The sequence below is a fragment of the Schistocerca piceifrons genome, chromosome 8 (genome assembly GCF_021461385.2).
Source record: "Schistocerca piceifrons isolate TAMUIC-IGC-003096 chromosome 8, iqSchPice1.1, whole genome shotgun sequence".
NCBI lineage: Eukaryota > Metazoa > Arthropoda > Insecta > Orthoptera > Acrididae > Schistocerca > Schistocerca piceifrons.
In genome coordinates this window covers 411,187,699-411,259,787 of record NC_060145.1, presented here as the reverse complement: position 1 = coordinate 411,259,787, position 72,089 = coordinate 411,187,699, and positions in this window count along the sequence as shown.

Sequence of the window (72,089 nt, the reverse complement as noted above, 5' to 3'; positions counted from 1 at the left end):
CACTACTGGCCTTTAAAATTGCTGCACCACGAAGATGACATGCTACAGATGCGAAATTTAACCGAGGGCTAGAAGATGCTGTGATATGCAAATAATTAGCTTTTCATAGCATTCACATAAGGTTGGCGTCGGCGGCGACACCTACAACGTGCCGACATGAGGAAAGTTTCCAACCGATTTCTCATAATCAAACAACAGTTGACCTGCGTTGCCTGGTGAAACGTTGTTGCGATTCCTCGTTTAAGGAGGAGAAATGCTTACCATCACGTTTCCGACTTTGATAAAGGTCGAATTGTAGCCTATCGCGATTACGGTTCATCGTATCGCGACATTGCTACTCGCGTTGGTCGAGATCCAATGACTGTTAGCAGAATATGGAATCGATGGGTTCAAGAGGGTAATACGGAACGCCGTGCTGGATCCCAACGGCCTCGTATCGCTAGCAGTCGAGATGACAGGCATCTTATCCGCATGGCTGTAACGGATCGTGCAGCCACGTCTCGATCTCTGAGTAAACATATCTGGACGTTTGCAAGACAACAACCATCTGCACGGACAGTTCGACACGTTTGCAGCAGCATGGACGATCAGCTCGAAGACCATGGCTGCGGCTACCCTTGACTCTGCATCACAGACAGGAGCGCCTGCGATGGTGCACTCAACGACAAACCTGCATGCACGAATGGCAAAACGTCATTTTTTCGGATGAATCCAGGTTCTGTTTACAGCATCGTGATGGTCGCATCCGTGTTTGGCGACATCGCGGTGAACGCACATTGGAAGCGTGTATTCGTCATCGCCATACCGGCGTATCACTCCGCGTGATGGTATGGGGTGCCGTTGGTTACACGTCTCGGTTTACCTCTTTCTCGCACTGGCGACACTTTGAACAGTGGACGTTGCATTTGAGATGTGTTACGACCCGTGGCTCTACCCTTCATTCGATCCCTGCGAAACCCTACATTTCAGCAGGATAATGCATGTTGCAGGTCCTGTACGGGCCTTTCTGGATACAGAAAATGTTCGACTGCTGCCCTGGCCAGCACATTCTCCGGATCTCTCACCACTTGAAAACATCTGGTCAATGGTGGCCGAGCAACTAGCTCGTCACAACACGTCAGTTACTACTCTTGATGAACTGTGGTATCGTGTTGAAGCTGCATGGGCAGCTGTACCTGTATACGCCATCCAAGCTCTGTTTGGCTCAATGCCCAGGTGTATCAAGGCCGTTCTGTGTACTGATTTCTCAGGATCTATGCACCCAAATTGCGTGAAAATGTACTCACATGTCAGTTCTAGTATAATACATTTGTCCAATGAATACCCGTTTATCATCTGTATTTCTTCTTGGTGTAGCAATTTTAATGACGGGTAGTGTATACTCGAGCAGACGTAGCAAAAGAGATGTATATAATGACAAGTGGCACCAGAAACGTCTTAAGTCAAAAATGGTATACAGCTGTTGCTAACAAGACAATGTGTGACTTTTGTTAATTCCGACTAAAACGGAAAACGTGTCACCATTTAAACAGAAAGAAGAACATTTTGAAATTTTACATACTGAAATGAAATCAAGCAAAATGACTGGAACTGGAATTTCGTAATTATGTAGCACGTGAATATTGGTACGAACTACGAGAACCTGAAAATTCGGTGCAACAACCACGTTTATTGCAAATTGTTGATTCTCTGTAGCCTTTCAAAATAAGGACTTCAGATAATAAGTTACACGCTATGTACCAAGCTAAGATAACTGCGAAAGAAGAATGGCTCGTTGTCACAAGAGAGCAATAAGTACCAGGCTTCCTCTAGAAAGAGTTCTACTGCTGTACGGGTAACTGGTGCATTAGACTACGGGAGTGAAATGGCGCGGCGACTATAATCGTGCTCAAAGTTAAAGCAGCGGTATAGTACAGTTCTTGCCGGCAAAACTTATAATCTGCACACAGATTCCCCTTAAAGTCTGCCGTTATATGGACCAAATACGATAATGCGTTGAGTCGTAAAGAAAAGATGCCAAGAATTTTAGGAACGACACACAGACATGCGCATTGCTGATAGGGAAGTCCACATCTTGCCCCACGCGATTTACTTCTTTGCGGCACGCTCTAAGAACATTTCGAGAAATACAGATTTCCCAACGAGGAGGACACTCACACGGCGTTTTATCACCAAGGAGTGGAATTCTGTCGTCAGGGAACTTTACAACTACTAGAACGTTCCGAACTTTCTTTACACAGATTTGCTAAATATGTTCTAAGACGTTGCCATGTATTTGTTTTGCACTATAGTGCAGCACTCAATGAAAGTTAATTAGCATGCCGTAATAATGTGTAACTTACTTTTTTAAGTTCGCTCGTACATTAGGAAAAGAAAATAAAACTGATCGTAAATTTTACATAAGGAGTTCAAAGCTAAAATATATTTTAAATGTGGGTGGGGAATGCTGTTTTCCAACGTTCTCTGCTGCTAAATAATGGTGGCGACGCTGTGGCACGTCCTTAAACACTCACGTACAGTCGCCAAATTCCTCATGATGCGTGTATAATCGTTTTGGTGACAGAAATCTATATCTGCTTCTGTTGGGCACATGCTGTCTGGGATGTAACTACTGTCGTCATCAAGTATCCCCAAACATGTAAAATTCATTTCCACAAAATTGGACTGTCACTTTGGTCGCTGTCCAACTTATAGTGTGTGTGGAATAACATTAATCTGCAGAATAGTATATGGAAGTCAACAGTTTTTCTTTTTTCCCCTTCAGTGTTCCACCAACGAGCTGACTCAAGAAACCAGAATTACGTCTTAACTCACACTGTCTGTCACAGTACCTACTGCGCAGTCGCCGATATTCTACCACTGTGAGGGTCTACGGGCTGCGCGCAGCCGCACAGTAGGTAACACGCGCTCGCCAGCCGGCCTATCTGGAATGCTGACAATTTGCTTGGTCAGTACACGTGTGTCCAGGTGGAGTGCGACGAGAGAGTACGCCGCTGGCCGACGTCCGGAGCACGTCGTATTAACTAGTTCGGCCTCTGGAGCGAATACGTTCCTTTTCTTAGCTCACCATGGAGCCTTTCGTTACGACCGTAATTAGTCGGTCTTAGGATGTCAGACACAATGATGATGGGTGCGCATAGCGTGCTTGTTTTATAATCCACCTTTGTTAATAAAACTGTTTAAACTTACTGCTCGTGTCGGTGCATTGCTGTACCTCAAGGACCCACCGCTTACAAATCCTGACAAAATATTCGTGTAATCCTCATCCGGGGCAACAACACAAACTACCCTGTTATACCACATTATATGTACACACATCAAAAACGTTTTGCATCACCTCGGTCCCGAGAGTTACAGAATCTGTACAGAAAACTGGAATAGAGAGCATTATAAACATCGTTTCCATCCTTTTTATTGCTCAGGAAATCCACACATTGCACGTTGTACCACCACACAGCGAGACTTTCAGTGGTGGTGGCCCAGATTGCTGTACACACAGGTACATCTAATACCCAGCAGCACATCCTCTTGCATTGATGCATGCCTGTATTCGTCGTGGCACACTATCCACAAGTTCATCAAGGCGCTATTGGTCCAGATTGTCCCACTTCTCAAGGGATTCGGCCGAGATCCCCCAGAGTAGTTGGTGGGTCACAAGTCGATCATAAACAGCCCCTTTCCATCTATCCAAGGCATGTTCGATAGGGTTCATGTCTGGAGAACATTCTGGCCACTCTAATCGATGTCGTTACCCTGAAGGAAGTGATTCACAAAATGTGCTCGATGGGGGCGCGAATTGTCGTCCATGAAGTCGAATGCCTCCCCAATATGCTGCCGATATGGTTGCACTATCGGTCAGAGGATGGCATTCACGTATCGTACAGCCATCACGGTGCTTTCCATGATCACCAGAAGCATACATCAGCCCCAAATAATGCCACCTCAAAACGGCAAGGAACCTCCGCCTTGCTGTGTTATGAAACACGTATGTATTCATTACCAGCGATGGCGCGGCATGACAGAATCTCTGACCAGAGAGTTATTTATCGTTGCGTGTAGCGAGTCGGCAGGAACAGTACCATGTAGCGAGTCGGCAGGAGCAGTTGTGTTCAGTCTGCAGTAGTAGTACTGAGCAGGCGTCGGCATGCGTCGACGGCGTGTTCTTCTTCGGACTCTGGCCAGGATTGTGGTGGACGATGAGTATTGTTGTAGAAGGTAATGAAGCAGCATTGCGCACATCTAGTAATGTATGTTAATTGTAATTAATTTGCTCAAAAAATGGCCCAAAAATAATTTTTTTATAAAGTAACTCTTTTAAAGAAAACCATTCATTTCAATTTAAAGAATGTTTCCTATGCATTTCCTCCAAGAATCAAAATTAAATATACGCCAGCATTGCACGAAGCTGTGTCGATAGATAAGAGCAGATATAGATGCAGTTTTTATTGAGGTAAGAATTTTTGCTTTTTTATTCAGAATACAGGGCCGAAGGTCAGCGCTGCTGTCCTTATAAAATTTATCAGGTTTAATTATTTCTGTTAGGAGGTTACATTTCGTTAATGGTTCAATATTTAATTAATATTATTGTTGTTGGTTTATGGTCAATTACCATTTATCAATTTTGCGGGGAGGTTACATGCTTCACATCGAGACGCCTGGACACTTCCCTTGCTGAGAGCCCTTCCTGGCACAAAGTAACAATGCGGACGCGATCGAACAGCGGTGTTCACCGTCTAGGCATGGTTGAACCACAGACAACACGAGCCGTGTACCTGCTTCCTGGCGGAATGAGTGGAACTGATGGGCTGTATGACCCCATCCGTCTAATAGGCGCTTTTCATGCACGGTTGTTTAATCTTTGGATAGGAGGGGGGGGTGGATTAATTAGATCTCTGAACAGGCAAAGGGACTGTGTCTGTGGTACAATAGCCACAGTCAACGTCTATCTTCAGGAGCTCTGGGAACCAGGGTGATGCAGAACATTTTTTTATGAGTGTATATAGGCCTATAGGGTGATACTAGAGGCTAGAGGACAAACAGGGTGGACCAACATTCCACAAACTTCCAGAGGTGGTACTATGAAACAAAACAAGAAAAAAAATGTTGAAGGCATAACTTCTTGAGGCGCTGAGTCTTGGTTCTCTCCTCTAATTAGGTGATGTTTGGCAAACCCGATTATTCTCAAGATTCCTTCAGAACCTTGTGAGGTCCCCTGAGGCCTCTAAATTGGAAATACGAGCTATTTGGACAGAAACTAAATATATAACAGCAATATCTAGAACGTGTTATCTTCAATGTATCAAATCATATCCAACATGGAAAAAACAAAAACTGTCGAAAGATACATTCATGGTACTTTCATGTGCGTTAAAGTAATGAGCGCTCAGGTCGTGAGGAGTGAGTTCTCTAATCCAGTTTTTGTATGCTGGGGTTGGACAATAATGTGGAGACACAGCGACAAATGTTTGCTTGAACATAAACACACATGATGGTCAAGCCTATGGGGTGCACTGTTGTACCTGACCAGGAACAGCACCTTTCCAATGTCCTCGATAAGTTGCAAGTGTCATCCGTGGTCAGAACAGCGTTCTGGGTAGTTGTGAGTGGATTGTGTCGGGGATAAGTGAAATCGAACTCGGAAAAGTTGTTCGTCTTCGTATGGTGGATAATTCCGTAATCAAGGTAGCCGAAGTGTTTGGTGTGTCAAGAGGTGTATACAGGGAGATCGGAAACACATCATCCACTAACTCACAACACGGACAAATGCGTGCGTTGAGTGATCATGACAGAGGGTCTTTGAAGAGGATGATGACGAAAACAAGCGGACGACAGTTGCTAAAGCCATTGCACAATTGAATGTAGGACTCGTGAACCCTGTCGGCACCAAAACGACACGAAGAGTGCTCCATAATCTGGGAATTGCATTGCGTGCTGGAATTTCTAATCCATTCCTCAGTGATGCAAATGCCCTAACAGGTGAACGTGGCGGCGAAGCCATAAAACTTGGACTGTGATGCAATGATAGAATTCGTTTGACTGTATGACTCTTTTTTGCAGATTATTTCTAATTTCTGGCTAAGAATATGTCCCAAGAGTGAACTGTGGCGGGGGTTCAGTGATGATTTGGGCAGCTATCCCACGAACTCTATGGTTACTCTACAAGGCCGCATTACTGCCAAGGATTACGTGACCACTCTGGTTGATCACATCCATACCATGGTATAATATCTGTTCCCCAATGAAGATGCAGTGTTCCAAGTTGACAGGGCCCCTGATGTCATATCTTTCCTGGCCATCACAATCAATACGTTTCAACATTACTGGTCCTTTGTGAGTCTACTTTGGACAGAAGGGTCAGTAATCGCTACCCATTTCCATTATCGTTACCTGAACTTGGCGCTGTTCTGCAGAAAGAATTATGTGGTTGGTTGGCATTGTTGCAATAGTCGCTATTGTAGCGTTGGGCAGTTGGCTGTTAACAGCGCGTAGCGTTGCGCTGTTGGAGTTGAGCCGCCAGCAGTGGTGGATGTGGGGAGAGAGATGGCGGAATTTTGAGAGCGGATGATCTGGATGTGTGTCCATCAGAGAGAGTACATTTGTAAGACTGGATGTCATGAACTGCTATATATATTATGACTTTTGAACACTATTTAGGTAAATACATTGTTTGTCCTCTATCTAAATCTTTCATTTGCTAACTATGCCTATCAGTAGTTAGTGCCTTCAGCAGTTTGAATCTTTTATTTAGCTGGCAGTAGTGGCGCTCGCTGTATTGCAGTAGTTCGAGTAACGAAGATTTTTGTGAGGTAAGTGATTTGTGAAAGGTATAGGTTATTGTTAGTCAGGGCCATTCTTTTGTAGGGATTATTAATAGTCAGATTGCGTTGCGCTAAAAATTTTGTGTGTCAGTTTAGTGTTGACCAGAATAAGTAAAGAGAGTAATGTCTGAGAACGTTCAGTTTTGCTCAGTTGTTTGAAAAGCAAATAACGTAAGAGGTTTATCAGCACAGTAATTCATTAATTTTTCTAAGGGGACGTTTCATGTTTTACTTACAAAACTAATCGTGATTACTTCAAACTTATTTACACGTTCGGTTCACGAGAAGTATCGTTAATTGTGAAGCGTCATCGTGGTGAAGAGTTATATTAGGTAAAGGACAGTCTAGTTCATCAAAAATTTCACGTAACAGATTATTATTTGAAATATCTGCATCACGTGAATTTTCAGCTTCCGTGTTAGCGAATTCGTATTGTTCATTGGCAGGTTTTATGTTCTTTCCTATTTTTACCGTAACACTTAATTTAAGGAAAAAACGTTTACAACAATTTTGAATGAATTATGATTTGACAAAGTGTCTACCTGGAAACAGTGCTTAACATTGCCTTTTATCTTGATCAATAATGAAGTATAGTGCGCATAACAATATCGGGTGACTTTGCCATTACTTGAAGTATGTTCCAAGAACGGCCGTCTTGTGACCAGAAAAAATTATTGTCTGATAAAATTAACCTTACGTAAAGTTAAGGTTTATTTGTGGTAGACAAAAATCTCAGTATCAAAAGCCGTACACCCATTAGGATAAGGAAAATAATTCTGTTGTTCTTACGTTAAATAGTGGTGGTTGTAAATCTCAGTCACTGTTCAAGTTAATTTTTCTTCTATGTTCAGTTCCATCGAGCAATTCCTCTCATCTCCATCCTAATAATTTTCATGACTATAAATGGGATATGAATCATAAAAGAAATCATGTAAGACATTTACAACTCGTGTTGCACTCTCACAGTTATAATTCCTTTCCTCTTTCATGAATGATTACTTGTTATTAGTTTTATATGATTAGGAAGAAAATGAGACCGAATTATCTTAATGATGGGACTGGATTTAAAAATCGGTGCAATCACTGATTGTCTAGCAGTTACTAACAGAGTAATGCAAGACCATAGAAAGACATATAAATGTTTCAGCTCTACTATTCTCGCTGAACAGTAATGTTTACTTAAATGGATCGACCTTCAAAAACCAAATTTTGGAAAATACGCAGGTCCTTTTTATTGACCATTCTGTACACATTTAAGGCTATAGCAATGGCGCTTGATCAACAGCATCATCTTATTAGTACTGTAAGGTTCTCATATGTTTTCTGCTATTGTAAATAATTCACTTTTACTGTACTGGGACAAAGATACAAGAGCGTACTGCATAGGCAGTAAATAAGAGTCTTGACTCTCTGTTTAGTTTTATCTGCGATTAATTTGCTAGTCAGTCTTTTGAGTAGCGCTGGGGCATTCTTTTGTGAGACATAGTAGCGAGCAGTTGAGTTTTTTCATAGACAGAGATCTTTTATTGTGAATCCGACAGAAACTATCTGGAATACTTTATTGTAGAGTTGAAATCTCATTTTTAATACTTTCTTGTTCTTTATGTTGACGGAGAAGAGTTTGCAGTAATTTGAAAGATATGTTGTAGTTTCTTCGTAATAAGAAAATTTTGTAATTGTAAGAGTTTTCTTATACTGTGAAGTCTTTCTGTCAATAATCAGAGTCGATTTCTCAAAAACGATTTTCTTTAAAGTAAAATTCACCCCCATGATTCATAAGCCCTCTATTGTTCCTGATCTATATTAACAACATAGGTAACAATCTGAGTAGCCGTCATAGATTGTTTGCAGATGATTCTGTCATTTACCGTCTTGTAAAGTCATCAGATGATCAAAACGACTTGCAAAATGATTTAGATAAGATATCTGTATGGGGCGAAAAGTGGCAGTTGACCCTGAATAAAGAAAAGTGTGAAGTTATTCACACGAGTACTAAAAGAAATCAGCTAAATTTCGATTTCGCGATAAGCCTCACAAATCTGATGGCTGTAAATTCAACTAAATACTTAGAGACTTCAATTACAAATAAGCTACATTGGAACGATCATATAGATAATGTTGTGGGTAGAGCAAACCAAAAACTGCGATTCATTGGCAGAACACTTAGAAGGTGCAATAGGTCTACTAGATAGACTGCTTACACCACGCTTGTCCACATTATTCTGGAGTATTGCTGTGCGGTGTGGAATCCGCATGAGATGGGACTGACGGATGACAACGGAAAAGTACAAAGAAGGGCAGCTCGTTTTGTATTATCGCGAAATAGGGGAGATAGTGTCACAGACATGATACGTGAATTGGAGTGGCAATCATTAAAACAAAGGCGTTTTTCATTGCGACGCGATCTTCCCATGTAATTTCAATCACCAATTTTCTCCTCCGATTGCGAAAACATTCTGTTGCCACCCACCTACTTAGGGAAAAATGATCATCACGATAAAATAAGATGAATCAGGGCTCGCACAGAAAATTTAAGTGCTCGTTTTTCCCGCGTGCCGTTCGAGCGTGGAACGGTAGAGAGACAGTTTGAAGGTGCTTCATTGAATCCTCTGCCAGGCACTTTATTGCAAATAGCAGAGTAATCACGTAGATGTAGACGCAGATAGTAAAGTTGTGAAGATTCTGTCGTGTGTGCATTGCACCTTACACCACACGCAGCAACAAACTATTTCTGTGAAACAAATTTAGACTAGATTATTTATCTTTAGCTACTACATCTGCTGCTTTGTATTTGCTTTCGAGAACATCACTACTCCATCTGTTACACCTGCTGACTTGTATTTGCTTCCATTAACATAACTACTACTGACACAAAAACAACATGCTGGATAAGAGATAAGTCACTTTTATTCCAGGGCAGAGCTCACCTTGAATTCTTGAGCATATAGTCTGTAGTCGGGAATTGTCAGGTTCCGTGCTAGTAAACACACTGATTTTTAATGAGCAGTGGTATTCGTAATTTCAAACAGCTACCTTCTTGCGAACAGGGCAGTAATTTATTTTTGGGGGCTATTTAAGGTCTAACATTATACTTCGTATCACGTAATGTTCATAATGTAGTTCGGTGCTGAATTTTAGTTACATAGTTTTCATTGAGCACACAGCCTTAGGGGCATAGCAATGAAGTTTTGCAGGGGCAGAAAGATTGCAATTACGATTACCAATACTTTCATATAGTCAACTTATGCCATTATTTTCTTATACAAAAATGCACTTACACATAAGACAGAGAACAGCCGCGCGCTTCTGTACTGAGCTTTGGGCAAAAGAAATACTGAAATAAGTGACAAATTGAATTCCATGCATTTTTCTACCTTCAAACTTGGATTCCATGATTCATTACACCTTTTTGGAAACATCGACTGGTGAACGATGCCTACTCGAACTGGATTTTAATTATTATTCATGTCCTTAATACACTTGTCTCCTCCTATCCTCTTTAGGGTTAAGTACAAGGAATTTTCCTCTATTATCCTAATGTAAATACGTTGAAAATAATTTTGGTTACTTGTGAGCTATGATTAAGAATGTGTCATATTGGCTACTTAGTACATTCCGATACTGTCAAATTGAAAACATGCATTTCGTGACATTAACAAAATTTGAGTTGGTTAAAAAAATGTTAAAATAAAAATTACTCACATTTTATTAACAATTAATTCCGTTATGAATAGAGGTAAAGAATAAAAGCTGCGTATACGTAACAGTACGTGAAAGGAACGCATTACAGAATAGCCACTTACAATTCCGACTGTAAATAATGAGTCATCTCACACAAAATATACAGCTTGTGCTGTATTTTAAACCGTGTTGTGAATGCGTAAATTTAGCAGAATCCAACCAAAATATGTAAATATGTCTGAAGTTCTAAATTGTCATTCAATTACTGCATGACCCGGCTTCTCTGGGACATGAGCATGAATGTGAACCAAACTGAAACACACGATCGTTTTCGCATGTTGTCGGTAAAGAAGTACGTCAAGTCCGTTGACTACTTTCATACAAAGTTAATTCACTCTTGAATATCACTTCACTTTTATAACACGGAGACACACAACACTAGAATCGGCGAATTTTACTGAAAATATATCTGGGCTATAGCCGAGAAAGTCTTACGCTCCAACACCAGCAAATAATGGTAGAAAAAATAGTTTCTCGTGGCATGGATTTTGATATACAATCAAGTTACCTTTACGTGGATTCTTTTTACAATGACAAATATATATGTCTGAATTATTCGGCAATTTAAACACGCCGCGTAAAGCTTTCATGAAATGGCGGCAAATAAATGAATATCGGTGTATTACAGAATCGATCTGTTCCGATTACATGAAAATAGCTGACTGAACTCGATTTGAAAAAAAAAGGTTAATCAGCATTAAATAATTGTTCTCAGTATTTTCAGTTTGAAATAAAACTATAACTCTTGCCAATAAAATCATATAAATATATCACCGCTAATGGTGGATTGGCAGCAAAGATGGAGTATAGATACTCAAGACTAGTAATATCCTTACAGAAAATATGAGATAAACTTGAATAACATTATTGTCTATTTTTCTCCAATAATTTACAATAGGTAGTTTACATAATAGTAATAATACCTGACCTTATCATAGGAGTCAGGTTAAAGAAGAAAGAATGCAACAAAAAATCAGTGATCATAATAATTGTTCTTATAATTAAAAGATATCATTGTTTTCAATTTATTTTCTGTGGTTTGTGAAGATACCGTCTCTGCGGTAGCAAAACCAAAGTGTTTCTCTGGCAACACACTTGTCTCTCACGATATCACATATTTAAAAAAATAATAATTTTTTTATCGACTATAAAATAGAGGCGTGGATGCTACACGCTCTTACACCTCTAAACTGTATTCACTTATCTGGAACATGCTTATCTGGAACATGTTACTGGTCCTCCTAGGCACTACGTTAAACTGCACATCATAAGAAATAGAAATAGAAATTATGCTCTCAGTAAGCATTTCCAATACGAGAATTTAGGAAATGAAACACGTATTAACTTAGTACCAGTTCTGATGATCTATACAGATTATTGAGACAGTAATTGCGTTGTGCAAATGGAAAGTCAGTTTTGCAAATACTAGTGGTAGTGATGAATTGCAAGTACATGAAGGATTTTCTACGAGTTCAAGGAATAATTACAGGTTGTTAAAGCTAAGATTGTGTTGTCTGAAGAACTTTATCAGCGTCCCCTGTAATATGTATTTTTGTGGATCATTTCTTTCCTTGATCAGTCGTGCAGCAATGAAGGTTTGTTTGCTCATTATTGTTATTTGTGAAGTGTGACTGTAGAGCACTTCTCGTCAAGGATTGATTAACGAAACAGAGAAGGAAGTATTTACTAGTGGTTATGTACGAGATATGAAGACGTTATGAGATATGAGGTTATTATAATGATGATACAACATAGATAAATAGGCTAAAGGGATGAGTGATTACTGATGATTACGATTATGAGGATAATGACAATATTATGATAGTAAGATGCAATGGTTAGGAATTGCGATGTATTATGGGGAATGAGTATGTAAAGTTAGGGCATATGTTAGAGGCCCCGTTTTGTCACAGCTGATTTTTCTTTGCATGAATATATTTCATTTGCTTGCATCCAGAAAAAGGAAGGTGATGAACAGTAACATGGTTAGTACTTCAACAAAGATCTGAAATCGTATGTAACATCAATATCGTGAGAAGCAACACAATTACTTTTCTGTGGGAAGTTTTTTTGAGCAACAGATACAACTGGCATGGCATATGTTTTGAACATATATATATTATATGATTTATGATCACATTTTCATTTGCTGCATTATTTTGTTGAACTATGTACCTTTTTCTTTTGTAACTATCTGTCTACATTTCATCTTCAGGTCAGATTATAACAGACATGATGATATACATATATATGACAATGAATATTCCAGAGATATGAGACATAGTTGCACATAGGATGCACTGTTAAATGACTAAGTTTTTAGGATGAAACTAGGCATAGATGGACAAGGTGAAGGAGAAGACCATTAATCAAAGTACAGATGTATTTTCTGCTAAAACTATTACTTTAATGAACTAATCCATACTGTTTTAATTCTTTTTGGATTTGTCATTGGTTAATTAATTTACTTGGTGTGACTTAGGTTAATGTTTTGAAAAGCACGTAATTGTGTTGGATACTACGATATTGCAGCTTGTGAACTCATCCATCACACAATTACTGTTGCAGCGACATACCTTTCGACACTGACTTCTTATTGGCTTTTGTGATGACACTGGTAACTTCCATTTTTGTGGTCACGTACATGGTTTAGCTACCACATTACTTTTATGATTAAACTTTTGTACATGACTTGTCTTAGCATACCGAGCGAGATGCGCAGTGGTTAGACAATGGACTCGCATTCGGGAGAACGACGGTTCAATCCCGCGTCCGGCCATCCTGATTTAGGTTTTCCGTGATTTCCCAAAATCACTCCAGGCAAATGCCGGGATGGTTCCTCTGAAAGGGCAAGGCCGACTTCCTTCCCCACCCTTGCTAATCCGATGAGACCGATGACCACGCTGTCTGGTCTCCTTCCCCAAACAACCAACCAACCAACTTGTCTTAGCCTTCGATTGTGTTCTTCATTTTGTTTACTGATTTACCAAAATGATCTTTTGCTGCATATGTCCAGGATGAGATATTTTGTTGAATTGGCTTTCTGGTGAAATATTTGTCATGTTTACAAGTGTATGAAAATGAATTTGGCAGTACTGCTTCTCTGACGAACTATTTTTGTGTGTACATGTATATCGTAGTGCTGATAGTTTTATGAGGGTTCAGTTAGGATAAATATTTACTGTAACAGGCCACAAATTAGGCAAATGCCATGATGTATCAGAATTATGAAAATGGGTATAGGAAGACATTAATTCGAGAATGTAGCAGGTGCAGTTAGAAATGAGAGAGACATGATATAAAACACGAATAGTAAAATGTGTGAACAGGAAGGTGAAATAAAACTGCATATATGTTATGGTTGAAGAAATATGATTTTGATTGTTATGTGGAAATATATGTGCATGTTCAATAATGATTATACCATGTGGTTGTGATGAGGCAATAATGAAAAGTCGCCAAACTGGCACGATGTTTTTGGCAGGTTATTGACATTAAATGTATTGTTGTGTAAATATTATATTTTTGGCAATGTACATTGAGATAAAAGGTCTCGTGAGAAAAATTCAGGGTTTCGGTGAAAGTATAGTGTTCATACAGCACAAAAGTTATAAAGCTGATCAGGACATTGTAGTAGTACGAGACACCAGTACAAAATATCACACAGACTGTTTGAGGCTTTGAATTTGAAGTACACTTAATTCCCTTTCCTTTTGCTTTGCATAAACCATGATACGTTTGATATTTTTGGTCTATTTACCTTCTTCCTCTTGCATTCTGTGTATATTTATCTAGTATATATTCTTATTACCACTGTCCCTATATTTTGCATGTTAGTTGTCAGTTCTGAGTAAGTGAATATTTTCTGTTACATATCTGTTATTGTGTACACACTAGATTTTCTTATACATTTTAATGGCCATTTGTCAGCATTAGAGGGTAATGATGCTTTGTCAGTTACCTCTTTTGTTAACTTTACTTTGTATCTGCCACGTAATATTGCTGCATAATTCTTTCTGTTGTTGTTGTTGTGGTCTTCAGTCCAGAGACTGGTTTGATGCAGCTCTCCTGTGCTAGGTCTTTCTGTATGTAGATGTTTTCTGATCACAATGACTACTGTAATCAACAAATATTAATGTTTTGCACGTAATCTTTATCTTACATTTTCATGCAATGCTTTCTTTCTATTTCATTTCTAGGTATAAGATCATTTCTTAGAGAGACAATATGACATGTGTAGCTCAGATTTTTGCGAGATATTGTAAAAAACACAGATTCGATGAAGTTGCCAGGGACTTAACTAATTTTTGCACACACTTAAAGGAGATAGTAGTACTGAGTTTATGTATGAGAATTTAACTGGACATATGATTTGCCCATGGAAAACTAATTCCCTGAGTCTGATCGTATTTGATTCTACATTTAATGTCAATCTTCAGAGTGTTGTCAGTAGTGGTCATTCAGTTGCCATATTGGGTGCCCTAAGCCTGAATGTTACGTTCTTCATACTAATCGGAGTTGGTCACCTTTAGTTTCTGTACTACACGGTCAGCTACTTCATCTGTGGGCGTATTTCAAAAAATGTATCAATACTGTGCTAACTGCATTCCTTTTATATACCACAAGATCAATGTCAATAGGCATTAACGGAATCTTCTTTGGTGCTTAGTAATTCAACGTTTTAGCTCCAATTGTACACCCATATTGGCCCCGAGATTAACGGCACTAGCCATTAGAACAAATCTTCGGTATTTATAAGTGATGCGACAATTACACACAATCGACAGAACTCAGCAAATAATGTGTGTGCTCTGTATCTGTGCATAGACAACCTTCATATGTGAAACTCAAGTCAGAGCATTGTTTTGTTCATTTTGTAACGTAAATCCTAATATTTGTAAAATTACGTATAATTGCAACTTATTGTACTTGAATTTTTCTAACTTTTTTGCAAAATTTTAGCTGTCCTTGCTTGCCACAGCCAAGGCAATACGTAAGAATTTTTTCTGGAGGCTGGGGCAGAGGTTAATGTAAGGTCCTCACATGTTTTCTGCTGTCGTAAAATAATTCAGCTTTACAGTATCGAGACAAAGAGCGCACTGCGTAAGTGAATAATAAGACCTTTGACACTGTGTTTAGTTTTATGTGTGGTAAACTTGCTAGTCAGTCTGTTGTGCAGCTCTGTGACATTCGTCATTTGAGGCACAGTAGGGATTAGTAGAGTTGAGTTTTTTCACAGAAAGAGATCTGTTATTTGAGAATCTGGAAGAAACTATCTCGAATACTTTATTATGGAGATGAAAACTCATTTATAATACTTTCTTGTTCTTTACAATGATGGAGAAGATTTGGGAGGAATTTTAAAGGTATGTTCGTAGATTCTTTGTAAAGATAAAATGTTGTAATAGTTAGAGTCTTCTTATATTGTATAGTCTCTTTGTCAATAATCAGAGTCTGATTTCTCAAAAAATGATTTTCTTTAAAGTAAAACCCACCTCCATCACTCATAGTAAAGTTGTGAAGATTCTGTCATGTGTGCTACGGCACACACAGCAACAGATTGCTTCTGACAAAGAAATTTAGAGTAGATTATTTACCTTTAGCTACAGCATCTGCTGATTTGTATTTGGTTTCGAGAACATCACTACTCCAAACAGAAAAACTACACGCTGAGCACGATGTAAGTAACTGTTATTTCAAGGAAAATATCGTCTTTCGTTTATAATGATTAGATTAGATTAGATTCGTACTTGTTCCGTAGATCATGAATATGATACTTCGTAATGATGTGAAACGTGTCAGGTTAACAAAAGGTGTCAGTACAAGATATTACATTACACAAAATATTACATGACACTTAATATTTTTTTTGGGTGGGGGGGGGGGGGGGGGAAATTACCCACTTACTACACTCCTGGAAATTGAAATACGAACACCGTGAATTCATTGTCCCAGGAAGGGGAAACTTTATTGACACATTCCTGGGGTCAGATACATCACATGATCACACTGACAGAACCACAGGCACATAGACACAGGCAACAGAGCATGCACAATGTCGGCACTAGTACAGTGTATATCCACCTTTCGCAGCAATGCAGGCTGCTATTCTCCCATGGAGACGATCGTAGAGATGCTGGATGTAGTCCTGTGGAACGGCTTGCCATGCCATTTCCACCTGGCGCCTCAGTTGGACCAGCGTTCGTGCTGGACGTGCAGACCGCGTGAGACAACGCTTCATCCAGTCCCAAACATGCTCAATGGGGGACAGATCCGGAGATCTTGCTGGCCAGGATAGTTGACTTACACCTTCTAGAGCACGTTGGGTGGCACGGGATACATGCGGACGTGCATTGTCCTGTTGGAACAGCAAGTTCCCTTGCCGGTCTAGGAATGGTAGAACGATGGGTTCGATGACGGTTTGGATGCACCGTGCACTATTCAGTGTCCCCTCGACGATCACCAGTGGTGTACGGCCAGTGTAGGAGATCGCTCCCCACACCATGATGCCGGGTGTGGGCCCTGTGTGCCTCGGTCGTATGCAGTCCTGATTGTGGCGCTCACCTGCTCGGCGCCAAACACGCATACGACCATCATTGGCACCAAGGCAGAAGCGACTCTCATCGCTGAAGACGACACGTCTCCATTCGTCCCTCCATTCACGCCTGTCGCGTCACCACTGGAGGCGGGCTGCACGATGTTGGGGCGTGAGCGGAAGACGGCCTAACGGTGTGCGGGACCGTAGCCCAGCTTCATGGAGACGGTTGCGAATGGTCCTCGCCGATACCCCAGGAGCAACAGTGTCCCTAATTTGCTGGGAAGTGGCGGTGCGGTCCCCTACGGCACTGCGTAGGATCCTACGGTCTTGGCGTGCATCCGTGCGTCGCTGCGGTCCGGTCCCAGATCGACGGGCACGTGCACCTTCCGCCGACCACTGGCGACAACATCGATGTACTGTGGAGACCTCACGTCCCACGTGTTGAGCAATTCGGCGGTACGTCCACCCGGCCTCCCGCATGCCCACTATACGCCCTCGCTCAAAGTCCGTCAACTGCACATACGGTTCACGTCCACGCTGTCGCGGCATGCTACCAGTGTTAAAGACTGCGATGGAGCTCCGTATGCCACGGCAAACTGGCTGACACTGACGGCGGCGGTGCACAAATGCTGCGCAGCTAGCGCCATTCGACGGCCAACACCGCGGTTCCTGGTGTGTCCGCTGTGCCGTGCGTGTGATCATTGCTTGTACAGCCCTCTCGCAGTGTCCGGAGCAAGTATGGTGGGTCTGACACACCGGTGTCAATGTGTTCTTTTTTCCATTTCCAGGAGTGTATATTCAAAAAATTCATCCAATGAATACAAGGAGTTACCATTCAGAAATTCTTTTAATTTCCTTTTAAATGCTATATGGCTACCTGCCAGACTTTTGATGCTATTAGGTAAGTGACCAACGACTTTTGTGGCAGCATAATTTACCCCCATCTGAGGCAAAGTTAGATTTAACATTGAGTAGTGAAGATCATCCTTTCTCCTAGTGTTGTAGCCATGTACACTGCTATTACTTTTGAATTCGTTCGGATTGTTAATAACAAATTTCATAAGTGAATATATATATATATATATATATATATATATATATGTATATATATATATATATATGTTGTGAGGCTACAGTGAAGATCACTAGCTCTTTAAGTAAGTGTCTGCAGGACACACAAACAGTGTGTGCTCAGGGAATGTCAGGTGTCGTGTTGACTTTCAGTGAACAGTGTTGATAATTTCGAAGAATTATTTTATCCGAATAGAGCAGTAATTCGTCTTTTTTAGGCATATCAAGACTGATGCTGCATTTCATATTATGCACCGTTTATAATGCACTTCGTTACTGAGTCTTTGTTACATAGTTTTGGTTGGTTGGTTGGTTGGTTTGGGGAAGGAGACCAGACAGCGAGGTCATCGGTCTCATCGGATTAGGGAAGGACGGGGAAGGAAGTCGGCCGTGCCCTTTGAAAGGAACCATCCCGGCATTTACCTGGAGCGATTTAGGGAAATCACGGAAAACCTAAATCAGGATGGCCGGACGCGGGATTGAACCGTCGTCCTCCCGAATGCGAGTCCAGTGTCTAACCACTGCGCCACCTCGCTCGGTTACATTGTTTTCATTGAGCACTTAATTTCTTATGACATTTAATTCAATTAATTTTTTATTTCAATATTATCATTTCATGAAGTTTAAAGTTTTATTTCATGGCACCGTTAGCATGCCCAACACAGTGGCAACCAATGGTCAGTATCGCTCAGCAGTAGAATATGATACCAGTGTACACGTCACATGAGAAGAAAGTTTTCGAAATTAATGTTTTCAGTTTTATTATATATAGACCATAATTTACAGAAAGCTTGCAGCAAAACCAACGTCGTTTACGTTCCTGGATTACAAGCCTGGAAAGCATATTCAAAAACAAGACTGGGACAGGAAACATTAGTAGTAGTTAGAATATAAAGTAAGCTTTGAATTTTGATATGTAATTAATGTAACTTGTACATCGAATGATGAATTCACCTTCTAGTGTGTGTGTGTCGGGGCTTATGGGAGTTCAACGTCGAGGTCATCAGCGCCCTGACACGCATTAAAGGGAACGAATGTGGACAGACCTAATAAAACTGAAACACACACACAAGAAAGTAGAGCGTAAGGAAAGGGAAAACGTAGCAACAAGAGTGCCACAGTAAATTTTCCACTCAGGCAGGAGAGAGGGCGGCCAGTAACTGGTACAAAAAACTCAGCGAGAATTGGCCTTTTTTTAGGAAAAAACGTAGCGTAAACGTTTCACAGACGCTGTAACTCGTACTTCATTTCAGGTCTCGGCAAGCTATGGATTTTGTTTTCTAATGTTCGATTACAGTAGCAGTTGCTTTATTTTAACCAGAATGGTTGTGGAATTAGAAAACTTACAAACTCAACTTGATGGACGCGTTATCAAAGCGAAACTAAACAAGATAACTATATTAAACCTTTATTCTCCATCAGAATCAAATAACAGAACTAGCAGATACAAGTTTTTTAATGTAAACATCCCGTTCTGGATAAGATACGCAAAGGGTGATATAATATTTGGGGGAGGGGGATTTTCATTGTGTTTTAAGATCGGTCGACTCAAAAGTACTATCCCCAGATTGTGGCCCGTTACATAATATGATTGGAGTACCAAAACTGACAGACGTCATAGACCAACTAACCATCATGTGACTCATGTACGTATCTCCCCTGTCAGCCTTGACGCTAGATACATTTTATACCACCCCAGGAATAGATGTACAGGACTATGACGTAATCCCTGTCAGCTTCTCATACCACACAAAGTTGACGTAAGAAATACAGAAATAAGGAACACTCTTTTTTAAGCCGCGATCGCAGTGTAAGCACTTTTGTTACTCCAAGATGACCGGTTTCAACAGTCTCATGCTACCATCGTCTGACCTCAGGGGAAATATAAAAATAATGAGAGAGGAGTGCTGTGCAGGAGAGAGAGTCATGGTCGCCGCCAGTATGTATCGATGGAACGAGACTCTTAACAGTTGTGTGCATTTTATCAACGCAGCTCGGTTTTTATCAAGATATTTATACATGTGGATCACCTTTTATGCCTTGACTTCGTGTGATGTAAGATTGCATTTGTACAATAAATTCAATAAGGAACTTGTAATTTTGAGTTTTATATAATGGTTGAAAATAATTATAGGTTCCCTGCCCCTCTCTTATTATCTTCATGTTTTCCCCTTAGAGCAGATGATGGCAGCATAAACTGTTTAATCCCGTCACCTTGGAACAATAAAAGTGTCTACACTGCGATCGTGACAAATGAAGTCTTTTCTTCATTTCCAACCGTACCGATCGCCCCCAGCACAGCATATGCACCCTTACATAACGGGTTTATCTCGGTCCAACATAAAGAAAGCATTCTGGAAGTTAAACTGCAACGTACTCAACATTGAGTGGATGAAAACGGAATTCTGCGAATGTTATCGAACATGAGTTCATTGGAAGCGGTTCTTTAGTAGAGTTCTTGAATGGTGGGATAAACAGATGAAACCCGGAATTCGTAAACTAATTAGAAACTTAGCTTATAGGATCAGTGACACTAGAAGTAAAAACAGCGAAAATGTCATATGATAGTTCGAGAACTCCAAGAAAAAGTGGATAACGGAGAAGACCGATCTCGCGAATTGAATAAATTCAAATTGAAGATCCTAGAACTACAAGAAAGAGAACTGGTGCCAAAATGGTCACTTGCAAATATAATGTATGCACTTCAGACGAAAAATGGGGCAACTACCACCTCAGTAGAGAACGGAAATGGTACATGCAGAGATTTATCGGAAATCTAGCGTCTTTCTACATCTACACCTACGTCTACAAAGATACTCCGCTAGCCGCCGTACGGTGCGTGGCGGAGGGCGCCCTTTTGACGGGAACGAGTCCGGTAATATTGAAGATGTTAAGGATTATTCCTCGAGACTGTTCAGAGAACAATCTTCAGATCCTTCCAAGACAACACGTTTACTTCGAAACTGCATGAGTTACCTCACCAGCGCAAATGCCACTAGGTTGATAGAGCCCATATTCGAAGAATAAATTTGAGATAGTATAAACCACGTACTACGAAATAGTAGTCGCACATTGGCGGCATTCCGAATGAATTTTACACTCGTCTAGTCAATCATCAAAACAGTGTTAACGGAGCCAGTGAAAGAGGTACGAAGAGTGGCTCAAACATATTGAGAAAATGAAACAGGAATAATGGCCCTTCTACCCTAAACTTCGTTCCATGAAGAATACCTGAATACAGGCCAACAATGGTGCGCATAATAGAGGATTAAAAAAGATTCTTCCAATATATAATCATAACAGCCCAAACTGCAGCGTTCCCAACAGGCAAGTCATAGTAGATGGACTTATCTCTCTGAGAGACACTACCATCCTCTCATGTATTTACCAAAACCGAACGGTAGGGTTACTGAACGGCCACATAGAAATTGACCTGACAAAGTCAGTCACCAGCATCTAACGGATGTGTTGGAACAATATAACTTCCCACAAATACATCTACTACTAGCAGACAGAAGTCCAATTGTCTCCAAATTGCAAATAAACGGCCTTTTAAAGGGAGAATTCTGAGCTCAGCTCTCAGTCATGCAGGAATGCCCCTTTCCATGATATTATTTATAATTTCCTACGCCGACGATATAACAGTTGTAATCACCCAGCATCAACACACAGTGAAGACGTTACAAATAATGAATACTTATAAGGGAGTAGCAGCAGCAACAATAAACAACAACAAAAGACAGCTCCAGTGGTTGAACGAAATTTCACAACTCACGCCACGTCCTTTCACAAATCGACGAAATGAAAACTCCCGGTGTTAAACCAGAGAATGACACGAACAAATTGGTCGATAATAATTCAAAATCAGTGGTGGTGAAAGTAAGAGGCGCCATAATAGTGAATAACCCCAGGAACTTAAAACTTACTCAAAGAATACCATACGTCACTATGTTCGGACTTCCAAAAATGTTTCATACAGCTCAAACAATAGCCACACAGTGAAAATATATAGCTCAAATAAAGAAAGGTAATGAACTATTCATATGAAAAGGGGTGCTACTCCGTGTAAGAAATGAGCAGCTAACGAAACCGTCAAATTAAGGTGGATTAGGCTTAACAGATAGTAATCAAAAAATCACAGCGCTCTTGGTTAAAAACTTTGTAAAATCCTTGAAAAAAATCAACAGGTCAGTCGGATTTATTGCATTCCACATGACGAATTACCACATGAAGTAGAACTCAACGAGGGACACTCACGTACATTACACGCACTCTTAGAGCCACAGTGGGAATTCCAGAAAAATTCCTAAATGCAAAGAACTTTAATACGAAAAATAATGTGAGACAGCTACAGAAGGAGGCTGTAGATACATTCCTCAGCCAGATTAAACGCAGAGATCTTAACCGGAAGGAAGTTTTGTTTAACGTTTCGGATGCGACCATTAGTTCAACGCTGTGCTCGGCCACTTAAAAATTCTTAAACGATCTTTCGCGACGGCGTCACGGCGACACCACGAGACACTCGCGGTAAACACTTAACTGTTTCAAAACGTTCCTGGCTTCAAAGACGAGAAGAATCACTTGCCTTATGTATTCCCACATAAACTACGTCCCAAAAATGGAGGCGAATCTGTAGCTGAATTTAAACTATACTTGCGCCAAGAAAGAAAAAAATTTGCTCATTCATACACCTCTTACAAAAACAAGGATGTTGTAATAAAAGTAAAACAGCAATAAATTACCTTTCAGAGGCAGTCTCGAGCTCATATAGTAGCATAGCTTAGTTCCATGATTTCAAGTGACGTAAGAACATATTTTAATTCTTGTAAAATGCTTTTTCATTAAGTTTCACAGTTAATTCTTGGAAACACTGTAATCTCTCTTATCCACAACCGAGATGTTACCTCACTCTGCAGCAAAGAAAAAACATAACCTCCAGTTTTTCTGACTGAGGCGAGAGTTGCTGCTGTGAACGTCATGCTTGCCTCACGTGCTATGAACCGAAGCCCATAAGAAAGACAGTAAAAAATAAGCTGAATCCATTTAACGTACGGTATGTATTCAACATTGTTCAGCTTCCTGTTAACTCGTAACTGCGTGTTTAAGTACAAATGATAATAGAATCTTCTACTAGAATCCGCCGTTATGGAGTCTTATTATTTATTAGTCTTACAACGATCGAAAGTTCATATGCCTACTAATAATTTGTTACGACTGTACTGTGTACAATAAAACTTTATCGGTTGGATGAGGCGCCATACCTTTGAGGACGGTTAAGCAGTAGAGACTAAATACTACAAACGAGCTGTTATACCATTTATGCAGAGCATAGATCTTAAATTATAGCTCTTGCACAGCTGTGTATTTTATTGTAGTATTTTTAATCAGTAAGACTCTATAAAAGCAGATTCCAGTAGAATACGCAATTCTCGTTAATGTGTAAATACCCCGTTACGAGTTAACACGATTGGAAACGCATTTTGTCTGCTGACCTGAGCGAGTGAGCTAGCTCAGGCCGTCTTTCGTGACGTACGCGCGGCGGCCTGTCTTTCTCGTAGGCCTCGCTGTGAACTGTACGACCATGAAAGTCGATAGACTGCTCATACCCTCTCCGGTTCAGGGTGCGATGTCTAAATGACATTACGTAGGCATGAAGTCTTGTGTAATGAGTGTTACCCCTTCCTTTACGTACCAGTGTCTTTTATTTGTTCAGTCTCAGAGCGTTCCCACCTGACTGTCTGTCTATTTGTCCGTGTGTACCTGTTATTGTGTCATGTGTTGTAGTGTACCATGTTATATTCCTCTTACAGTATATCAGTACCACTGAGTGGAGTACAATATGTGAGTTTGCTTTTACCCGAAGTCGTCCAATAAAGTGTACGATAATTCAAGGTACGTTTATCTATGTTATCAATAGAAAGTTTACTGGCAGTATTCACACGCATTAGAACTCACACCAGGTTAGGGGCCCAAGCAATCTCACCAAGTTAGGGGCCCAAGCCAAGATACTGCTATCAATGGAAGAATTATTATATTCAGCAAACATGGCGACGAATTACCTGGTTAATCTGCCGAAGCTGAAAGAACGCGAAAACAACGGAGATTGGGCTTTTGCAATCAAGAACGTGCTTATTCCCGAAGGACTTGCTAAATCTATCTCAGAAGTTGTTGTATCCGAAGATGCCGAGGACAAGGCGAAAATAATTGTTGATCCGTCTTTGTAAGAGGATTCAAAAGAAGCAAAAACGACAGTTGCAAGAATTGAAATTGTTGTTCGTCAACTTTGGCAAGAAAAATTTGTTTGCTACAAGTGTAAAATGACAGGACATTTTAAAATTATGTGACCTAACAGTGGTGATGGCTGGAGAAGTTGACGGAGCAAGCGTAGTTGGAAATACTTCATATTGATAAACGTTGCGTGTGCCTCACAGATGACGACAAATTTACTGTATTTGAGCAGGTTGACTGAACAAGGAAATTCGGTTGAATTTAGTAATAATCACTGTAATATTTTTAACAAGAATCATGGATTAGTTGCAACTGCAGATATTATTAATAGCTGAACATTGACAGGAGAATTAATTTATTGGGTATAGTTACTGCATCTAGTTGGCATAGAAACTTAAATGCAAAGGATCTTATAAAAATTGGAGATGGTGCTGTTGAAGAAACGCTTTGTGAAGATGTTAAGATCAATATTAGTAAGCAGACTTGTAGGTAATGAAGGCAAACAAAGAATACAGACTTCTCCAAATGAAGGTAGTAGAGCTGCTAAGCCACTTGAGGTTATACATGCCGGTCTCTGTGGAGCAGTCGAAGTTGTGTTATTAGGTCGTGGGAAGTATTTTCTCATTTTGGAAGATGATTATAGCCGAATGGAATCTGCATATTTTCTGAAAAAGTGTATTACTTGTGAAAGACAAGATATATACTATTTGATGGTAAACTTGATTAACTGTTTTGTGTTGAAGCTGCTAATAGTGCAGTATATTTACGTAATAGGTCAGTGAGTTCAAATTTAAGGAATAAAACACCCTGCAAAGCGTGAACTGCCAAGAAACCAAACATTCGTCACCTTAGGATAACTGGAAGCAAGGTCATGACACATATCCCTAAAGATGACAGAACAATGGGATAAAAAGGCAAAAGAAATGATCTCATTGCACTATAGCAACACTACGTAAGGCTATAGGCTTTATGATCCTGAAGCAAATAATTAGAGATTTGACTATAATGGAGAATGTCAACATTGTAGAAGTTGAAGTAAAGAATCACAAAGAAATCATGAGTTTACTGAGGGAATATGGAGAACAAAATAATTCTTATTCTACTTCAAGAGGAGACTAACATGCTACATCAGAAAATTCAGTCAAGTAAGAGGAACGAATTGTTCCAGAAGTGGGAGTGAAGAACACTACAAGATCATAGTGGCAGTTCAAACCAAATGGGAATATGATGATTATGAAACTTATTTTTCTGCAGGAATTTCAGGTCAAGTGGAGCACCCAATAACTGAGGAATAGGACCTTTCCAGAACGGATGGAGAAGAATGGAGACATGCTATCAATGAAGAGATATAAGCTTTAAAAAAAATGATGCTTGGGAAGAGGTAGATATTCCACAATGTGCTAGTGTTGTTCACGGTAATGGGTGTATAAAAGAATCATTAATGAAGACGCGTAGCATCGTCCCAGACGTGTGACAGGAGAATCCACTCGAAAACATGGAACTGGTTATGATGAAACCTTGTCACCTGTGGTGCAGAATTCTACACTTAGACTCATAAAGGTTTTGTATGTCGAACCAGATTTATACGTCACACATCTTTATGTGAAGGCAGCTTCTCTATATGGTATTCTCAAGGAGGAAATTTTTATAAAGCAACCTGAAGTTTTTAGTCTTTCTAATGTCAAGGGAAAAGTTTTAAAATTAAAAAAGTTATGTATAGGTAAGAACAATTAAAAGTATGGAATCAAACAGTAACTGTATAGATCTACTCTAGAAGCTTGTATTTAGACTAGAACCTTGTTTGTTTTGAAAACAAAAGTACAACTACTTATTTACTATGATAGGTTTGCATGTTGTGGATATCTACATTTCCTCAAATGACACATGTCAGACTGAATTCTTGATACATAAGTCTGGACTTTAAAGTAAAGGATTCAGGAATAGATAAAATATTTTTAGAAACTGAAATCAAATATGACGAGATTAATATAACGTTGCTTTAAGTCGAGAGAAATATACCGATCAGTTGCTGTAAAGAGTCAATACGACAGACTAGAACTGTGAAAATTCCTATCGAAACTAAGTTTGATTTTCTAACAGGAAAGCCAGTGACGTGGCGCAGTGGTTAGCGTGTGGACTCGCATTCGGGAGGACAACGGTTCAATCACGCGTCTGGCCAGCCTGATTTAGGTTTTCCGTGATTTCCCTAAATCGCTCCAGGCAAATGCCTCTGAAAGGGCACGGCCGATTTCCTTCCTCGTCCTTCCCTAATCCAATGAGACCGATGACCTCGATGTTTGGTCTCTTCCTCCAAACAACCCAACCCAACTCTCTAACTGGAAATAAAAAGAAGGTTAATGATGTTCCTTATCAAGCCCTAATAGGGAGCTTAATGTATTTTTCTGTAATTACAACACCAGATATTTCTTTCTGTGTGAGCTGTTTAAGCTAATTTGATAGTTCATAGTCTAACAAGCATTGGAAATGTGTTAAGGAATTTTGGGATATTTGAAGTCAAATAACTGTTACTGTCTTAACTTTAGAAAAAGAGATTTAGAATATTGTGGTTTTGTAGATGCAGACTGGCCAAATTTTTCCTTAGACAGGAATTCATATACTGGTTTATTTTGAAATTATATGGCTCTGTGGTATCATGCCAAAATCCTAAGCAGGAAACTGTTGCTCTTTCCAGCTCAAAGGTTGAGTGGATGGCTCTTTCTAAGTCCTGTCACGAGGTCGTTTATTTAAGAAGTTAACTATATGAAGTGATGGGTTGCAACAAGTGTGTAACTTTATTTAACGGTAATTAGAGTCTATTAAATATGCCTTGTGATCATTGAGATCATAAAAGGTCAATGCATATTGAAGTTAGATATCATTATATAAGGGAAGTTGCTTCTAACGAAGTTGTAAAGACAGGGACACGCCAGCAGACTTACTGGCAAAAGTATTAATTTGAACGTTTTAAAACTGGGGGGCTCAATTTAGTGAAAAGCATTCAAATCAACGTCTGTGGACTTGTGTGAGCTATGATCATTGTATGTCTTTGCTTTTACGTGCCAGAGGTTTGCTCCGACTCTCTATATGTCCAGTTGAGTGTCCATGTACTTGCGAGTGTGTACCCGTTATTGTATCGTGCTATAATGTATCATCTTATGTTCCTTGCACATTATGTCATGTAACACTCAGTGCAGTATAATGAGCCCGTCTGTTTTAACCTGAAGTGGCTCAATAAATCGTGCAGTAATACTTTCATCAGTGTTCTCAAAAGAAGTAATTTACTGTCACTGTCCACAAACGTTAGAACTCTCAACATATATTTTATTTGTATTACTTGTAGATTTTGCCAGATGTAATCTTAGCCCTATGTTAGACCTTCAGCATTCTTACAACTTTTAATTTATTATGCGATTCTATCTCCACTACGAACTCCTGCAAAAGAAAAAGCACAGTATTGTGTTGACATTTTCGGCATACTTAACGTAAATTCAGGAAGCTGTGGCCACGTGCAGTACAAATCATTGTGTGGGTCAGGAGTGGAATGCAGTAAAAGTATGTGGAAGCCACCAAAAATGTATAAATAATTCAAGTTTCAGAGCTTGTAGATAAACTAGTGTGGACACTTATTATCACTGACAGATCCATTTATAAAACTTCCTGGCAGATTAAAACTGTGTGCCGAACCGAGATTCGAACTCGGGACGACTTCGTGTCTCGGTCCGGCCAGGAAGTATCATATCAGTGCACACACCACTGCAGAGAGAAAATCATTCTAGATCGATTTATATTTGATCACTTACTCATTTGTATGGTTTTGACCTGACACAGACAGCACATTCAAGCACTTTGCATGGGTTCTCTCTAGAAGGAATGACCTATTTATATGCTTGAGTTATTTGCTTTTGGGGAATAACTTTTTAAATTACTTGGAACACAGCCTGCGACATACTTAGAAAGAAGCGGTGACGTTTTCTGCAGGACCTGCCCATTATTTTGCAGGGCAATATTGCGGCACATATGACACAAGTTCTGACTGTTCGATCGACAGGGCCAGACGTAAGCCCTTGTGACTTCAACTAGATTCCTAAATTGAAGGAAGCACTTTACTGCATTAGCTTCACAACTGTTACAAAGATTCGTCGGACAGTAGGCTGTTCGACTCGAACTATCAACAGAAGTAGAGCTGCTAAGGGTATTTTATGACTTCCACATCACTGGCAGTAGATTATACACACTGCTGGTGTCTCTTTTGAAGGACAGTAAAGCTTTGAAACGAATATACTTTTGAGCCAGTCTGCTAATGATATTCAAAGATATCGGAGCCGCATGTATTGGTAACGCTTTTATCGGCGTCCCGATAGGCGAGGCCGGGATCTAGCCATGAGGCTTGAAAGCGCTGTACGCGTAGCGGATTACGGTATTGTCACCTCTGGCGAATGCCAGAGCGATTGAGTCTTGTGGAACAGCGGGGAAGCAGTTCCCATGTGGTACTGATGTGGCGGGAGGGTTTGGTGGCAGTTTTTATATGAGTTGCTGCAGTCCTCATCTGTGAAGTGGAGTTCAGACTATACTTGGAGTTGAAACTGAGCATTGGCAGGAAGCTGTTATGCTTGCAGCCCGGATACTTCATCATAGAGGTCACTGTGTGTGTGTGTGTGTGTGTGTGTGTGTGTGTGTGTTTGCTTGAATGGGATGCTGTTTCATTTAAAGGACAGCAAACGTAACGAGGGATGCCCGTGTCGTCCGATAAACTGTCAGAATGTCATCGTGGCAAAGAAACGACAGCGGCAATGAAAAAACGGTTAGCATTACAATTCGACACGCAAACACTTGCCAGCTTTGGGCGATTAAACTTGTTCAAGAGTCTCACGGTGTTTGGGAGTATTGTATTCAAGCATATAACTCATTATAAGCCCAGACGATAGCCCGATTTTTGCATTTTGGTATCGGCTGGTTCAAATGGCTGGTTCAAATGGTTCTGAGCACTATGGGACCTAACATCTGAGGTTATCAGTCCCCTAGAGCTTAGAACTACTTAAACCTACAGGATTCGAACCTGCGACCGTAGCAGTCGCACGGTTCCAGACTGTAGCGCCTAGAACCGCTCGGCCACTCGATTACCACAAAGTTTTGTGCACTAATGTTGATGTTTATTGTTGTAGTCTTTGCAAAAAATACACTAATATGAGTAGGTCTTTTTTTTTTTTTTTTTTTTTTTTGAGTCATCTGTCTTCTGACTGATTTGATGCGGCCCGCCACGAATTCCTCTCCTGTGCCCACTTTCTCATTTCACAGTAGCAATTCCAATCTACTTTTCTGGATGTATTCCAGTCTATGCTTTACTCGATTTTATCCTCTACAGCTCCCTTTAGTACCATGGAAGTTCTTCCATGATGTCTTAACAGATGTCCTATCATCCTGTCCATTCTATTTGTGATAGTTTTCCATATACTACTTCCCTTTCTGAATCAGCGAAGAGCCTCCTCATTCCTTAGCTTATCAGTCCACCTAATTTTCAACATTCGTCTGTAGCACCATGGTTCAACGCTCCTCTTTTCTGGTTTTTCCATAGTCCATGTTTCAGTGCCATGCAATGCTGTGCTCCAAACGTACATTCTCATGAACTTCTTCTTCAAATTAAAATCTATTTTTGATACAGGTAGACTTCTCGTGGCCAGGAATGACGTTTTTCGAAAGTTTTAATCTGCTTTTGATGTCCTCCTTCATCCATCCATCATGGGTTAATTTTTTGCCTAGGTAGCAGAATTCTTTAATTTCATCTGCTTTGTGTCCATCAATTCTGTTGTTAATTTTCTTGCTGTTCTTAGATGGTTCAAATGGCTCTAAGCACTATGGGACGTAACACCTGAGGTCATCAGTCCCCTAGACTTAGAAACTACTTAAACCTAAGTAACCTAAGGACATCACACACATCCATGCCAGAGACAGGATTCGAAACTGCGATCGCAGCAGCAGCGCGGTTCTGGACTGAAGCGCCTAGAACCGTTCGGCCGTAACGGCCGGCTTTTTCTCATAACTTCGAACATCTTGCACCATTTTACAGTGTTAAATGCTTTTTCCAGGTCAATGAATCCTATGAATGTGTCTTGATTTTTCTTTAGTCTTGTTTCCATTATCAACCGCAAAGTCAGAAATACCTCCCTGGTGATTTTCCCTTTCCTAAAGCCTAACTGACCCTCATATAGCACATCTTCAATTTTTTTTCCATTCTTCTGTTTATTATTCTTGTAAGCAACCTAGATGCATGAGCAATTAAGGTAACTGTGAGATAATTCTCGCACTTGTCAGCTCTTACAGTCTCCGGAATTGTGTGGATATTTTCCCCAAATCCAGATGGTATATCGCCAGACCAATACATTCTACAGGCCAAAATGAACAGTCGTTTTGTTGCCTGTTCGTCCAATTGATTTAGATATTCTGAAAGAGTGTTGTGTATACTTTCTGCCTTATTTGATCCTAAGTCTTCCAAAGCTCTTTGAAATTCTGATTCTAACAGTGGATTCGCTATCTCTTCTGTAACGACCCCTGTTTCTTTTATGAAATCAGACAAATCTTCTCCCTCTCGATGCTTTCAAGGTGCTCTTTCCACCAATACACGCTCTCCTTTGTACGTAAACGGGGAATTTACATTGCACTCTTAATGTTAACACTCTTGCTTTTCATTTCACCGAAGATTGTTTTGTCTTTCTGTAAGCTGCGTCAGTACTTCCGACAGTCATATTTTTTTCTATTTCTTCACATTTTTCAAGCCGTCTTATCGCTTTAGCTTCCGTGAACTTCCCATTTATTTCATGCATAAGTGATAAGTATTTCTCTATTCCTGAATTTCCCTGAACATTTTTATAAATCCTTCTTTAATCGGTCAACGCAAGTATTTCTTCTGTTATACATCGTTTCATCGCAGTAGCTTTCCTTGTAACATATATATATATATATATATATATATACACTCCTGGAAATTGAAATAAGAACACCGAGAATTCATTGTCCCAGGAAGGGGAAACTTTATTGACACATTCCTGGGGTCAGATACATCACATGATCACACTGACAGAACCACAGGCACATAGACACAGGCAACAGAGCATGCACAATGTCGGCACTAGTACAGTGTATATCCACCTTTCGCAGCAATGCAGGCTGCTATTCTCCCATGGAGACGATCGTAGAGATGCTGGATGTAGTCCTGTGGAACGGCTTGCCATGCCATTTCCACCTGGCGCCTCAGTTGGACCAGCGTTCGTGCTGGACGTGCAGACCGCGTGAGACAACGCTTCATCCAGTCCCAAACATGCTCAATGGGGGACAGATCCGGAGATCTTGCTGGCCAGGGTAGTTGACTTACACCTTCTAGAGCACGTTGGGTGGCACGGGATACATGCGGACGTGCATTGTCCTGTTGGAACAGCAAGTTCCCTTGCCGGTCTAGGAATGGTAGAACGATGGGTTCGATGACGGTTTGGATGTACCGTGCACTATTCAGTGTCCCCTCGACGATCACCAGTGGTGTACGGCCAGTGTAGGAGATCGCTCCCCACACCATGATGCCGGGTGTTGGCCCTGTGTGCCTCGGTCGTATGCAGTCCTGATTGTGGCGCTAACCTGCACGGCGCCAAACACGCATACGACCATCATTGGCACCAAGGCAGAAGCGACTCTCATCGCTGAAGACGACACGTCTCCATTCGTCCCTCCATTCACGCCTGTCGCGACACCACTGGAGGCGGCCTGCACGATGTTGGGGCGTGAGCGGAAGACGGCCTAACGGTGTGCTCGACCGTAGCCCAGCTTCATGGAGACGGTTGCGAATGGTCCTCGCCGATACCCCAGGAGCAACAGTGTCCCTAATTTGCTGGGAAGTGGCGGTGCGGTCCCCTACGGCACTGCGTAGGATCCTACGGTCTTGGCGTGCATCCGTGCGTCGCTGCGGTCCAGTCCCAGGTCGACGGGCACGTGCACCTTCCGCCGACCACTGGCGACAACATCGATGTACTGTGGAGACCTCACGCCCCACGTGTTGAGCAATTCGGCGGTACGTCCACCCGGCCTCCCGCATGCCCACTATACGCCCTCGCTCAAAGTCCGTCAACTGCACATACGGTTCACGTCCACGCTGTCGCGGCATGCTACCAGTGTTAAAGACTGCGATGGAGCTCCGTATGCCACGGCAAACTGGCTGACACTGATGGCGGCGGTGCACAAATGCTGCGCAGCTAGCGCCATTCGACGGCCAACACCGCGGTTCCTGGTGTGTCCGCTGTGCCGTGCGTGTGATCATTGCTTGTACAGCCCTCTCGCAGTGTCCGGAGCAAGTATGGTGCGTCTGACACACCGGTGTCAATGTGTTCTTTTTTCCATTTCCAGGAGTGTATATATATATATATATATATATGTGTGTGTGGGGGGGGGGGGGGTCCATTTCTCTTCAACCGAACTGTCTACTGAACTATTCCTATACGCAGTGTCTAAAACCTTAGAGAACTTCAAGCATATCTCTTCATTCCTTAGTACATCCGTATCCTACATCCTTGCTTATTAATTCATCCTCACTAGTCTCTTAAACTTCAGCCAATTCTTCATTACTACTAAATTGTGATTTGAGTCTGTGTATGCTCCTAGATACACATTATAATACAGTATCTGATTTTGGGATCTGGCCAAGGTGTGTTCTAACTGAATTCTTATCGTATTACCCGGCCTTTTACAAGTATATCTCCTCCCCTTCTAATTCTTAAACAGAGTATCCGCGGTCACAAGTTAAAATTTATTGCAGAACACTATCTTTCTCCTCCTCTTTCTCGTTTGAATTGATTTAAAGTAAATATATTGTATAACTCTGCTCTTTGTTAAGATTAGTGAAATGTTGCCCTTAGACAGAGACGAAGAGAGACTCACACGCACACACACACATAGAGAGAGAGAGAGAGAGAGAGAGAGGAGAGGAGAGGGTTTAAAAATGGTTCAAATGGCTCTGAGCACTATGGGACAACTGCTGAGGTCATTAGTCCCCTAGAACTTAGAACTAGTTAAACCTAACTAACCTAAGGACATCACAAACATCCATGCCCGAGGCAGGATTCGAACCTGCGACCGTAGTGGTCTTGCGGTTCCAGACTGGGAGAGGAGAGGGAGAAGAGAAGAGAGGGAGAGAGAGGGAGGAGAGAGACGAGATTTTGGCTAAACTGTGATTCATGTCAAGCAAGGTGATTTTGAATTCACATTGCGGCAAAGTTGATTTAATTCATTTAATGCCTTATATTTCTCCAAGAATTGGTAAAATCTTATTATTTAAGTAATAGTTAGAAAAACATTTTATTTAATAGGACCTCCGATTTAAAACTTATTTTAGTTCCGTTACCTGGAGACACTGACAAGGAGAATGGACAGGACGATAGGACATCAGCTAAGACATCAGAGAATGACTTCCACGGTATTAGAGAGTACTGTAGAGGGAAAAATCTCTAGAGGAATGGATTGGAATACATGCAGCAAGTAACTGAGGACGTAGATTGCAAGTTATGCTTTGAGATGAAAAGGTTGGCACGAGAGAGGAATTCCTGAAGGACTGCGTCAAATCAGTCACTACCTGGTAACTCCAAATAAACTTTGTTTTCAGATCACATTAACAAAGAGAGGGCTCTCCTTCCTTTAGGCTTGTTTCATTTTGAGACACGTGTCGCAAATTTGTGTATATAAATGTATCTTACGTATGTTGTAGGTTACTGGAGAGCGTTATTGCTATGCATAGTAACTAACCTGTTTGAGACAGCCCACTGCATTTGGGAGACTGGATCCAGTGGTTAGTTTGCAGGCGTTATGATCAGTTGGCTTCCACAAAGCAGTTTTGTGTAGTTTAATGTTGAGATTGTACATGGCTTAAAAGGGTTTACTGGTCTAGAGGTCTGATTGCTACCTCCTCCTCAACATCTTTTTTGTAGGTGAAATCAAAAGATAAGTCAAATAATTCTTACACCATTTTATCTGCATTAAAGAATTTTGTCCAAAAATATTAAGCGATTATTAAACAAAATGGTGCCAAGAATCGTAATACACGCCCTGCACTGGTAGGCGGGTGGACCTGGTTCGGTAACCGGGTGGTCTGAAACAGAACAGGTCAAAGAATTATTAATACTCGAATATGTGAGGGCAGCTATGGCCAGAACCTCTGAAAAGTGTCGCCCTTTTACAAACTGGCGGCTATTTGAAAAAGTAAGAAAGATCGACTTTTTTGGGCATTCAGACATACATAAATGATTGATATTTTGAAAATTGTTTAACTTTTAGAGGTTCCGACCATAGACAATTCTCTACAAAAATAGCTAAGGGGGCACCAAATTTGGTCGAGTAGTTTTTCGGCAATCCAATCATCCAGCAAAAACATTTGACTTTCAGGAAATCGCGTTTAAAGCTTTGGAAAGGGTTTTCGTCAGTTTTCTGGGACTTACGATCAGTCTGCGATGCTCTGATCTCATAAATCTCGATCACGTGCACCGCTTACACCCGGGCCGTAGATCTGGCTTCTTTCTGGCCGTAGACGCACGGTGTTCTGAGCGTGTAAGGCGGTCCGCGTTGAGCTTTCTGCAAAATTCGAACGCCGTGTTGCCAGATCGAATGCCGACGACATTCATTGTCTGTGCGAGTGCCCTGAAGCCGTCATTGAGGATAACCGTAGTAAAATTGTTTGCAATTTCGACTACTTCAATACCGGAATATATGTGTTTTGGGGAAAGCGTTCAAATTAGAAAATTTATAGACTCGTCAGAGTTTTGAGGGTACGCGCCAACACGTCTTTCCAGTAAAATATCATTCGATAGGTCTTCGTATACAGGTGTGATTGCCTTCGAGAGCCGTCCGCAAGCACTCGACGATGTGGGACTGCCGGTGCGATGTTTGTATATTTCGACTACATGCAATAGTGGGCAAAATGGTTTCACCCGCATATTCTCCATAATGTAAGGCTTCGAAATATGCAATTTAAAAATCGATTCTTTGAATCTTCTATACCAGAAAACCCTCTTAAAAGAAAAGAGTTGTCTGCTTTGGGGCCTTTGTTATTGTTTTTATTCTTTTTAACCTGCTCGTTTTAATTAGTTATTGGATAAAATAATCTTTTTTAAAAGATATGGCATGTTCGTATCTCGATATGTGGGTCTGGCTCCTTCCATTACCGATCTGAATCCTTTAACTTGTGGTAATTTTGAGATGTCTCAGTTATATGTAAGTTGTACATTAATAGTTGCCACTATTAAAGTTCCAACGTTTGTGTATTCATATCCTTTACAAAAAGCTTCAAAGGTCTCTATTAAATTGCCTTTCATGTAGTCACAGTAATATGTGTCGTACAATACCATAAGCGGTCTGTTCCGATGATCGTTTCCCGTGCAAATGGTTCAAATGGCTCTGAGCACTATGGGACTTAACATCTGAGATCATCAGTCCCCTAGAACTTAGAACTACTTAAACCTAACTAACCTAAGGACATCACACACATCCACGCATGAGGCAGGATTCGAACCTGCGAACGTAACGGTCGCGCGGTTCCAGACTTAAGTTTCCAGTGCAAACTACGTGACAGTCACGTGATAAACATTGTCGAGCTGTAGCACTGCTTGAAACTTGTGAACCACACAAATATAAGTTGAGCTGAGGTACTTTGCCCTGCTTTTCCCACGTTCCATCGTACACCCAGTCTCATGTGAGTCACAACATATGTTGACGAACTTCAGAGCTGGCATTCCATCTGATAGAGACGGGATGTACTTCAGACACTGTTTCATCAAGATCGAGCTGCGACCGCTCTGCTGAGAACTTCTCATATTCCTGGGAAATTTTGTAGCTAATAAGCTAATATCATAGTGAATTATCGCTACGTGTATCATCAGTCTTCGTCTGTCGGGGTTAACAGGTCCCTATAATTGTTTCATTCTTCTCAGTCTGCAGATCAGTCCGACGAACCACGATTCCTGATACATCGCAACATCCTTTCGACGCAGACGTGTCTTCTTGGTTTACACACAAAATGGCATGTTGACGTTGCTATAGGGGGGAAGACGAAAGGTATCCTGAAAGATTCATGGCTCTGTAGTAGTGCACGTAGAACCTAAAACGTAGCGACTCCACCCACAAATGTAACAAGAGAATTCGAGAAAGAAGCGCAGCCTATTCAAAGTCAAGTTCAACATTTTCATTGCGGTCATGTTACTGTATATTATCAGTGTAACATAATTTTAGGGGTGGTTCAATCAAATCTAAGTGTTGCCAAGCGAAATATTCTTGACTCCATAATGAGACAGAAAAGCAAAGGAAAGTGCTACGTCCAAAAGCTGACCTCCGTGCTGTACCTTTTCCTAGTATGACGTCCATTATACTTCTGTTGGCTTCCAAAAGTCATTCATATAGCTAACCTCTTACAGTATACATAAAGATAGAAAACAATATAGTATACAAACTACATTCTATGTAAGTCGCACTTCAGAAACCTCCAGATTATCTAAGTGAATGCAGACCGTAGACAGCAGGGATAGACGAAGAACACAGATGATCCAAATTATACGAGGCTTTTTCTTTGTTTACCAGAAACTGCTGTTTACTGTATTTAAAAGAAAGACTTGCTGGGATCCGGTGGTACTGGCTCTGGGAAAAGGAGAATGGATAACGAAAAGAAGAATGAAAATTACTTGTGGAGGAATGTAATGAACACATAGGGTCTCCCAAACCTATGTGACAATTAAGAAGAACAACACGTCACATTTGAAATTCCACAGCTTTACATTCGCGTCACTGCCGAAAACTGACAATTCATTTACAGAACTAGCTGAAATGATTCAGCTTAGCTTCGTCTTTTCCCCATTTGTTTCTTGTATTGGGAAAAAATATGCAGTTATTCGTCTGATTTGTAGAGCCTCAAACCTATCCAACGTAAGCTCACTGGCCAAAAAAATTAGTCACTACAGTGCGCTCGCGCAGATGAATCGATGAGCCTTTACTGACGGCGCAGCGATCGAGTCACATGCTGAACCGCGCACACACTGCCTCCCCATCAGCCTACGGAAATAGTGAACTGAGAGACATTTATGTTTCAAGCGGACATTATATTTACACTGTTCTTTCAAAGAAGTTACACATGTTACAGATATGTTTGGTTACTTTGCATACAGAGATAGAGGATTAAATGGATTCTACAAACATATCTTTTCTTATTTAAATACATGGATGGTACCATCAGAATACTGATATGTGCACAACTTAGTTATTATATTCGGTAGCTATATATACATTTTTTGTAATTTTTCTATGTGAATGTGCTGCTGCATTGTATACAGAAATAATAATTAAATAGATATGCACATAAATATGCTTTTCTTTTGTTTTAAAAATGTAAATACACTACTGGCCATTAAAATTGCTACACCAAGAAGAAATGTAGATGATAAACTGGTATTCATTGGACAAATATATTATACTAGAACTGACATGTCATTACATTTTCACGCAATTTGGGTGCATAGAAATCAGTACCCATAACAACCACCTCTGGCCGTAATAACGGCCTTGATACGCCTCGGCATTGAGTCAAACAGAGCTTGGATGGAGTGTACAGGTACAGCTGCCCATGCAGCTTCAACACGATACCAAAGTTCATCGAGAGTAGTGACTAGCGGATTGTGACGAGCCAGTTGCTCGGCCACCATTGACCAGACGTTTTCAATTGGTGAGAGATCTGGAGAATGTGCTGGCCAGGGCAGCAGTCGAACATTTTCTGTATCCAGAAAAGCCCGTACAGGACCTGCAACATACGGTCTTGCATTATACTATTGAAATGTAAGGTTTGGCAGGGATCGAATGAAGGGTAGAGCCACGGGTCATAACACATCTGAAATCTAACGTCCACTGTTTAAAGTGCGTCGATACTAACAAGAGGTGACCGAGACGTGTAACCAATGGCACCCCATAACACCACTCCGGTTGATACGCCGGTATGGTGATGACGAATACACGCTTCCAATGTACGTTCACCGTGATGTCGCCAAACACGGATGCGACCATGGTGATGCTGTAAACAGAACCTAGATTAATCCGAAAAAATGAAGTTTTGCCATTCGTGCACCCAGGTTCGTCGTTGGGTACACCATCGCAGGCGCTCCTGTCTGTCATGCAGCGTCAAGGGTAACCGCAGCAATTGTCTCTGAGCTGATAGTCCCTGCTGCTGAAAACGTCATCGAATTGTTCGTGCAGATGGTTGTTGTCTTGCAAACGTCCCCATCTGTTGACTCAGGGATCGAGACGTGACTGCACTATCCGTTACAGCCATGCGGATAAAATGCCTGTCATCTCGGCTGCCAATGATACGAGGCCGTTGGGATCCATCACGGCGTTCCGTATTACCCTCTTGAACCCACCGATTCCATATTCTGCTAACAGTCATTGTATCTCGACCAACGCTAACAGCAATGTCGCGGTACGATAAACCGCAATCGCGGTAGGCTACAATCCAACCTTTATCAAAGTCGGAAACGTGATGGTACGCATTTCTCCTCCTTACACGAGCCATCACAACAACGTTTCACCAGGAAAAGCCGGTCAACTATTGTTTGTGTATGAGAAATCGTTTGGAAACTTTCCTCATGTCAGCACGTTGTAGGTATCGCCACCGTCGTCAACCTTGTGTGAATACTCTGAAAGCTAATCATTTGCATATCACAGCATCTTCTTCCTGTTGGTTAAATTTCGCGTCTGTAGCACATCTTCGTGGTGTATCATTTTAATGGACAGTAGTGTATGTGCATTCTTGAATTATTATATTAATTTCTTATATATAAAATATATGTAAAGACTTCCTGATAACTCAAAAAGCAGTCAAGATAAATTTTTATTCTCTGGAATATATAAAATCATGTGTTGTAATTGTCCGCCTCTGTACATAGGTCAAATAAAACAGGTCGTAACTCCACTCCAGATTCATAGAATACGTCAACGGCTTGCGATACAACACACCACACAAATCTGCAGTAACCTCCCTTATAAAGAAAAGACATCTGTACTCTCCACCGAATTTGATGGTGTGAACCACCGAAATGCGTAGTGGCAAAATAATCAAGTGACTGACGCAGAAACTGTTATATTTGTATTGACCAATAGTCGCAGCTCTCATAATGTCGTCCCTTGTGGACGAAATATTCATTGTCTTCATCAGTTAATTTAGTTTGAATGTAATTTAAGAACAATTTCAGATGGCCGATACTAACTTGCAAAGTACTAGTATTCCGTAGACACTGAAAGAACTAAATAAGTACTTATTACGGTCCAATTGCCACAGAACACAGAACGCCGCAACCAACTGCTGCGAACAAAATATTTACCTGTTTCTGGGAAACTACTTCAAAAAATGATCGAGAAGCATTAAATGCATTCTTCAAGCACGCCCATACCTGCAGCATAATGACGGAGTTAATAGCGATAATGGTAGTAATAATAGAAGTATTTGATAACTTCAAATTCTACAAAGGCGTTTCTCGATCTAAGAAATTTTTGGAAATAGTGAAAATTTCGATATGGCTCGAATCCGGGCTATGGTGGCTAGAAGGGTCTTTACATCCGCCGGCTGGTGTGGCCGAGCGGTTCTAGGCGCTACAGTCTGGAACCGCGCGAACGCTACGGTCGCAGGTTCGAATCCTGCCTCTTGCATGGATGTATGTGATGTCCTTATGTTAGATAGGTTTAAGTAGTTCTAAGTTCTAGGGGACTGATGACGTCAGCAGTTAAGTCCCATAATGCTCAGAGCCATTTGAGCCATTTTCTTTACATCCCGCCGCAATGAGGCTATCGTAATTTCCGCGTTCGAAGCCTCGCTATAATTAACCCGTTAATAGTGAACTGAATATACCCACCGAGACTAATTTGTAAGCTAAGCACATCGTATGTTAGGACACAAACTTGAATGCTGCATATGTGCACTTCGGTGGCCTGGTGGATTGATTCTAGTTGCTTACTGTAGTTACAAGGTATCGGTTCGACTCATACTTATGACATGTATTTTAAACACAAACGGACAGATGTCCTTCAAACATATAACACTCAGTCTCAGTTGCAAATAGAAACCAATCTTTACCAAAGTTTCAGCCAAAATTATTTGGCCTTCTTCAGAAGCTATTGACACTAAACTATTGCACGCCAAAGTTTGGCCAAGAAACCAATCTTTACCAAAGTTTCAGCCAAAATAATTTGGCCGTCTTCAGAAGCTATTGACACTAAACTATTGCACGCCAAAGTTTGGCCAAGAAACCAATCTTTACCAAAGTTTCAGCCAAAATAATTTGGCCTTTTTCAGAAGCTATTGACACTAAACTATTGCACGCCAAAGTTTGGCCAAGTCAGTTATAAAGCTATAGCACCGTGGTATATCTACATTACTTAGCTGAAGACAAGCAGCAGGCCCCACTGCACGGACAAGGTTGGTAGGCTGCGAGAGCTGCGTCGAAACTAATCGCAGCGAGCAGCTATATACCAAGCACCGCTAATGGTCATGCGCATGCGTCCGTGGAAATATAGATGCTTCACAAAAAAAAATGGTTCAAATGTCTTTGAGCACAATGGGACTCAACTTCTGAGGTCATCAGTCCCCTAGAACTTGGAACTATTTAAACCTACCTAACCTAAGGACATCACACACATCCATGCCCGAGGCCGGATTCGAACCTGCTACCGCAGCTGTCACGCGGTTCCAGACTGTAGCGACTAGAACCGCTCGACCACTTCGGCCGGCTGGCAAAATTATTCCTCAAGGTTGAATACATTAGTATTCGACTATAGAAAGAGGAGTCAGTGTTAATAGAGGACAACCGTGTTAGGTTTAACGATCTTCGGAAAAATACCTTTTCCGATACTATCAGTCCTGCCGACTCTACACCCCCAAGCCCACAAAATGGTCTTCTTCTATTCTTGCAAACACCGAGCGCTCGCCACTCCTCTTTCATCAGACGCAATGGAGAACGGGTTACAAACCCTAGAAGTTATCGTCTTTAATAACGGATATAAACCAGATATTGTGAGACAGCTCTTTGACATAAAAAAGGTAAAATAACTGCGACCTCAACTACACTAGGTGTCGCACCAGAGGATAACTCCACTAGCTTCGTTTCTATTCCCTTCGTAGGCAAAGCTTCTTATAAAATAGGGCGTCTCTCAAAGAGCCACGGCCTTAAGATTGCATATTCTACGAATAACAGCCTCAAAAAGAATTTGGTCCACTCGTTAAAGAATACGAATGACATATCATCTCGTTCTGGAGTGTAGAAAATCACCAGAAGTGATTGCCCGAGTTATTACATCGGCCAGACACGGAGGGCCCTCTCAGCTTGATATAAAGAACATATACCCACTAAAAGTGGTGATGGCACACGTGGCTCGACTTTTGCCGAGCACCTTGTTCAATTGGCCCATGCTCCCAGTCCACCAAATAACACAGAGCTATTAAATTGCGAGGTTAAAGGCACTACGCTTGACATCCTTGAGGAGTTGCAAATCTTTAAACACCTTTGGCTTGATAAAGAAAACCTACTTAATGACCAGCTACAATGGAGAAGGTTTTCAACCTTTGCTTCACCAGCTCTGATGTTACGTTGCCTTTGCGGTCGCCGGCGCATAACTCCACTTTATTTAGTCGAATACTAGTGTATTCAAAATTGAGGAATAATTTTGCCGAGCAATAGCTAGTCCTTCTACCGGGCTCCGAATACGTTTATAGGTTCAAAATGGCTCTGAGTACTATGGGACTTAACTGCTGTGGTCATCAGTCCTCCAGGACTTAGAACTACTTAAACCTAGCTAACCTAAGGACATCACACACATCCATGCCCGAGGCCGTTTATAGGGTTCTCGTTCTCCTCAGAAGTAAGTTCGGTTACATATTACGCCATTGACAGTTTTAATGCTTATATTAATCCAATTCCTAACGTAAAGGTAGCTACTGTTAAGCACCTATACTTCCACGGGAGCATGCGCAAGACGATCAGCGGTGCTCGGTTCATAGCTGCTCGCTGCGAATAGTTCCGGCGCAGCTCTCGCAGCCTACGGACCTTGTCCACGCACTAGGGCCTGCTATTTGTCTTTAGCTAAGTAATGTAGATATACAACGGTTCTATAGTTTTATACTTGGCGTGACCAAACTTTGGCATGCAATAGTTTAGTGTCAATAGCTTCAGAAGAAGGCTAAATTATTTTGGTTGAACCATAAGTAAAGATTGGTTTCTATTTGCAACTGAGGCTGACGTGTTATGTGTTTAATTATCACAGTTGCAGACGGGGCTTCACGGTGTTAAAAATTCTTGGATCTCCCTCACCTCTAGTAATACCACGTGAAGAACGTCAGGTTGCATCATAATTCAGAATCCTCATTGTAAAGATCACATCCCTTTGCTACCAACTGGCACAGTGTCGGATGACGTTGGGCTGTAGTAGAGGTGGAAGTAGCGGTAAACAGAAACTCTGTCCCCAGTGAGCTTCCTTACACTAAAAACTTCATTTTATTTAACGAGCCAACGGTCTTTTAAGGTCACAGGACTCTTACTTTATTTGTGCTTGAGACGCAAAAAAATTTGGTGCTGGACTGTGATTTGAATTCACTTCTCTTATTTCGTAGTATCTGATCCACACGGAACGATATAGATCGATCACTTCATTATTTTCCGCAAGATTACAAACTCCTTTAGGTTTCCATGAAAGACAAGTATCTGGTTCTGAATCCTGGTCCAGCACAAAAAAAATACATGGTCTCATTTCAAGCCTAGCTTATGCACACCGAACTGCTAGTGATAAATAATTTTTATTTTTAATGTCTGTAATGTGTTGTCAACAACAGCGATAGGTATCGTTATTCCTTATGAATCATGCACACCTCTCACTACTGGAAAACAAACAGTTTGTGGGTAGAAAATGACGACAGTACAAACCGGCTACGATTCCCAGACAGGGAAAAAATCTACGATTCCCTGTCAAGAAAAAAAAATGTATCGTCATTTGAAAGTCAGTCTTCTAGCTGCTGCTGAAAAGTTTCAATATCTAACATCTGATTTTACTTAGGTAACGCTCTTATAACATCTTTGGTTCGAGTCCGCATCGCAAGACTTTACATCATGGAACTTCGTTTTAAACAATTGCAGACTTTGCTACCTGAAATTACACTACTGGCCATTAAAATTGCTACACCACGAAGATGACGTGCTACAGACGTGAAATTTAATCGACAGGAAGAAGATGCGGTGATATGCAAATGATTAGCTTTTCCGAGCATTCACACAAGGTTGACGCCGGTGGCGACACCTACAACGTGCTGACATGAGGAAAGTTTCCAAACGATTTCTCATACACAAACAGCAGTTGAACGACGTTGCCTGGTTAAACGTTGTTGTGATGCCTCGTGTAAGGAGGAGAAATGCTTACCATCACGTTTCCTACTTTGATAAAGGTCGGACTGTAGCCTATATAGATTGCAGATTATCGTATCGTGACACTGCTGCCCGCGTTAGTCGAGATCCAATGACTGTTAGCAGAATATGGAATCGGTGGGTTCAGGAGGGTAATACGGAACGCCGTGCTCGATCCCAACGGCCTCGTATCACTAGCAGTCGAGATGACAGGCATCTTATGCGCATAGCTGCAACGGATCGTGCAGCCAAGTCTCGATCCCTGAGTCAACAGATTGTGACGTTTGCAAGACAACAGCCATCTGCACGAACAGTTCGACGACGTTTGCAGCAGCGTGGACTATCAGCTCGGAGACCATGGCTGCGGTTACCCTTGACGCTGCACCACAGACAGGAGCGCGTGCGGTGGTGTACGTACCTGGGTGCACGAATGGCAAAACATCATTTTTTCGGATGAATCCAGGATCTGTTTACAGCATCATGATGGTCACATCCGTGTTTAGTGACATCACGGTGAACGCACATTGGAAGTGTGTATTCGTCATCGCCACAATGGCGTATCACCCTTCGTGAGGATATGGGGTGCATTTGGTTACACGTCTCGGTCGCCTCTTGTTCGCATTGACGGCACCTTGAACAGTGGACGTTACATTTCAGATGTGTTACGACCCGTGGCTCTACCCATTATTCGATCCCTGCGAAACCCTACATTTCAGCAGGAGAATGCACGACCGCATGTTGCAGGTGTAGCAATTTTAAAGGCCAGTAGTGTATATTAAACCGCTTTTAGTTGTTAGTTAACATGGAGATAAGGGTCTTCACAGGATGCAGCCAGAGTACAGAAATTTGCAGGTCAGATGTGACACCTGTCGCTGGTGAAAACTTAGATATTTCACGACTCCTTATCTCTAGTCACCAATGACCAACGTTGCTGTTCTCGAGTCTCGGTCAGGTGCGAAACCTTTTCTTAGTTTCAGTGTCTACAGGTGCTTGGTTCCAATCAGTATAAAAAACGTAAAAGTTTAAAGTTCAAATATATGGACAAATAGTTTCTCAGTCGTGAGTACCGACAAATTACTGTTGGTAAGATGTTAATTCTGAGGCTACCACAGAGTGCCTTCCACTTTTAACCACGTTAATTTTAACTGATTAGTTCAATATGGTATGAGTAACTACGTTTACAGGTGTGAGAATATGTTTTAAAGAGCAAAAATACTTCGAATTGTCTTAGAACTTTAGCAGTCCATATATTGTATCAAAATCCCTTTTTCATAAAAGTATTTAATTTTGTCCTAATTTTGCTGGAATGACTTCAGTGACGAGTTAATTAAGTCAAATTCTAATGAACGTGGTAGTGATTTTGAATTTTCACTTACTGTAGCAAGATTGAGTTTGCAAGCGTTAAGGAAGCCCTCATCTCTTATTACATGTTTCCTAGTTTTTGCAATATCGTGGGTTGATTTATATCGGGAATAGTTACCTTAAAGATCAGTGTTTTCTAGTGATCTCTCGTGGTATCCATTTTGTATAGTCAGATGACTGTACTGCCAAGAGATTAGAGAACCTGCAAGGCACTTACATTTGGTGGGCTGCATACAAACCAGGCGAAACGCAATTCAGGTTGTTCGGATACTTTTGAGCACGATAGTACGTCATCAACAGAGGTATGCGGTGCGACACCCACCACCATGAATACACTCTCGCATTGATTGTGTCATGCAAGCAAAGGGCCTCTGAGTGTCATCTTGAGGAAGTTCATGAAGAGTGCTGGCTGGAGTGTGGTATGGAAGTATACATCTTCCCATCCCATACAGCCTGTGTGACGTGATGTCCTTTTGCATATTTAATTAATAACGACGATGGTGATGAAATGCAGTGATTGTCTCTTTGTCCTAATTGTCCAGTGCCCATGTATATATCCATGTCGAATTCTTAAACAAAAGCAAAAATTCAACAGTAGTGATAAGTGCAACATGTGTCAATTTGCTGGTAGTTTTGCCTGAAATTCATGCATTTACCGCGTCTGGGGTTTGAATCGCTTTGCAGGATGGATATACGAGATTAGTGTTAACATTAATGAATACATTATTATTTTAGCCCTACTTACCCTACGACACTTAAAGTGTTTTCCGGTTGTCAGTATCTAAGTAGAAATTCCTCAGTAGAATAGAAGCAGTTGTCCGCGAGCAATGATTTTTAATTATATTTAAAATGACATTTATTTTATTTTATTCCCTAAGTGAACAAAAATATTCGTTGCTGCATATTTAACTCCTTTCTGAGCTACTGACAGCTTTAATAATTAGTAAAGATCATTTTTCCCTCTTGTGTTGTAGATGTTCACAAATTCTGATGAGTTATGTACGAAAAATTTCACTAGCGATATATGTATCGTGACGGCGCATTTAAGATCTCTATCTCTGGGATAACGCAATGTATTATTCAGTACTTTCTTTCAAAGCGATGAGTTAACGTGGAAAGTATTCTATGGGACGTTAACGAGAGGAAATGTGCAAACTGTGGCTGGAGGTAGACTTGTTTCTTTCCAAGATTGGCAATTACGCGAGCAGAAAAAGTTGCGGAACTTAATTGTTTGAAAATCTCAGTAATATGCTTCTTCCAGTTAAAGTTTTCATCAATATCTACAACCAAAAATTTGGAGCATACGACACTATTGACACTATATATTGACTGCAGGTCGTATGCTACATCAGTCGTTGGTATGACTATTTATTGTAGGGAATAGAATACAGTTTGTTTTCTCAAAACTTAGGGAAAGTACAATTTCTGACTGTTTATAATTCTTTGAAAAATATCATTTACCATCTTTTCTGTTGCTTCCTCTCTAATTGGGTTCTTCATAACACTTGTATCCTCTGCAAATTATACAAATTATGTTTGTTGAATGTTAAATGGAAGGTCATTCACATATAGTAGGAATAGCAATGGATCTAAAATGGAGTCCTGTGGGATTTTCCTTGTGGTTTCTTCCCAGTTTGCTAAAATTTCGACCCTTCGCTTTATCTGTATACCACAGGCGTGTGCCGAATACTTTGCAGCTGCAGCGAAGTCCACATTAGAGGACAGGCCAAGTCATCGAAGAAAATTGCTGTAAACTCTTTCAGCACAACAAGACAAATGAATCAACAACAGATCAAAATGCTTTATCTGCCATATGTCACAAACCTCGTTGGCAACATCTCAGTTGTGGGCAACAGTCCACACTCAGTACCACTGGAATATTACAGGGAACTGAAGGTCGCCGCTTAGAATTGAACCCAAAGCTTAAGTAATGATATTCACTGGTATATGCGTTTGTCTGTCTATGTTTATTTGTTATATTCGTTAGTGGAAATTAATGTCCAGCTGTTTTTCAAAAAGCATCTCCCAACTTCTTCCATTGCTTTGTGTCCTGTGTGATTTTGATGCCGTAATAGTCTACCATACTTGGGCTGCTCATATTGCAACTTTCTTTCGTTTTCCTCGTCCTCGTTTTTCTTTAAGGGGCAGTTAGTGTGTTGTTATTTTTTTAAAATAATCATATATGCGTCCGCATGATGTTGGAACTGTGTAGGAGAATTCGTGTCTAGTGTCTAATTCGTGTATGACGAATATTATGATCCCCGTGAAGAAACAGGAGGCTTTGTGCTATAGAAGAGTTGGAGAATTTCACATTGTACTAGATTCTATATATGATTTTATTAGTGTGTATGATAACTGAAATAATAATTTGGTACATAGTGTGGACAAAAGTAGGAGTAATATAAGAGTGCATTTTGGCCCAAAAGTTTGATAAATGGGGCTCGTGACTGGAGGATACAAATTTATAATGATGCCATTACTTACCTTAATGTTTGGTTTGATTTCGATGAACTATGCCGAATTTTAAAACATTTTAATTGAACTTCAAATTGAAAATGATAAGAATTGAAATTTCAAGAATAGGAGATATTTCGAACTGAGTTTTACTTTGTGTTTTACTGTCTTTCTTTGAAAGTGGTTAGTAGTGCTATATAGAAAACGATTGTATCAGAAAATGAAGGTAACAGAAATTTAGACATGATAAAGGGAGCGTCATTGATGCTGTTATACAGCACACTGGGAATGGTATCAGGCATTGTGTGGTTATGGGAATGTGCTGAGTATCAAAAATGACAAACCATCCTAAACAAACAAGTTCTGCATAGATTCGGATGTAATAACTATCAGGACAGATTTGAAAAATCATGCACCATCCTTCTTGATCCCAGGAAGACTCAGAGTATGTCACAAGGCGTTCTGTTTGTGGATAGCGCTGTCACTTACATAATAACAGCCTCTGTAAACAGCCTCTGCTGCTTCCCCTTGGATGCGCCAACAGGTACACCAGGGCAGCAACCGCTGCATCTGCGAGTGCGTCTACGGGGTTGTCTGTATTTGCACATACGGTACATGCAGAAAAAGGTGCTTGCGCAATGATACTCAATGAACAAGCAGTAATGGGCCGTAGCCCTGTGGAAACGTCCATCTCGGACAAAACTCGTGGAAACATTGTTCGCAGAACACCAGACACTAAGAAAAGTGAACACGAAAGTGATGAAAGAGTAGAGGTAATGGACAGAGACGACTATGCTCCTCTAAAGATAAATAATCATTAAGAGCAACAGAAATGGTTGTAGAGCCACATCCAGCCACCAAGTCTGATTGCAAAGTTAGATAAATAAGGAAAAGCGAACAAACTGATACAAACCCATGTCCGCCAACAAGAACTCTTCGTGAATCAGACAGAAAAGTTCAAGCATTTAAAGGCATATGCACAAGGGAGAAATACTTCTGGGAAGAAATTAACAAATTAAAAGCTATACTAGGAAAGGTGTAAAATGACAGAGAAACCTCCACTTGAACAAGAGAAAACCCAAAGGAAATTTTAAAAGACGAAAGCCTCAAAGGCTGGTAAATTCCGGGCTAGATGGTAACTCCAGAAGCACCTTAGCTGGCGACATTCCCAGTCAACAGTCTTTAAGTTGGGTAGATAATGGTGGAGGCGCAGCATCATTAGCGTCCATCGAACGAATGTTACCAAGAAATGAGAACAGGGTTGTTTCTTTTACCAAGTTGAACAGTAGCTAAGTAACAGTATAGCTGTCTCTCAGTCAGATAATCTAGACCATGATAACCGATAAAACGGCGTAGCCCCTGCTATAATTTGCGCACCATAATTCAGTCATGCCACCAAATCCTGCAATAACAATCTTTACCAGCAAACAGGTTGCATGGCAACGCTAAATACCTGCAGAAACCAAAGCGAACATAAAATAAAATGCACACAGGATCGATGTAGCACTAATAGAAGAAGTGATTCCAGGGCAACTTGATAAAATATATAGATTTGAGGCTGTAGGAAACTCCGTGAATGGCTGCGTCACTGGAACTGCTATAATGATAAAAAAAGGACATTCAAACGACACAAGAAAGTATCCTTGACAAAGGTAGTGGTATAACTTTTATAACAGTGGGGACAGGGATCGTTAATGAATAAGCACTATTAGGTAATCAAAATAGGGAAGCTCGGAAACCACTTCATAAAACTTAAATACTCAGCTTACTAGGATCCCCTAGTAACGTGGCAGAGCGTATTACAGCTCAAACTTCATTACTTCCACACCTCCTTCAAGTTTTGTGTCGATGTCAAGGTCTCCCCTCTCCTAGATCTTCTCTACTGTCCTCCACTTCTCTAGGCTGATTAGGATAGTTATAAACAACAGTAAATTCGGAAATGTGTGTTCCTATGTATCAAGAAATCTGGTGTAGCTTTCATAGTTTGCAGATTTATCCAAGATGACATACCTAATATTTCACCAATATAAATGACCTATCACATTCCACGACACTTCATCTATGTTACTGCTATATTTTACTAGCTTAGTGCCCACAGCTTTGGTCATGTAGACTGTAGAGCCTTCATAGGTTTTATTTGTTTTTATCTAATCGAATTTTTATGTTTTTCACAAACTGCAACACGTTCTAAGCTTTTCATGCTAAGTAAGGCCTTATAAGCGTGGTCTTTTCCGAATTTACTTGTGACCAAATAGTGATTCTGGTAGCTGGAGTCCTAAGTTTTGTTACTTTTGTGTTCATGTGGACATATTTTCATAGTAACTTCAATCCCCCAACAAATATTTCCTTATACCTAACTGAGAAATGAAATACCAATTTTCATAAACTTAGCTTTAAAATTATTTTAATGTGACGAAATATTTTCTTGAAAATGTTCACCCCCTATTGCACTCCCTTAAGGGTTGAATTTCCAGAAACACTGTTTTGTTTTTAACTGAGAAGACAAAAACGCGAATACCAGTTGTCATAAATGTAGCATTAAAATCCTTTAGTAGTTCTTTAGTAATTATTTATTACCAAAAAATCTTTCACCTACTATTTTACCCAGTTAGAGTTGATGATAAAGTCTGAGTATGGCACAGACCCCACGAAGCCATGTACTCAAGTTGTCAACAAGGCACTGGTGTGGACTGTCTTCATATGTAATGCCCTGGGTCCTCTCGTTCAATTGAACCGGCCATTCACTGGGAATGGTTTTGTTGAGCTACATGGACACCATTTTCAGCCATTCATTGATTCTAGTACCCAAACGGCATTGAAATTTTTTTTTTGGATGACAATGTGCCATGTCATCGGACAACAGTTGTTTACAATTAGTTTGAAGAACATTGTGTTAATTCGAGTGAGTGATATGGACAACCAGATCACCCGACATGATTCTCGTCGAACTTTTGTGAGACATAATCGAGAATTCAGTTCGTGCACAAAATCCTGCACTGGCTATCCTTTCGCAATTATGGTTGGCTTCAGAGGCAGCATGGTTCACTATTTCTGCAGGGTTCGTGCAACGAATTTTCGAGTACATGCCATGTCGATTTGCTGCACTACTCCAGCAAAAGGAAGTCTGACATGATATTAGAAGCTGTTTGTCATCTCAGTGTAGGTACCAACATTACATCAACAACACGCTAAAGATCAGACACAAAGTATTTCTAAATAATTTTTGACCGAAAAAATTGAGAAAATGTTGGGAAAATCAGAAATGCATGATAATATTGTTTGCTAAAATACTTACTGCTGCATTATCATCATCGTGGACACAGTGTAAGAACGGCTGGACACAATGTAGAAACTACTGGAATTCCAACATCACATTGCCTACACACGGACACACATAATCTATAGGCACACATAACTGCTATTGCCAAAGAACAAACACACTATATGACACACAAAAGGCATTGCTACACTACACTGATAGATCTTAGTTTCACATTTAACAATCGCCACAGGTATTTTTTTTTTTTTACCTTTTCACACTGTACCCCAGGTGTGTTTCGATGGACCGGACCAATGGCAATGTCTTTATTAATAACAATCACGGCAACTAGTGAGCTCAACTAGCGTTCCACAGCCACCACCACTAGCAGTACTCATATTCTAAGGGGTGCTGGGCCGTTGGCACAGAGTAGCTGAACCTTCAGGCAATTCTGGAGACACATGACGCTGTGCCACAAGTCCCTGCAGTGTGCTCCATCCCCTAAGGGCAGCTTGCACTTCAGCACGCTACCAGATGTACATGGTGACAGCTTCGTTCAATATCCTTCCACTAGGCGCCTGTAAATGCAGAGACGTGTGAATGCTCAGTGAATAGTGGTAAACTCTATGGTGGACACAATTTATGAAGTTATAGATATGTGCTCTCATCTCCATCTTATATATTGCAGCGTAATCTTATTTGACAGCATGTGAATATGTTATTTTTTCAACGTAGTCGTCACTTCATTTGATGTATGATATGTAGTCCAGCTTGATAAAAGAAATACTTTGATGGCGGTAGAAAACTGTTTCTTCATAATCAAGTCCATTACTTGCTTCTTACTCTGAGGATGGACAGAATCTCGCTATTGAAAGAATATAGGTAAGGCCTCTAGGTGACATGTGCACAGGATTTCTCACTGCATGCAGATCGAACAGACAATTGTTTTGACACCCATATATATGGAACTTGGGGCTGGTTTCTTATCTCTGTATTATGAATGATACTGTATGCATTTGCAATGTTTCATAATATTCTTGGATATTCCTTTCGCGATGCATCACCACCATTTCATTTCATAGAAAAGCATTTCCACTCCCAGACTATCGTTATATAGACTGGCATAACAATGAGAAAAATAAACCGCTAAAAACTACTCATTCATTAGGGAAGGACACGACCGATTTACCTCTCCATTCCCGCCAATCCAAACCTATGCTCCCTATACAGTCTAAAACATATGATTATATTTTTTAAGTCTACTAGCAGACACTAAAACGGCGTGTGTTTACCAGTCAAAACGTGGGCCATATCCTGCTTCAATGCGACCACTCCATCTCCAAAACAGACTACACCTATATATAAATACATACTCCACAAGCTGCTGTACAGTGCATGGTTGAGGTACTATCAATTTTCTACCCTATTTCGCTCTCGAGTACTGATCGTGGAAAAATGATAGCTTGCGTGCCTCTGTACATGGCCTAATCTCTTTTATCTTATTCTTATGAGCATTATGCCAGATATATGATGGTGGTGACATTGTAGGCCCTTAGACAAGATCTAATGACAAATGTTTTACCTCTTTAGAGAATAACTTCCTTTGCCTTCTCATTCTCTGTCAACTAATGTATCTGCGTTAATTTTCCTTATTCTGTTGAAAAAACTTTCTAATCACTCGTTCTGACTTAGCAATACGTGCCTGGCAGAGGGTTCATCGAACCACATCCAAAATTTTCTATTATTCGAATCTCGTATAGCACTCGTAAAGAACACCTACATCTTTCCGTACGAGCTCTGATTTCCCTTGTTTTAACATAGTGATCGTTTCTCCCAGTGAAGGTCGGTGTCAGCTAAATATATTCGCATTTGGAGGAGAAAGTTGGTGTTTGGAATTTCGTAAGAAGATTCTGTCGCAATGAAAAAGGCCTTTCTTTCAAATGATGTCCAGCCCTAATCCCGGATCATTTCACTGACACTGTCTCCCATATTTCGTAACAATACAAAACGTGCTGCCCTTCTTTGAACTTTTATGATGTACTCCATCAGTCCTATATGGTAAGGATCCCACACCGCACAGCAGTATTCTAAAAGAGGACGGACAAGCATAGTGTGGGCAGTCTCCTTAGTAGATCTGTTACGTTTTCTAAATGTCCTGCCAATAAAATGCAGTCTTTGGTTAGCCTTCCTTGCAACATTTTCTATGTGTTCCTTCCAATTTAAGTTGTTTGTAAATGTAATTCCTTTAGATTTGACTGATTTATCGTGTAACCGGAGTTTAACGAATTCCTTTTATCACTCATGTGGATGACATCACACGTTTCGTTATTTAGGGTCAACTGCCAATTTTCGCACCATTCAGATATATTTTCTAAATCGTTTTGAAATTTATTTTGATCTACTGATGATTTATTAGTCGATAAACGACAGCGTCATCTGCAAACAACCTAAGACGGCTGCTCAGATTGTCTCCCAAATCGTTTATACAGATAAGGAACAGTAAAGGGCCTATAACACTACCTTGGGGAACGCCAGAAATCACTTGTTTTACTAGATGACTTTCCGCCAGTAACTACGAACTGTGACCAATCTGACTGGAAATCACATATCCAGTCACACAACTGAGAAGATATTCCATAAGCACGCAATTTCACTATATGAAATATGAGGGATACCTTGGAGGTATGTTTCAAAGGCACCCTTAGGGTACAGATCCGTAACAGACGAATCAGCAAACAGATTAGACCACATATTCCTGAACGTGCTGTCTAAACTGACTGTAAAAGAAATTTCGACATGATGCATTTTTTTCCGCCGTGCGCTGCTGCCATTTTTCAGGATGCACTAAGCCTCGTGATGCGAACTGAGGAGCTACTCGACCGAATGGTAGCGGCTTCAGTTACAGAAAACCATCATAATGACCAGGAGAGCGGTGTGCTGACCACACGCCCCTCCTGTACGCGTCCTCAGCTGTGGATCACACGGCGGTCGGACGGTCCCGATGGGCCACTTGTTGCCGGAAGACGGAGTGCTTTAGTGCACTTTTTGGAGCACAGAGCTTACCACTGTTAACTAAATCTCCATCTTGAGAATATCTGTGGGGTTGAAACTTGCGGAATCTAAACACATCAGTCTTAAGAAAAAAACACGTAAACGAAGAGGTATGCAGCAACTAGTAATAACGCAGAGGACAAATGAATATTTATGGAAATATGCCACAATGGTGAATAAAATATGTCAAGCTAAAAATCAGAAAAATCTTAATGCATCCGGCTAAAACATTACGTGAACGGGAAAATAGCACTAGAGAATTCCTGTTCCACGCCCTAAGCCACTTAAATAAGAAAAACGATGTCACTAAATACTCGAAAGATAGCGAAAATAGTCAGACTCAATAGGAAGCAACTATCTGGATACCAGGTGAGAGCCAGAGAGAATTCCATGGAACAAGCCGAAACTTCTTCCACTTATCACCTAAACTAAGAAAGGTAGACCACGAACAGAAAATTAGTATCCGAAATGAAATATCTGATGGAAGCAGTATCAAGATCCAGCGACAATTACTGGTGACAACGGCAGATTATCTGTCCAAACTATACACGTAAGAATAGAAATACATAAATAAAGGCGAAAAATTTGTAAACTTTCTTCAAGAAAACGGGAGCGAAGACGAAAATGCGTCCTTGATGGAGAAAATAGGGGATCAAGAAGCGTTCGACGTCATTAAAACGAGTTCCAAGAACAGTACACAAGGCCCTGGTGACCTGGCCACAGATTTTTATGTGGAATACTGGGAACTGCTGAAAAATCCAATCATGATAATGAGTAAAAAGATGTTACAAACGAGTCGTGCTCCTCCTAAAATTCTAGAAGGGCTGATTGTGACGATTCCTAAACAGACTGAAAAATAAAACTTTGAAAAATATATACGGTTAACTCTACTTAATGCTTACTGTGAGATATTTACCCGAATAATTGCGGGAAGAGCAAAACCCGTAACAAACAAACAAACTTGTCGGGACATATCAGATCTGTGTTGGGAAAAGACGATCTATCTTTCACACCCTAACCAACGTCAGAGATGCGAGAACAGTATTGCGCGCTGCTGGCGTTAAATTGGCAATTCTATCGCTTCATTTTCGCAAAGCATTTGATCACGTGAACCATAATTACCTAAAGAAAACTCTAAGGAAAAATGGGTTCACCACAAGAATTTTACAGAGTAATCCACACGGTAATACGTGACGCCTCGTCAAGAATTCAGGTAAATAGTGTCGTAAACTGACTTACCCATCTCAATCGTTGTTCACGTTATTGTTTGCTTGCGCGTTATAAGCATTACCTGCAGCAACTCAGTGAGAATCTACTGGGCTGCAATATCAAGAAGAAAAGTTAACAGTATGTACTTTCGCTGATGACATCAACCTATTAGCTACACAGAACAAAGATAAAGCAAAGATCTGGGAGCAAGTTGGCAGCTACTGCAAAGCCTCTAATGCGACAACTAACACACGAAAATCTAGAATTATAAACACAGGGCCTACCGCATATTGCGTTCTGACTGGACAGAAGCCTCTGACACTATGAAAATATTTTTCCCACGTTTCACGAAACACCTACAGCGATCTAGCGCAGTCAACTGGAGAATGGAGCTCTGACCTCTACGAGGGCGGCTGCATCGATACTCCCAAGGAGAACTTAATACTATGAAAAAAATAATACAGTGCATAAATAAAGTAGTGCTCTGCAAATTATGATATTTAGCACACATACCGAGTGATCAAAAAGTCAGTATAAATTTAAAAACTGAATAAATCACGGAATAATGTAGATAGAGAGGTACAAATTGACACACATGCTTGGAATGACATCGGGTTTTATTAGAACAAAAAAATACAAACGTTCAAAAAATGTCCGACAGATGGCGCTTCATCTGATCAGAATAGCAATAATTAGCAAAACAAAGTAAGATAAAGCAAAGATGATGTTCTTTACAGGAAATGCTCAACATGTCCACCATCATTCCTGAACAATAGTTGTAGTCGAGGAATAAAGTTATGAACAGCACTGTAAAGCATGTCCGGAGTGATGGTAAGGCATTGGCGTTGGATTTTGTCTTTCAGCATCCCTAGAGATGTCGGTCGATCACGATAAACTTGCGACTTCAGGTAACCCCATAGCCAATAATCGCACGGACTGAGGTGTGGGGACCTGGGGCGCCAAGCATGACGAAAGTGGGGGTTGAGCACACGATCATCACCAAACGACGCGCGCAAGAGATCTTTCACGCGTCTAGCAATACTTTGGTTTTTTTTTATTCTAATAAAACCCCCATGTCATTCCAAGCATGTGTGTCAATTTGTACCTTTCTATCTACATTATTCCGTGGTTTATTAAGTTTTCAAATTTATGCTGACTTTTTGATAACCCAGTATTTCCAGTTACAGCGGGAATAGTACGTAGAATGGAAGTCACTGTCAGCTGGTTTGTGCAGAACGGTGAAACACATAAAATTCCGCGTAGTATAATGCAAACACCTTCAGACCAGCCTTGTAAGTTGTAATATCAACGGCCGGCCGAAGTGGCCGTACTGTTAAAGGCGCTGCAGTCTGGAACCGCAAGACCGCTACGGTCGCAGGTTCGAATCCTGCCTCGGGCATGGATGTTTGTGATGTCCTTAGGTTAGTTAGGTTTAACTAGTTCTAAGTTCTAGGGGACTAATGACCTCAGAAGTTGAGTCCCATAGTGCTCAGAGCCATTTGAACCATTTTTGTAACATCAGCGAGATAGAGTTGAAAAGTAGAGAACCGCCAGCTGATGTAATCTGCATGAGTCCTACCTTAGACATTCTTTGTGTTATGACGAAGCGAAACTACAATCGTCCAGCCATAACAGTGCGCATTTTGATTGCTCTGGGAGATCGCTCATTGAAACTACAGCGCATGAAATATTTGTCACTTCGTTGCATGAGTGATCAAAAGATTTACTTAACTTGATAAATCCCTTTGCTACACGAGTGCTTGATAATTTACCACTATCACTGATTATTAAAACGCCAGTTGATGCTCTAAGTGACAAACTCTTCTCTTGAAGCACAAATTCAAAATTACAAAAATATGTTCACATCTGAAAGTTGAATAACTCTTTAAGCATACCCGTTGATGCTGACTGCTTCACCTGAGGTTACGAAGTTGTCAGAACGTTTCCACGCTCTGCTCTATATTGACCTTCATGCGAAGGGACTGCTGCGCGAGAGAGTCGGCCTATCTTCTTTAGTCTCTCCCACTGGTCGTTGCGGATTGCGGTGAGACGTTGCGAATGTCTGTGATATCGTTGCATGTTGCCCATAGTGGTGTGGCACCACAATCTTTGGACGATACCAAACTTTGTATACTTATATAGCAGAATCAGTTGCAGAAAAACCCAACACCCAGGAAGGTACGCAGTACAATATGTCAACAGTATACGGCCAAAGCTTAAATGGAAAATAACAGCAAGCACTGGGAAAGGATATGAGCAAACATCTAGAACCCATTGAACAGTTCAAATGCACGATCTCTGTGACGAAGACTTATCCACGAAAAGATTCCCACAAACCGCAAACTACATAACATTCGGCTTATACCCTCGCCAACGTGCACTCGCTGCAACGTAAATTGTACGATATGCTGAGAGTAGGCTGAAACTTCGCAATGGACGTGACAAAAACTTGTAGTCATAAAGCGTACTCGTTCTTCACAATCCGCATACAATTTAGAAGGCATTCTATTCAGGGCAAGTCCTTTTTTTCCTAGAAGGAAAAACGATGCGTTCCTCTATCTTATAGCCAGTTACACCTCCTACTACTACTCAATTAGCAAGAAAACCGAATTTAGTCTCGAGGATTGCTGGCATTACCTAACAGTGGAGAACCACAGTTCCTGAGATAGCGAATATAATCTTTGTTTCCTAGGGTACAATCTTTTAGTTTGCAAAGAAACTAAATTTCTATTAACGTAATGCGTTTTACGGACTTCAAATTCTCCTCCTTTTAAATAAATTTTTTTATGAATTTTTGTTGTCCCCGAGAAAAAACAATTTCATTTTTATTTTCGTTGCTGAAGAGCTGATTCACACTGGCAGTTCATACGAAACGAATTTTAATTTCAAGAACACTTTTTAACAGTAGACATCACGTCTTTGTTTTAATAAAGGAAGAGTTTCACAAGGAATACGTCTTACAATGTAAAGAGACACAAAAATATAAAACGAAGCTCGCCGTAGAAAGAAAAGAACGAGAAGGAATGGGTGGGATAAAAGGGGAGATTGGAGGTACAAAAAAGAAAAGAAACAGAAAAGAGTGATTTCTTTTTTTAGACGTATGGAAGTCTGTAACAAGGTATATTGTGGTGTCACCGCCAGACACCACACTTGCTAGGTGGTAGCTTTAAATCGGCCGCGGTCCATTAGTACATGTCGGACCCGCGTGTCGCCACTGTCAGGGATCGCAGACCGAACACCACCACAAGGCAGGTCTCGAGAGACTGACTAGCACTCGCCCCAGTTGTACGGACGACTTTGCTAGCGACTACATGGACGAAGCATTGCTCATTAGCCGAGCCAATAGTTAGAATAGCCTTCAGCTAAGTCCATGGCTACGACCTAGCAAGGCGCCATTAGCCTTACATAGCTTGTATCTAAAGAGTCTCACTTGTATCGTCAAGAGCGATGTATACAACAAGGATGGATTAAAGTTAAGTATTCCAGAAGCTACGAACTTTTCTTTATAGCATTCATTACGTATCCTGTTACAGACCTATCTCTTGCCTGCGTGAACTAAACGCGTGACTTTCGGCTACTTCCGTGGCGTGGCTGTCTTGCAACGCCACAACATACACTCCTGGAAATTGAAATAAGAACACCGTGAATTCATTGTCCCAGGAAGGGGAAACTTTATTGACACATTCCTGGGGTCAGACACATCACATGATCACACTGACAGAACCACAGGCACATAGACACAGGCAACAGAGTATGCACAATGTCGGCACTAATACAGTGTATATCCACATTTCGCAGCAATGCAGGCTGCTATTCTCCCATGGAGACGATCGTAGAGATGCTGGATGTAGTCCTGTGGAACGGCTTGCCATGCCATTTCCACCTGGCGCCTCAGTTGGACCAGCGTTCGTGTTGGACGTGCAGACCGCGTGAGACGACGATTCATCCAGTCCCAAACATGCTCAATGGGGGACAGATCCGGAGATCTTGTTGGCCAGGGTAGTCGACTTACACCTTCTATAGCACGTTGGGTGGCACGGGATACATGCGGACGTGCATTGCCCTGTTGGAACAGCAAGTTCCCTTGCCGGTCTAGGAATGGTAGAACGATGGGTTCGATGACGGTTTGGATGTACCGTGCACTATTCAGTGTCCCCTGGACGATCACCAGTGGTGTACGGCCAGTGTAGGAGATCGCTCCCCACACCATGATGCCGGGTGTTGGCCCTGTGTGCCTCTGTCGTATGCAGTCCTGATTGTGGCGCTCACCTGCACGGCGCCAAACACACATACGACCATCATTGGCACCAAGGCAGAAGCGACTCTCATCGCTGAAGACGACACGTCTCCATTCGTCCCTCCATTCACTCCTGTCGCGACACCACTGGAGGCGGGCTGCACGATGTTGGGGCGTGAGCGGAAGACGGCCTAACGGTGTGCGGGACCGTAGCCCAGCTTCATGGAGACGGTTGCGAATGGTCCTCGCCGATACCCCAGGAGCAACAGTGTCCCTAATTTGCTGGGAAGTGGCGGTGCGGTCCCCTACGGCACTGCGTAGGATCCTACGGTCTTGGCGTGCATCCGTGCGTCGCTGCGGTCCGGTCCCAGGTCGACGGGCACGTGCACCTTCCGCCGACCACTGGCGACAACATCGATGTACTGTGGAGACCTCACGCCCCACGTGTTGAGCAATTCGGCGGTACGTCCACCCGGCCTCCCGCATGCCCACTATACGCCCTCGCTCAAAGTCCGTCAACTGCACATACGGTTCACGTCCACGCTGTCGCGGCATGCTACCAGTGTTAAAGACTGCGATGGAGCTCCGTATGCCACGGCAAACTGGCTGACACTGACGGCGGCGGTGCACAAATGCTGCGCAGCTAGCGCCATTCGACGGCCAACACCGCGGTTCCTGGTGTGTCCGCTGTGCCGTGCGTGTGATCACTGCTTGTACAGCCCTCTCGCAGTGTCCGGAGCAAGTATGGTGGGTCTGACACACCGGTGTCAATGTGTTCTTTTTTCCATTTCCAGGAGTGTATATTAAACCCAATGAGCCAAATGAGGAGCTGCTCACATAAAAAAAAACAGCGCCGTCATCAAGATTCATCTACTGGCTAAAACGCCTCCATGGGTTTACGACATTCTCGTCACGTGTCTCAACATCATATATAGCTCGCTCTTACTGACTTTTAGGCAACACTCGACTTGTTGGAAAAGGTCTAAGGCCTAATCCGTGAGAGGTGATTAAGTTTATGTTTTCTAAATTGCAGTTGGGGGTGGAATAAGCGACAATCCTAGGACCAACAGCTGATATAATACCGATCCTTTGGACGTGAAGTCGGACAGCTACCCATCTCGTAAGATTAAATGAAGTTTCTTACAATGTTAGACGAAACATGTCAAAAACAACAGGTATAATTTCTTTACCTACAAACCAATGATTGGCTAGCAAGGCCATAATGAGATCACAATAATTGTCACCTGACGATGGCGCAAGAATCCGAAAACCAGTTTTTCAGTAAGGAGATAATAATATCAAAACATCGAGAAAGTGTTTCCTTTTCGGTTATCTTTGTTATCGCAGTCTCTTTGTTGCAAGATCTGATTGAATACCACGTAATAGTTCAAATTTTGTACTGCTGAATTCTCTCGCGATTTAAAATTAGCAGAAAATTGTGTTAGTTTTCCATCCTCCTCCATCCGTGGTTCAAATACGAACAGCATTAAGTAGTGTGCCATAAAAAAATCTCGCCATTCACTTCACACTGATGGGCTATTTATTGATCGCACTGAAGAGATCGAAATCGGTATATCATAGCTACTGGAGAGACATCGCAGTAGTATGCGGACTATTGTGTCAATCAGTCTTTAACGGGAAGTGAGTAGAACGTCTTCTCTCCAAACGAGATGATGAAAGCGGGCTGTCTTTGCTGAAATAAGCTCCACAAGAGTCAAGGCCGGTGATAACGCGTCATAAAAATATTGACCTACACTGTACAGATCACGCAGCCGGCTCTGCAGTTTCCGAAACGTGACCGACGAGTCACGCTGGGTGGATCCAGTGTCCTCTACTCCGCTTTAAACCTGATCTGCTCCCACTAGTGACAGCTACGGTAGTTAAGTTTTTAGTGGCTGGGAGAGGTTCGCCACTATTTTTCTTTCAATCGAATACCGTAAATATTGCTCTTCAGTTCCAGTTGTAATCATTGGCTGGCCTTGGGCGTTCCTTCTAAAACTCTTGGTTACTAAGTTTTGCCGTAGTGTGTGAATAATATAAGCAAAGACACAACTGAATTTTTTGTGGGCTAGCAGTCTCATAGAATCCTTTAAAAGACTTCATCATCGCCATGACTGTACATTAATTGCAATATCCACTACTGCAGTTTAGACCTTGAGGTAATTTTCGAGTATTTATAGATGCAATCAGTATATAAATCGAGGTTAAACATATTGCTGACAGAAATACATAGTGCTATTTTGTCTAAAACTGACATAGTGAGACCGTGGCTGTGTACAGTTAATGTAGGTTGATTCTTACAAAGAAGAAGACGGCATCCGGCCACTATTAATACTGCTATTTATTTAAGTAAATGACGCCGTAACCGGTTTCGGTCTGGCAAGTTCATCATCAGAACGCTGTTCACATCATTTGCAAGATACACTTTACATAATCGTCAGTTTTCGATTTTTATTCCTCCGCTGTGGCGAAATATTCTTGGTGTGTTGGTGGCATCGAAAATTCCGAGCGTAATTTCCGTCACAGCTCCCGTTATTAACAAAATTCCACTTTCTATTCTTGCTACTAACCAATTATGATCAATGTTCAATAACCATGCTAAGACATTGGGGCATTTTTGTTGTGAGTGTTCAGTGTCATTGTGTTTTTGTTTAATGGCTCAGTTTGTCAACAGGGTTTATTTTCTAAACATTTCCTGCGGCAGTCTGTGTGATTATGTTCAGTTCTTTTGCGTGGCTATCATTGCCCACCGGAGTTCTGTTTAGTCTACGTAGGAACTAGCTGAGGCCAGCCGATTTGTGGGCTGTTGGATGGTTTGCTGTCGTCAAGAATTGTATACTGAGAACCAGTGTTTGTGAGCTTGGTTTTTTTCTTGTGATGTCTAGAAAATTTACTTTTTTGTCTGTTTCGGTTTCAAGGGTGAAGTGCATTTCTGTGTGAGTAATAGTGATGTCTCTGCAGCTTTACATGCAATTACTGCGTAGATTAAAACAGCAACTGGGAAGTATTAAGTTATCAGATAGCCTAAGTATAAGGCGTCGACTGACTGATAAGCAAATTGATCAGATTACACAGTATTATGGTATGGCTATAAATCACTGGGATAAGCTGGGAAAGCTGTTTGGGCAATTTATTTGCACCAGCTATCTACAGATGTTGAACCAGTCCCCAACCTGTGTTCCACTGAGTGGTGTAAGTACTTAAAACACCACTAAAACTGTGATGGACCAACAGCGAATCACAAAGGAAGAGACTGCAGCAAATAATGTTTCAAAAGAAGCCAAAGCCAAAGAAAGAACGGCAGGACTGCGTGAGGAAGAAGGAGAAAGAGATGAAGACTACCAGCCAGGAAGACTCAAACACATTTATATGCAGCAGTTGGCATGTTGTAATTTCTTTCTTTAAAACTGAAAAAAGTGACAATTTTAGTGTAAATGCCTGTTTTTTCTCAGAAACTTCCAAATCTACACCTATGAAGTATTTACTACGTAATATAGATAGTACTGTAATTTTGTACATGTACAATAGCAGCCTTTACTCTGATACTTAAAATTCAAGAAAATAAAATTGTGAAAATTTACATCACAAATTGTACGCATAACATTTTCTGTCATTTCAAAGTGACTGTAGAGCAATACATCTCGTCAAGGTGGGATGGTACGACTCCCCAAAGATCGGTTCAGCCTTGGCTGATTATCTTTTCACAGAAAACAATTCATATTATGTAAAGCTGTACATTCTGTGAAGGAGAGCAATAAGATTAATCCACCACAACTACTGAAAGTCAAAAAATATAATGTCACAGAATCACAGCTTAATTTTAAGTAGTCAAACTCTGTTTCCCTCTGTTAAAATAAGTTTTCGCTACAAATAATAAATTGAAATTGTAAATCCAAAACAATGTTTCCTTTCTTAGTTAATATAACTATTTATACATAACGAAAAGTGTAATACTTTCTGGCGTAAACACTCTGTATGTGATCGAATATGTACAAATAATGTCTATGTAGTCCCACACTATTTTTCTGTGTTTACAACATTGAGTTGTCACCTGAAGATCGCTTAAGCAGCCGACATCCAGTTCTTGACCAAATAAATATAATTTTGCAGAACTTTAGAAAGTGCTTCCTTGTTAATATTATTATCATGTTCTGACACACTCCAATAGACAATTCAGTTGTCGTTAGTAATAATCCAGGTTTTGGGCACAGTAAAGATGAACGACTCCTTTGGCTTTGTAAAGTTATCTAGTGTGGAGTGTCTTAGCTCGACAGTCTGGTGCAGCCACAAGAATAATTGAGGCACAGTCCCTCTCTACTCACAAGGGAACCTCACCATAACACCCCCCCTCAGATTTAGTTATAAGTTGGCACAGTGGATAGGTCCATGTGCATGATAGGCAACATCAACGATAATCTGAACTTAGCAGCGCCGTGCTCCAGCGGTTAGCGTGAGCAGCTGCGGAACGAGAGGTCCTTGCTTCAAGTCTTCCCTCGGGTGAAAACTTTAATTTCCAGTTTATGTGACAAACTCTTATGTTTTCATCCGCTTTTTTGGGAGTGATTATCACATCCACAAAAAAACCTAAATCGGGCAAGGTAGAAGAATCTTTTTACCCTTTCGCCAAGTGTACAAGTTAGGTGGGTCGACAACATTTTCCTGTCATGTGACGCACATGCCGTCACGAATGTCGTATAGAATATATCAGACGTGTTTTCCTGCGGAGGAATCGGTTGACCTATGACCTCTCCCATTGGAGAGGCACATCCTTTCGTCATCACACGGTTTTGCAGTGCGGTCGCAAAACACATACATAAAACTTATTACAGTGAACAGAGACGTCAATGAACGAACGGACAGATCATAACTTTGCGAAAATAAAGAAAGAAAATTTTTACTCGAAGGAAGACTTAAACCGAGGTCCTCTCGTTCCGCAGCTGCTCACGCTAACCACGGGACCACGGCGCTCCTGAGGTCACACTGTCTTTGATGTTGCTTATCTTGCACATGGACTACTCAGTTTGTATATTTTGCTTATTTTTTTCATAGTTCCACGCAACTTCTTCCTGTTTTCTCAACTGATCTGTGTTCAGTTTTTCCAGGCCTACCCATTGTGCCAACTTATAACTAAATCTGAGTGGGGTGCGATGGGGAGGTTCCCTTGTCAGTGTCGTTAGAGGCAAGCCCTTAATTAATGATTAAATTTAGGAAACTTTGTAATGTCTAGTACTGCTTCTATTAACAATATTTTGTCGAAGTTGTACTTTCCCAACAACCTACAATCTCTCTAGTTCAGAGCACGTGAAACATCACTTGGACTGTACAACGTTGACATTGAGCAGTTATATTCATGAACCACCATTCTGAGTAAATCAGAATCATGGTGATCCTTTTATTGGCCATAATATTCATATGAAGCACTGGTTACTAACTAATAGTCATCATAAAAGTATCTTCACTTCAATCTTTATTCAGACGAAAAGTTAATATTCCAGTCCTTGTTTTGTCAAAACTTTGTATGCTTGCTGCGAACTGAGCTTGTGATGACCCCAGACTGCACTTTGTGTTAGTCGTAAATCACTACTCTTCTCCTCACTACTCTTTTCTGTGGACACATTACTTAACGCAATGGTTTTTTGCACTCCTACTTCAAATATTCGTCCCTTCACGGTCATTTTTCAATCCATACATGTATTTTTAAGTGGTTCTTCGGATTAGTACACCCTACTTTTAGTACGACCATCCCATTATTTGTGCTAACATCTACTTCCATCAATTTTTATTAATGGCTGCCTCTTCAATGACTGTTTCCCATAATTTTCACTTCTGTGGAACCCAGTATTGTTACTGTTGTTGTACCTGTAGCGTGAATGGTATTCATTGTCACCCTTTCTTTCTTTTCCCTTGTGGAACCTGCATTGATCCTTTACTCTTTATTTAAGCTCTACACATCACTTCCGTTTGATTATGGTCTAACATGCTCAGGAATTATATCATTGCTAATATTACATCATTTCTCTTTCGACGTGCAAGTCGCTGAAGCTGCGTCAAATCGAAAGACTTGTACCTAGCGAACGGTCTACCCGACGGGAGGCCATAGTCACACGACATCATTTCTCTTTTATACTTTATTGTATGTCTTTTAGTTCTTTTCAGTTCATCAAACTTCTTCTATTCATCAGTCCTTCTATGTTACTTTTCGCCCTTACTCGTCTCTATAACTTCCTTTTTCACTTAATTACTACATCTTTACTACAAAAGTACATCTGACGTTTCCGACAGCATACCTATCTCATCTAAAACTGATGGTAACCTTCGTTTTCCACCTTTATTTTCTTTTAAAATAATTTTTATTAATAAAGTTCTCCACTTAGCTTTCCATAACAGATTTCAGTAACATTCCCTTTTCTTATAAATATATTACCATTACTGTCACACATAATTCTCTCTCTCTAGGCCATATATTGTTGACTTATTATCCTCTACTCAAACCATCCCCTTTGTACTTTCCTTCCTCATTGATGTCCCACTCAATTTCGGTTCTTACACTTTTCCTGGTTACTGTCAATTTCTGGGATAGATTCTACAGTAAAATGTCATGAGATGATTTATAAAGCAGTGCTAGAGATAATTGATGGCAGTTCTAAAAACGAAAATGAACTAAAACTGCAGATAGCTCCGGAAGCTATATCTACTTACATGTTTTCACTCATGTGATGAACTCTCTGAGCCGTTTTCTACTTTGTCCTTTAATTATGTATTTTCAGTTCCATTATACACCGATTCACAACCACATTCTTGGACTTAGGATAAACCAAAAAATAGACATTTTGTTGAGGAATAGAATCTGATGCGTTATGTACCTGATGCACATAAATTTAATTTTGATATCTCTGATTTCTCGTGTATCCTTACCAGAAGCAAGTCAACACTTTGTAGGCAATTTACTTTATTCTTCGATCATATAATTCCTTTTGTATCCTTTTATTCTCCTCAATTTTTTCTTTACCAAAATTTTTTACTCATCATGGTTGACTTCTTCCTGGCTAAAAGAGCCATTAGTTTTTGTATTAAATTAGGGTTCATCACTCCCGTCAATATTTCTTGGGGTGCAAAAGTGTAGCCTAACATTATTTAGCTTATCTTCCATCTTAGTTACAAAATTCCCCCAATTTCCATTTTTAAAACTACAGAATATTCTATATATTTTGCGATCTCCACTTATAGATTGTGCAACAGTATTAGTGTCAGGATGAGTGTGTGATATATGTGTATTACTTGTACATTTTTGCACTCCATCCTCTCCACCCTCGTGAAATAGAGACGAACCATCAGACAGAATAATTGAAGGCTTCATGTATTTAGGGACTCCTTTTCCAACTTATTAAACACTATATATTTATTCGCTTTTTCAGTGGAAACAGTCTGATAAATTCCAAAATCACTTCCGAAACAACGAAAATATGGCAGAAATTACCCTGTGATTTTGGTAATTGAGTATAAAGGTCAGCAGGTATGATTTCTGTTACGTCCATGTGGTTTACACTGTGCACAGGGAGTGTATTTATCACATTATTCCATTAGAATTAGCATTTGTTGCAATATCTTACCAACCCATGAACATACCTTTTCGTAATCTCACAATCTACATTTTTACGTAACTAAGCATCACACTTTTCGTCCCAGCATACTCATACCGTAACTGCATCCCATGTGTTAAAATCTTCAACATAATTTTAGGTCAACATTCTCAGTAATGTTGAGATTTTTTGGCCCTCCTTCGGAACAAAACTGAATTTTCAATTTTATAGAGTTCTTGGTTTCACCTTCCTTTTATTACACAGTTCGGTCTCTATGTATTTCTGTGTCTTATCATTTTTTTCTGTCTTAGATTCTTACAGGCTTCTATCTTTTTCTTCCCCACCACATCAGTACAGAACACTTTTAAAAAATCTTCACTGCGCTCAATAGGTCACCTATCTTCTATATTAATGGACAATCTATGCAGAGTTTCAGATAGATGAATTTGTTTTCCCTGAATATACTTCACCATTAACTTACACTGTTGGTGAAATGACGACGAACTGCCGAAGCGACAAAGCAGTAGTCTAAAAGTTTTCAAAAGGGCCATTGTTTTATGATGTGTGCATACGGCACTTTCTGCCCCAATTCATAGTTCTGAAATTTTTCCAAAGATCCTACAAGTTTTCAAAAAGGCCATTGTCTTATGATGTGTGCATACGGCAGTTCCGTGCCGCAGTACATACACTCCTGGAAATTGAAATAAGAACACCGTGAATTCATTGTTCCAGGAAGGGGAAACTTTATTGACACATTCCTGGGGTCAGATACATCACATCATCACACTGACAGAACCACAGGAACATAGACACAGGCAACAGAGCATGCACAATGTCGGCACTAGTACAGTGTATATCCACCTTTCGCAGCAATGCAGGCTGCTATTCTCCCATGGAGACGATCGTAGAGATGCTGGATGTAGTCCTGTGGAACGGCTTGCCATGCCATTTCCACCTGGCGCCTCAGTTGGACCAGCGTTCGTGCTGGACGTGCAGACCGCGTGAGACGAAGCTTCCTCCAGTCCCAAACATGCTCAATGGGGGACAGATCCGGAGATCTTGCTGGCCAGTGTAGTTGACTTACACCTTCTAGAGCACGTTGGGTGGCACGGGATACATGCGGACGTGCATTGTCCTGTTGGAACGGCAAGTTCCTTTGCCGGTCTAGGAATGGTAGAACGATGGGTTCGATGACGGTTTGGATGTACCGTGCACTATTCAGTGTCCCCTCGACGATCACCAGTGGTGTACGGCCAGTGTAGGAGATCGCTCCCCACACCATGATGCCGGGTATTGGCCCTGTGTGCCTCGGTCGTATGCAGTCCTGATTGTGGCGCTCACCTGCACGGCGCCAAACACGCATACGACCATCATTGGCACCAAGGCAGAAGCGACTCTCATCGCTGAAGACGACACGTCTCCATTCGTCCCTCCATTCACGCCTGTCGCGACACCACTGGAGGCGGGCTGCACGATGTTGGGGCGTGAGCGGAAGACGGCCTAACGGTGTGCGGGACCGTAGCCCAGCTTCATGGAGACGCTTGCGAATGTTCCTCGCCGATACCCCAGGAGCAACAGTGTCCCTAATTTGCTGGGAAGTGGCGGTGCGGTCCCCTACGGCACTGCGTAGGATCCTACGGTCTCGGCGTGCATCCGTGCGTCGCTGCGGTCCGGTCCCAGGTCGACGGGCACGTGCACCTTCCGCCGACCACTGGCGACAACATCGATGTACTGTGGAGATCTCACGCCCCACGTGTTGAGCAATTCGGCGGTACGTCCACCCGGCCTCCCGCATGCCCACTATACGCCCTCGCTCAAAGTCCGTCAACTGCACATACGGTTCACGTCCACGCTGTCGCAGCATGCTACCAGTGTTAAAGACTGCGATGGAGCTCCGTATGCCACGGCAAACTGGCTGACACTGACGGCGGCGGTGCACAAATTCTGCGCAGCTAGCGCCATTCGACGGCCAACACCGCGGTTCCTGGTGTGTCCGCTGTGCCGTGCGTGTGATCATTGCTTGTACAGCCCTCTCGCAGTGTCCGGAGCAAGTATGGTGGGTCTGACACACCGGTGTCAATGTGTTCTTTTTTCCATTTCCAGGAGTGTAGTTCTGAAATTTCTTCAAAGATCCTACAACGGCTAATACCATTTCCTCTTAATTACTACAATTATCATGTTTCTTTAGTATTCTACTCGTACAGGCAATTATCCTTCTACCTCTGTTATATGGAAAAGTTCGACAGAAACACCACACCCATACCCACACCCACCACTATCAGTTCTAGTAGATGAAACTGTTTCACATAAACAAGAATTCCTGCGATTTGAAGTTTCAATTATTGTGAATTAGTTAATAAACTCAAGGGTTACGCGTCAACACTCTGGGCATGGAGAATATCAGCTGCACCAGGTATACCACTCTCAAGAGGAAGACTGAAGACAGAAGCACTGGGAGCTGCTTTCAACCAACCTAATAGTTGAAAACCTAAGAAGAAGAAGAAGAAGAAGAAGAAGAAGAAGAAGTCCCTCGCTAACTTACTTTTTAGTTTACTTATTTCAGGTCTATTTTAATACGCAAGACACTTTAAACATTTAAATTGCCCTTCTCGCTGTCTTCGCCGGTAGGCGGCTTATGAAATGTCTCCTTATTCGGTCAACCTACTGACAACACAGTACTGCTTGATTTACATTACCTAAAACCTCGCTGTCGGAAATTAATAAAAACTATATCTTTTTCATCATTTTAATTCACTGACTGTTTTGTAGTGAGAGGGCAGCAGTCTCTGTCTTCTCAACATTCTCCCACAGGTGCCATAAACCAAGATGAGTATTTGGTATCTTTTATTACATTACCTGGTTTGTATATATCTATGTCACAGTTTATAACGTCTTTCAGATTTAACAACCTTTTTTTTATTTTACTTTTGTGGGAGTTTATAGCATTAACGGGTTTTGAGAATTAAAACATGGTCCAAATAGGCTGTAATCTGCTTATCATCCATACAATCGGCCAACCTTAACTGTGGGTCGTTTCCAAGCACCTGTAATACGTTCAATAATAGTTACATTTGTTTATGCATCTGTTGGCTGCAAGCTCTTGCATATGCATATGCATATTTTATAACCAGAGTGACTTATATATTTTATGTTTCACACTTTATTTCACATTCTAATACATTGCTAGTACACATGGGCGGGGAGACATCCTATTTTTGTGCATATATGGCACAAAAATAATACAATAGTGTACATGATTATGTCCATTAGTCGTCAGAAGCAGAAACCATAGCATAGGCAGAGCCATTATAGAATGATAATTCTATCTGTCGATGGTCGATAACATTAAGTAAGCTACTGGCGTATTAATCATTGGTGTATTATGTTCATTATGCTAAATTATCGATTTCGAGGATCGAAAATCATACCTCATATGTCATCCCACGTGTTATTTTAGAAATTACAGTAAAAAGTGTGAAGTAAAAAGATTACACTGGGTTGACGAAAGTCGTGAGATACCCCCTTAATGTATTGCCAGTCTCCCTTTTACCTGACGTTGTGCATTGGTGGAGGACATCGAAAACGTTCAGAGAAGGGCAGCTCCTTTCGTACTATCGCGAAATATTTTACAGTGTGTCAAGGATGTAAAAAGGGAGTTATGAGGTGGCAATCGTTAAAACAAAGGTGTTTAGAGAAGGGTAGCTGCTTTTGTATTATCGCGAAATATTTGATGGTGTGTCAAGAATATAATGAGCGAGTTACGAGATGGCAGTCGTTAAAACAAAGGTGATTTTCGTTGTGGGCGTATCTTGTCACGAAATTTCAATCACCAACTTTCTCGTCTAAATGTGAAAATACTTTATTGACGTCAAACTACGTAGGAAGAAACGATCATCGTAACTAAGAGAATTCAGAGCTTGTAGAGAAAGACAAGTGTTCACTTTTCACACACACTGTTAGCGAGTGAAACGGTAGAGGAATATTTTACAGGTGCTTCGAAGAATCTTGCTTTTTCTCGGTCCAAAGTTCACTGCCATAAAGCAAGACAGTCACTGCCATTTTTTGTAACACTTTATGTTTTCACTAAACCTGTTCTTATTTATAGTACCATATATGTGCTGACACTTGTTGATTTTATTCCGATCATTATGGTTGTTCAAGCTGATATCACACCATGAATATGAGACTGGTTTCAGTGCTTTGTCTTCAGTAACTGTTTCATCGGACTAGGTGTTTCCCACAGCGAGCGCCAACCTTGGTTTTAGCGGTGGGTATTTTCAGATTGTAGCAATATCTTCCTAGTTTATATGCTCAATAGACTGAATGTTGTCAGTTTGCTTCCTCATTCTGTAGCGATAAGACTTTGGTTTCTTATGAGTTGTATATCTTCATATACTTCATTGTTCCCTTTTCTTATGAGATCGTCAATAGAGATGTCAAAGAGCGTCGGTGACAATCTACGTCCTTCCCTTAATTTATTATTCTCTCTTCTGTTTTTGAGCTGCCTGTGTTTATGGTTTTCGGAATTTTTACAAAAGCTTTTGGTTGGCTATATAAGATGTATCGGATATCATCTTCCTTCCATTATTGTTCACAGTCTCTCTGTAACGAGTGAACCGAAAGATGTCTCGAAGTCTAAGCAATATTTGTTTCTAGACCGATTTCGTTTCGTTGTTCTGGAATTCTCTTAAAGAAAAAACATCCGTCCCTAACTTTACTTCGTTAGTATCCCGGGAAAACATTTCCTATTACTCACAAGCAATTATTTAATATTTTTCAGTAAATGTTAAAAACCTCATTTGAAAGACATACTTCTGTAACTGTTATATCCATTTCCTAATCATTTTTAGAAATAGAAATTACGTCAACGGATTTCCAGTGAGAACAACTTCATAGCTCCGCCAGCATTACTTGTATAAATTTAAGATGTTTAACTCACATACTGCCCTTCCATAGTAAGTTCAATGTTTATTCCAACGGGTCCAACGCTTTACGATCTTCTAGGCTTTGAAAACCTGTTGGAGCTCGTGTAATGTTATTGACTCAGTTGTCTAATTGTACTGGTACGTTATGTGTTCCCTGTTTGTTGCAAGGGTTTC